This window comes from Scyliorhinus torazame, chromosome 16 (genome assembly GCF_047496885.1).
Source record: "Scyliorhinus torazame isolate Kashiwa2021f chromosome 16, sScyTor2.1, whole genome shotgun sequence".
Taxonomy (NCBI): domain Eukaryota; kingdom Metazoa; phylum Chordata; class Chondrichthyes; order Carcharhiniformes; family Scyliorhinidae; genus Scyliorhinus; species Scyliorhinus torazame.
This window is the reverse complement of record NC_092722.1, coordinates 131567398-131639486: the sequence shown is the minus strand read 5'-3', so window position 1 is coordinate 131639486 and position 72089 is coordinate 131567398. Positions and strand designations below refer to the sequence as shown.

The 72089-nt window shown below is 45.3% G+C and overlaps 1 protein-coding gene and 1 long non-coding RNA gene across 4 annotated transcripts; one reads left to right on the top strand and one right to left on the bottom strand.

Moving 5' to 3' along the window:
- Positions 1-13472: 13472 nt before the first annotated feature.
- LOC140393078 (uncharacterized) lies at positions 13473-46373 on the bottom strand. Of its 3 annotated transcripts, XR_011935485.1 has the most exons (4): positions 44221-46373; positions 42793-43643; positions 29258-29344; positions 13473-14442 (listed from the first exon to the last, which is right to left on the bottom strand). It is a non-coding gene; the product is annotated as an uncharacterized lncRNA (long non-coding RNA). The 3 variants fall into 3 exon arrangements; XR_011935484.1 differs by lacking the exon at positions 29258-29344; XR_011935483.1 differs by lacking the exon at positions 13473-14442 and having other exon boundaries at positions 29016-29344.
- Positions 46374-46650: 277 nt separating this feature from the next.
- hhex (hematopoietically expressed homeobox) lies at positions 46651-53062 on the top strand. Its single transcript, XM_072479080.1, has 4 exons — positions 46651-47198; positions 49229-49407; positions 49885-49935; positions 52277-53062. Exons 1-4 carry the CDS (start codon positions 46838-46840, stop codon positions 52514-52516), a joined length of 831 nt encoding a protein of 276 aa, XP_072335181.1. The 5' UTR covers positions 46651-46837; the 3' UTR covers positions 52517-53062.
- The last annotated feature ends 19027 nt before the right edge of the window (positions 53063-72089 follow it).

The window sequence follows — 72089 nt, the reverse complement described above, 5'->3', positions numbered from 1 at the left end:
TGGGAGAATGCGGAGATCCGAATCTACCCGGACTGGAGCACGGAGGTGGCAAAGAAGAGAGCGGGTTTCAACCGGGCCAAGGCGGTGCTGCATCGGAAGGGAGTGGGATTTGGAATGCTGCAGCCAGCGCGATTGTGGGTCACATTCCAGGATCAACATCACTACTTTGAAACGCCTGAGGAGGCTTGGACCTTTATCCAAACTGAAAAGTTGGACTCAAACTGAGGGTTTGTGGGGGTGGGGGGGGATGTTGGATTTTTGTTGTACACAGGGTTTTAATCACGCGCAGAGAAATGTTCCACGGGTTGGGTGATGGGTGGGGATGGGGAAAAGGATCGGGTGAGAAGACTGTGCGAGAAGGTGGGCGCCGGTGCTGGAGGGAGGGGAGGCTCGGGGATGGGGGAAATGAGATAAGGCCGCGACAGGAGCTGCACCAGAGGGGCGGGGCAGGCTCGTAAAGCACGGGGTTTTTCCCGCGCTAGGGAAGGACGGCGGGGGGTGGGGGGGGGGTAATGGGGGAGCGCACACGGATTGTTGGGGACGGGAGATTCCCACACGGGGGGGGGTAAATGGGACGGCAGGGGAAGCCGGGGTCAGCAGGAGTCAGCTGACTTACGGGAGTGTTATGGGGGAGCAAAAGAGCTAGACTCGGCTCTAGCGGGGGGGGGAATAGGGTTGCTGCTGCACTGGCCGAGGGGGAATTGGACACAGAAGAGGTGGTCGGGGCGGGGGTCCCCCGTCTGCGGGACTGGAGGGTGAGGGCGGCGCGGGTACGAGACTGGCCTAGAAAAGGTGATGGCTAGTCGGCGGGGGTGGGGGGGAGGCCCCCCAATCCGGCTGATAACGCGGAATGTGAGGGGCCTGAATGGGCCGGTTAAGAGGGCCCGAGTGTTCGCGCACTTAAAGGGACTGAAGGCAGACGTGGTCATGCTCCAGGAGACACATTTGAAGGTGGCAGACCAGGTCAGGTTAAGAAAGGGATGGGTAGAACAGGTATTCCATTCGGGGCTGGATGCGAAGGACAGAGGGGTGGAAATATTGGTGGGGAAGCGGGTGTCGTTTGAGGCCAAGAATATTGTAGTGGACAATGGAGGTCGATACGTGATGGTGAGCGGTAGGTTGCAGGGGACGTGGGTGGTATTGGTAAATGTATACGCCCCGAACTGGTACGTTGCTGGATTCATGAAGCGTATGTTGGGGCGCATTCCGGACCTGGAGGTAGGAAGCTTGATAATGGGTGGGGATTTCAACACGGTGTTGGACCCAGCACTGGATCGCTCAAGATCTAGGACCGGAAATAGGCTGGCTGCGGCCAAGGTGCTTAGGGGGTTTATGGACCAGATGGGGGGAGTGGACCCGTGGAGGTTTGCCAGGCCGCAGGCCAGGGAATTTTCTTTTTTCTCCCACGTGCACAAAGCCTACTCCCGGATAGATTTTTTTTGTTCTGGGTAGGGAGCTGATCCCGAAAGTGGAGGGAACAGAGTATTCGGCCATAGCCATCTCAGATCACGCCCCGCACTGGGTGGAACTGGAGTTGGGAGAGGAGAGGGACCAACGCCCGTTGTGGTGGTTGGATGTGGGACTGCTGGCAGATGAGGCGGTGTGCAGGAGGGTGAGGGGGTGCATTGAAAGGTACTTGGAGGCCAACGACAACGGGGAGGTGCAGGTGGGGGTAGTATTGGAGGCGCTGAAGGCGGTGGTCAGGGGAGAGTTAATCTCCATCATGGCTCATAGGGAGAAGAGAGAGGGCAGGGAAAGGGAGAGGTTAGTGGGGGAGATTTTAAGAGTGGACAGGAGATACGCAGAGGCCCCTGAAGAGGGACTACTTAGGGAAAGGCGAAATCTCCAGACGGAGTTCGACATGTTGACCACAGGGAACGCAGAGGCACAATGGAGGAAAGTGCAGGGGTCGACGTATGAGTATGGGGAGAAGGCGAGCCGGATGCTGGCACACCAGCTCCATAAGAGGATGGCAGCGAGGGAGATAGGTGGAGTCAAGGATGGAAGGGGAGCTACGGTGCGGAGTGCGATGGAAGTAAATGAGGCATTCAAGGCCTTCTATGAGGAGCTGTACAGATCCCAGCCCCCAGCGGGGGAAGAGGGGATGCGACAATTCTTGGACGAACTGAGGTTCCCGAGGGTGGAGGAGCAGGAGGTGGCTGGTTTGGGGGCACCAATTGGGTTGGAGGAGCTGATTAAAGGTCTGGGGAGTATGCAGGCAGGGAAGGCCCCAGGACCGGATGGGTTCCCGGTTGAGTTCTATGGGAAGTACGTAGACCTGTTAGCCCCGTTGCTGGTGAGGACTTTTAATGAGGCAAGGGAGGGAGGGACCCAGCCCCCGACAATGTTTGAGGCGACGATCTCTTTGATCCTGAAGCGGGATAAGGACCCACTGCAATGTGGGTCGTACAGGCCGATCTCGCTCCTCAATGTGGATGCTAAGTTGCTGGCAAAAGTCCTGGCTACGAGGATCGAGGACTGTGTCCCGGGGGTGATTCACGAGGACCAGACGGGATTTGTAAAGGGCAGGCAGCTAAACACCAATGTGCGGCGGCTCCTAAACGTGATAATGATACCATCGGTGGAGGGAGAGGCGGAGATAGTGGCGGCTATGGACGCGGAGAAGGCCTTTGACCGAGTAGAATGGGAGTACCTTTGGGAAGTGCTGCGGAGGTTTGGGTTCGGGGGAGGGTTTATTAGCTGGGTTAAGCTCCTATATAGAGCCCCGGTGGCGAGTGTGATTACGAATCGGCGGAGGTCGGAGTATTTTCGGCTGTATCGAGGGACGAGGCAGGGGTGCCCCCTGTCCACCCTGTTGTTTGCATTAGCAATTGAACCCTTGGCCATGTCATTAAGGGAGTCTAGGAAATGGAGGGGGGTGGTCCGAAGGGGAGAGGAGCATCGAGTGTCGCTTTACGCAGATGACCTGTTGTTGTATGTGGCGGATCCAGTGGAGGGGATGGTGGAGGTCATGCAGACTCTAAGGGAGTTTGGGATTTTTCGGGCTATAAGCTCAATGTAGGGAAGAGTGAGCTCTTTGTAGGACAGTCAGGAGACCAGGAAAGGGGGATAGACGATCTACCGTTGAGGAGGGCGGAAAGGGGCTTTCGGTACTTGGGGATCCAAATAGCTAGGAGTTGGGGGGCCCTACATAAACTTAATTTGACGAGGCTGATGGAGCAGATGGAGGAGGACGTCAAACGATGGGACATGTTGCCGCTCTCGCTAGCGGGTAGAGTGCAGTCGGTCAAAATGGTGGTCCTCCCGAGGTTTCTTTTTGTGTTCCAGTGCCTTCCAATCGTGATCACCAAGGCCTTTTTTAAGAGGGTAGGCAGGAGCATTACGGGGTTTGTGTGGGCAAATAAGACCTTGAGGGTAAGGAGGGGGTTTCTGGAGCGCAGTAGGGACAGAGGGGGGTTGGCGTTGCCGAATCTGGGTGGCTACTACTGGGCAGCCAATGTGGCGATGATCCGTAAGTGGGTAATGGAGGGAGAGGGGGCGGCATGGAAGAGGTTGGAGATGGCGTCCTGCAAAGGAATGAGCCTGGGGGCGCTGGTGACGGCACCGCTGCCGCTCTCGCCGACAAGGTACACCATGGGTCCGGTGGTGGCGGCAACGCTAAAGATCTGGGGCCAGTGGAGATGGCACAGGGGTGCAAAGGGAGCCTCGGTGTGGTCCCCGATCAGGGGTAACCATCGGTTTGTCCCGGGGAGGATGGACGGGGGGTTTCAGAGCTGGTATCGGGCAGGGATTAGAAGAATGGGGGACCTGTTCATTGATGGGACGTTTGCGAGCCTAGGGGCACTGGAGGAGAAGTTTGGGCTACCCCCGGGAAATGCTTTCAGGTACATGCAAGTGAGGGCGTTTGTGAGGTGACAGGTGAGGGAATTCCCGTTGCTCCCGGCACAGGACATTCAAGATAGGGTGATTTCGTGTGTATGGGTCGGAGAGGGCAAGGTGTCGGCAATATACCAGGAGATGAAAGAAGAGGGGGAAGAGTTGGTCGAGGAGCTGAAGGGTAAATGGGAGGAGGAGATGGGGGAGGAGATTGAGGAGGGGCTATGGGCTGATGCCCTAAGTAGGGTTAATTCCTCTTCTTCGTGTGCCAGGCTTAGCCTGATACAATTTAAGGTGGTTCATAGAGCGCATATGACTGGGGCGAGGCTGAGTAGGTTCTTTGGGGTGGAGGACAGATGTGGGAGGTGCTCAGGAAGTCCGACAAACCATGTCCATATATTTTGGTCATGCCTGGCACTGGAGGGTTTCTGGAGGGGAGTGGCGGGAACAGTATCTAAGGTGGTGAAAGTCCGGGTCAAGCCAAGCTGGGGGTTAGCACTATTTGGAGTAGTGGACGAGCCGGGAGTGCAGGAGGCGAAAGAGGCCGGCATTCTGGCCTTTGCGTCCCTAGTAGCCCGGCGAAGGATCTTGCTAATGTGGAAGGAGGCGAAGCCCCCCCAGCGTGGAGGCCCGGATAAATGATATGGCAGGGTTTATCAAGTTGGAGAGGATAAAGTTTGCCTTGCGAGGGTCTGCGCAGGGGTTCTACAGGCGGTGGCAACCGTTCCTAGACTATCTCACGGAGCGTTAGATGAAGGTCGGTCAGCAGCAGCGGCAACCCAGGTGGGAAGGGGTGGCGGGAGGGGGGGATATCTTTCGTGGGGGGGGGGGGGTGGAGGGAGGGAGGGGGAAGGGGGTTTATTTGGGGGGCATTCGAGCAAGAAAAGACATGATTGAGCCGGAAAACTGACATGTACGGGAGGAATCCAATGTACAAAGCTCTGTTTCATATCGATTTATCATGTGCATGTCTTGCTATGTGAGCTTTCTTTCTTTTTTTCAGATTTCTTCATACAGTCATAATTCTTCTTCTCACAGAACCATAAGATGCAGCCTACTGACCAATGGCAGTTAAATGTACACTTGTTGGATCTCATACGACTGCAAATTCTTCCCGCTCATTTCGGTCACCCAGGTAGGGAGTAACGGCACTAATCCCCGCCCTACCTGAGGCCCCAGAATTATCCGGTCAGTTAAGCTCGGGTAGTGGAGTAACGACACTAACCCACGCCCTACCCGAGGATCCCACCCATTCTTCTCCCGCAGCGGCCCACACGCACCTCATGTTCCCTTCACGCTCCCCAGAATGGTTTACTACACGCTTCACTGATTTGGGCAGGTCTTGAATCTTCTTTTCACTCCACAGCTTAAACCCTTACTTCTTCCACTTTCCTTTCGGCCCCTTTGGGTCGCTTCCAAATGCTATTTACACTTAAACACAATGGTTGTTGATCACTGCCGCTACCTCTGAGCCCCTGGGATGAAACTTTATAAAACCTGCCGCCCTGAAATTCGGCTGATTAAGCTAAGCCTCAACCCTCCATGGTTGTTAGTAAAGATGGAGACTGGTCGAAGAAAGCATCTGCCCACTCCTAGCATCGACCACACAAGCTGTGAGACACTTGAACGATTGAATTGCGGCACTTGGATTAGTACCTCTCAACATTTTTTTTTGTTTAAAAAAACAAAATGGGGGAGTCACACATGGTGACAATCATAAAGGGTAATTGGAACTAAGAGAGAAAGACTAATACACACAGATATTAACCAATGATAATGACATGATACTATGCTTGATTCCCTAGGATTACACGGAAAACAGAAACACCGCAGGATGAATCCAGGAAACCTATTCTTCACATTGATCATCGCTGGACTTACCGAACACCGAGCACAAAACACCAAAGACTCTCCACAGCCCGGCGGCTTGTGGTATAAAGCCCCAGATGCAGGGGAATGCGAGGGCGGGATACTATGGGTCAAACACAACAGAAGCATCCAATTTGGGTGTAATAACCAAAGGACAATGTTTAGAAAGCCCAACGGGATCACATCAGAATGTTACATCAGCACAACTGGGACAGGAGATTGGTAGGAACTTACTAATGAAGGATACCCCGAAATTGGATGTTTAAAGAGAAGCTCAGGGAACACATTAGGAATTGGACAAAATTGCCCTGGGACACCCACTAAAGGTAACTTGGTAATACACATAATTAGATTAGGACATAAGCCAGTCCCAAACGCCACCACACAATAGACCACCTCCAGTCAGGATACCACCCAGCAACTGTTAGAGATAGAGACCGAAACCCCCACCTGGTGGGAAGACATTGCAAAATGGAACCCACTCTCATACATAGTAGAGGCCCTCTTCCTGATTGCGATAATATATATTGTCATCCTCATATTCCGACTCCGTAAATGGAAGGCAAAAGCCTCCCGCCCCCTACATACACAGTTCGAGCCCCCTTCTTTGGAATTCAATAAAGCTATCATAAGAATGGATAACTTACAACCAACTGTAACAACCGCTGCTAAAATGGGCCATTGTGCCTCTGTACTGATCATGTATGATAAGGAGAAGGAATGTGGTGCTGCTGTTTTTAAATTTTGTGTTGTAAATAAGTTCTTTATGTAGAAGCAACAGCATAAGTGTAATGTAGAAAGTTTAGTTAGAAACCAACTGTCTTTATATAAATTTAAGTTAAAATATTTTATATGAATCTAATTTTAGAAATGAAATAGCCATTAGTAGTGAATTGATTTAACGAATGTATGTAATAATGAATTAGGTGAGATTGTGCAATGACTCTCAGACAGAGCAGAGTAGGACCTTTACTGACCAAAGGGTGACCAAAACCAACACGACAGACATGGGATCAAATCTGTGATCCACCACGCTTCGTGTTCAGGATCAAGAGGACGGAATGTAGCCATCTAAAATGGCCACCTGCAAAGGACGATGGGAACTGTGGTCAACTTGGGGCACAGACAAGTACACAGCCTCTGTGTATTGTACAAAGAAGCCAGACCTGACAGAAACATGCACCTATTAAAGGTCAATCACCATTTCCCCAGAACAATAGAACTCGAATCAAGGAACGGCAACAGGAGCAGACTAACCAGCGCTACTTCCCCTTATTTGGAAAGGCATACGTGCCTGGAACAATGACAGCTAGGACCCACCTAGCCATCGAGGTATCTGCCCCCTAATTGGCCAGGGTCAATGAGGGTGATCGAAACCCTATCGATCCATTGGATCTAGAGTTAGGACCGGCCCAAAGGGCGTGAAAAACCAGGGGAATAAGAAGAACTGCAATTACAGCATATCAACCAGCCAAGTTCAAGGACCCGCAATCGCTACCTGAAGGACGAGCCCAGCCGCAGCGAACCTGACGACTTCCAACCGACTCACGTGGACACAGATAAAGGCCTTATCGCCCGCCAGAGCCGGCCACACCGAAGTTAAGTAAAGGTCATCTTAGTTATTCGGTATAGTTTAGTGCGTAGCCGCGTGTATCATTGCACATAGTGATAAGTCTTGTGTTTATTAATAAACTGTCTTTTGAACTAATATACTGGTCGTGTGGTCATTTGGTCAATATAAGAAACAGCTTGTGGTTCACATAGAAATAAAGAAGTCAACATTGGTTAATAGGAAGATAGTGGTAGTTGAGGACAGTATAGTCAGAGGGATAAACATTTTTCTGCAGTAGAGAGCAAGAGTACAGACAGCTATGTTGCCTGCTCAGTGCCAGGGTTCAGGATATCTGCACTGGGCTGGACAGGAATGTACAGTGGGAGGGTGAGGATCCAGTGATCATGATCCATTGTTAAGATCCCTGACCAGACACCAACATGTTAGGATACCGGATGTTATAACCTGCCTGCTTACCACTGTCTGGGGACTAATGGCAATCCCATAATCCTTAGGGAGTATGAGCTTCCCCAATGAGGGCAAGGCCCTGCATAAATAAAGCTGGCCAGTATGGAACCAGCTAGAGAGGAGTGAGCAGCAAGGGAGTTACTGCTGCTATATATATATATATATATATGTTATTGTAAATAAAGTTTTCTTTCTGCTCTACAAACTCGTGCTGGATTCTTCGTGGCCCTCACAAAACCGGACAAACACATTCTCCCCATGTCTGCGTGGGTTTCACCCCCACAACCCAAAGATGTGCAGGTTAGGTGGATTGGCCTCGCTAAATTGCCCCTTAATTGGAGAAAAAATAATTGGGTTCTCTAAATTTATAAATAATAAAATAAAGGAACCGGACAAGAAATCCAAGCACTTTTTAAAATTTGTAAAACTGAGGAAAGGATACTTCAGATCAGGACAAATAGGGATATGGTATATTAAAACAAACTTTGTTATTAACACAGGATTAAGCGACATCAACATCACAGAAAATGGCTTACAATTAACAGTTCAACAACTCTTAACAATAAATGGAAACACTTTAACTTCGAACTGATGACTTCTAACTGATACCTTTTTTCTCTCCACTCAAGCATAATTTCTAACTGATGCCTTCTCTATCCCCAATCAAGGAAACCCATCACAGATCAAAAGCCACGTATAAACAAAGTTAGCAAACTTAGGGTTATTTACTGTACATTGAATAGATATTTCTTGGAAATACTGCTTGAAGAGCGAGGAATCCTTTCTGACACAAGCTGCAAGTGTTGCTGCCTTTGGGAGACAGCTGTTTAATCGGATAGCCTTTGGCAAAAGCTCCTGCTCGGCTTAAAGCTCCCAGCAAAACTAAAACCTAAACTGCCTTCTACACCATTAATTGCTCCTCCCATTAATTACATCACCCGTTTTTTAAAAAAAGCATGTTTATTAAGGTTTTCCGTATTACCAAGTACCCAACAAAAACACAAGTAAACAAATAACACAAATCAAACAAGGAAAAATAAACTAACTTAAGCACTACACCTAAAACCCTTGACAGCTGACGGTACCTAGATCTTTGAAAAAGGAGATAAACGGTTGCCATTTCAAGTGGAATCCCTCCACTGAATCCCTGGTGGTGAACTTTATTTTTTCGAAGTACAAAAAAGACATTAAGGACGACACGGTGGTGCAGTGGTTAGCACTGTTGCCTCATGGCGCCGAGGACCCAGGTTCGATCCAGGCCCCAGGTCACTGTCCATTTCCAGTTTGCACATTCTCCCCATGTCTACATGAGTTTCACCCCCACAACCCAATGATGTGCAGGATAGGTGGATTGGCCACGCTAAATTGCCCCTTAATCAGAGTGTTTTTTAAAAAAAGACATGAAGTCACTTAACCACCTAGAGGCATTAGGCAGAACGGGCGATCTCCAACCCAATACTTGCCTCCGAGCTACAAGTGAAGCAAAGGCAATAACGTCCACCTCCATGCCAGAATGAACTGCCAGTGAGTCTGAAACCCACCAGCAGAGATGGGAGTAATTCCAAATGGAGAATCCCAGATTTGGTGGTAAAAAAAGAAACCCAGAGGATGGCGAGTCTGGGGCAGGACCAGAACATGTGTGTATGATCAATGGGGGCAAACGAACAGTGATCACATGTTCTCTCAACATTCAGGAAAAACCTGCTGATCCTTGTCTTTGGTAAGTGTGTCCTATGTAGCACCTTGAATTGAGTTAGGCTCAACCGGGCACTTGAGGGTGGGGTGTTGGTCCTGTAAAGGGCCTCCATGCCTCACTGGTGAGTCCAGGGCTCAATTCACTCTCCCATTTCACCCTCACCCCGTTAAGTGGGGAGGGATCAGATGAGAGAATGTGGCCATAAAGGTCTGATTTGACCCCCTATCCAGCTGCGCCGAGGATAGAATCTTTTCCAGCAAGGAGGAATACCAAAAGATATAGGAGCAGAATTAGGATATTCAGCCCATCGAATTCTGCCAGTTGATCGTGGCTGATATATTTCTCATCCACGTTCTCCTGCCTTCTCCCCTTTCACAGTAACTTCATTTGAAGCCTACTTGTGATAAGCGATTTTCATTTCATTTCTTAACCTCTGATCCCTTTATTAATCAAGAACCTATTGATCTCTGTCTTAAAGACACTCCGTGAATTCCCTCCCCAGCCTTCTGCGGCAATGGGTTCCACTGATTAACCACCCGCTGGCTGAAGAAATTTCTCCTCATCTCAGTTTTAAAGGATCGTCCCTTCAGTCTGAGGCTGTGCCCTCGGGTTCCAGACTGTCCTACTAGTCGAAAATCCTTCTCACGTCCATTCTTTCTAGGCTCCTCAGTATTCTGTAAGTTTCGATGAGAATCCCCCCTTATCCTTCTAAACTCCAATGAGTACAGACCCAGAGACCTCAACCGCTCCTCATATGACAAGTCCTTCATTCCCAGGAGGCAAGAAAAGGTGATTGTTAGAGATACCGGCTAGTGGTGACAAGGAAAGAAGTTTAAGATGTTGTCAGAACTGTTTCCAGATTCTAAGAGAGGAGACCATCACCAGGTTCAAGGAGAATCTAGTGGGAGAAAAGAGTAATGGTGCAATAACTATGGCAAGAAGAGAGGATGCAGTGCAAGAGTGAGCCTCCATTTGACCCCGATAGAACCAGGATCACTGATCCACAATAAAATGGTTTGAATATTAGTGGCCCAGTATGAAAACAATATATTAGGAAGGGCTAAACCCCCCATCCATTTATCCTCTGGAGTAGAACGCTACGGACTCTGGAATTCTTACCCGCCCAAATAAAGACAGATATCAATGTATTAATCGTAATATGAAAAGGAATTGGGCAGGAAAATGGGGAGGCATTAAAATAAAACTCTAGGGAATATGATCATTTGTATTGTTTGAATCCTACCCGCCACAGATAGAGGGAGGTCCTTCCACCTCTGTAGAGCTATTTTTACATTGTTGGTCAGGCTTGAGTAGTTCAATTTGTGAAGTGAGGGCCAATTGTGGGCCACCCTGACCCCCTTGGACCAGAGAGGCGGACGGGTAACGTGCCTAAATGCGCTTGCCTTTCAGGGAAGTTGACCAGAAAACATTCACTCTTGCCTAGATTTAATTTATAGCCAGAGAAGGAGCCAAAGGAATTAAGTGTCTTCATTAAGCCATCGATGAGGGAGTTGAGTCCGTAATATATAAAAGTAGATCATCTGCATAAATAGATACCCGGTGTACCACACCATCCCAAATAATACCCCACCATTGATTGGAAGCCCTCAAGGCTATAGAGAACTGCTCTATTGCCAGGGCGAATAAAAGTGGAGAGAGTGGGCAGCCCTGCCTAGTGCCCCTATTCAAGGGGAAGTAATCTAAATTTAAAGTGTTTGTGCGAACTCTGGCCATAGGGGCATTGTATAACAAGTGGATTGATGCAACAAAATTATGACCAAATCCAAATCTTCCGAGAATCTCAAACAAATGGCACCATTTATTTTGTAAAATATTTTTATTCTCCATTTTCACATTTTCTTCAAAATTTACACCCCACCAACAAGCAGTAAACGGTAACAAATACAAAGTCAATCCCCTTATCAACAACGAAAACCACAAAATCCCCTTTAGCACACAAACCCTGCATACACACCCAAGCCCCAAAGAACCATCATTGCAAGCGAAAGTCCCATCTCTTCCCTTGTCCAAATATATACAACGTTGGCTCATTTAGCACATACACCAGCACGCAGTGAAAAAATACAGTTACATGAGGCTACATCGGTACATGACCATTTCTCAATTCAGCCACAGTCCTTCTGCCTTCGCAAACTTCTCCACTGCTTCCCCGTCCCAAAATAAAAGTCTTTGGATTTGTAGGTCACCCTCAACTTAGCTGGGTATACTATGCCGCACTGCACCTTACTGATGTACAGTGCTTTCTTCACCCGGCTGAAGGCAGCCCGCCTCCTCGCCAGCTCCACCGTAAAGCCCTGATATATGTGTATACCAGCTCCAGCCCACTGCACCACCTGCATCTGCTTTGCCCAGCACAGGACCTTCTCTTTCACTGTACCTACGAAAACACAGCGTCACTACACTTGGCGGCTCACTCTCCTTTGGTACAGGCCTCCATGACCGGTGAGCCCGATCCAGTTCATGTCGGGAGGGATCATCCCCCTCCCCCAATAGCTTCGCCAACATCGTGGCAAAATACTCAGTCGGCCTCGGGCCTTCCACCCCTTTGGGCAGACCCATGATCCTCAGATTCTGTCGCCTGGATCTGTTTTCCAAGTCGTCCATTTTGGCTCGCAGACCCTTGTTGATCTCCATCACCTTCCGCATCTCCTTCCCCATCGTTGATCACTGTGCTGCGATAATGTCTCTTCCACTTCCTTCAGCGCCTCACCTTGCTCCCGCACACTGCGCTCAATACCGCCGCCTTCACCGAGGCAATCGCCTCCTCGACCAGCACTTTCAATACCACCCCCATCTCCTTCCTCATCTCCTCCATGTGTTTTGTGAACTGCCTTTCGAGTTCGGCTATCACCTTAGTCATTTCTTCAGCCGTGGGCAATGTGGCCTCCCCTGGTGCCCCAGCCTCCACTTTTCTTGCCGTTCCCGCGGCGGTCTTTCCACTTCCCGACGGACTTTCAGCCGCTTTTTTTACGGCCGTTTTTTAACTTATTTTCGACATTTCCCTTCACTGTGCCTTCTCCCTGCTTTTGCCACCTTCGTTGTCCCTGGGACCGGGCGTTAAACCCCGAAAATGATGTTCCCGAACGGGATCCCTCCAATGTGCAGCTGCCTCCCGCCCGACGTCACCGGAAGTCCACAAATGGTCCCATTTTACACAGTCAAATGCTTTTCTGCGTCAAGAGACACTATCACCTCTGGCTCATGCGCAGGGAAGGGGAAAGCTTATTTAACTTATAGAATAAAATCATAGAATGATTACAGTGCAGAAGGAGGCCATTCTGCCCATCAAGTCTGCACTGACCCTCTGAAAGAGCACCCTTATCCAGGCACCCTGTCATAGTCAATATTTTCCCGCTTCTGTGGTAGAAAAATTCAACACACTCGTTAAGACAGAATAACAAACTTTATTTTCGAAAACAACTGCTTGCAGTAATGGCTGAAACTTGAAGTCAGAGGGCAGTCAACAAAACTGCTCAGTCTGTCACAAGTTCCGCCCTTTCGCGGAGAATTAATTCAATATTTATACATTAACTTTATCAAGATTATGTGACAACAGTATGGTCAGGAGTTTGATCGGAAATACAAATGGAAGCAAAGACCAGACAATGTTTGGTCAGATCACTCATACCATTATTTAGTCCTCGGAGGGAACAGTGAAAGGTCAGAATAGACTTGTTTCTTCCTGAGCTTATCTTTGTTTTAAATTCCTACGGCCCTGGGTTATGACGAGTTAGTTTTATCAGGAGTTGCCGAGGTCCGGTGTTTTGCAATGGCTCGACCTTCGCTGATCTTTTCAGACTTCAAGTTATGCAGAGTTGGCCTATGGCCATACTAGTCTGAACATGGTTAGGGCAGCATTCTTTACCTGGGCCTGGGGAGCTGGAATGAGTAGTTTCAGTCTTTCTGGTATTGTATCAAACCTTTTGACCAGCCTTCCCATTGACCAGTTTTCCCATCATGCCATTACTTAATTCGTACCATAATCACACACTCCCCCACCCTATCTCTGCAACCCCACCTAATCTGCACATCCTTGGACACTAAGGATTTAGCATGGCCAATCCATCTAACCTTCACATCTTTGGATTGTGCGAGGAAGTCGGAGCACCAGGAGGAACCCCACGCATACTACGGGAAGATGCAAAGACCACGCAGTCAATCACCCTAGTCCAGAATTGAATCTGTGTCCCTGGCGCTGTGAGGCAGCAGTGTCACCAAGCCACCATTTATCCCACTCAGATCTCCTTACCTGCTTCCCTAAGTCTAAACATAATGTCTCAAATTATCTACTCACCAGGGAATCTCTAGCAATCATTACAAAATTTTATTAAAATTTGTAAATATATACATAGTTGGAGTGAACGATGATCTCACTTTTATGAAATCTTAATTGCACATTGCACAGCCACAAAGTCTGGATACATAACCTACATTATTTAATAATATTTCTGCAACGATGCATATATATACAGCTGAACTCAGGGTTTTAAAATCATTACTGCAACAGATAAAAAATACAATAGATATACCAATTTCTTACATTCATCACACCTCCCCCTTAAAAAAATAAACAGCAATATGAAAAGATGGCTTCATTTTTCCAAAGCATTTTCACTTTAAACATTATTCAATACTCTTATTCTAATGCATCTTATTCTATTTAGGCTTGCAAATGTACACATTATTATAGTCAATTTCAGTCTTTCTTTTCCAACTTAGTAAGTTCCATGTTCAAGTTAAATGGTTGTAGCAATACATTCCATCTAAATAGCCTTGCATTTCGATCTTTAAACTTTTTCAAAAATGTTAATAGATCAGGGCAGCACGGTAACATAGTGGTTAGCACAGTTGCTTCACAGCTCCAGGGTCCCAGGTGCGATTCCCGGCTTGGGTCACTGTCTGTTCTCCCCGTGTCTGCGTGGGTTTCCTCCGGGTGCTCCGGTTTCCTCCCACAGTCCAAAGATGCGCAGGTTAGGTTGATTGTCCATGATAAATTGCCCTTAGTGTTCAAAAAAGATGAGGTGGGGTTACAGGGATAGGGTGGAGGCATGGGCTTAAGTACAGTGCTCTTTCCAAAAGCCGGTGCAGACTCAATGGGCCGAATGGCCTCCTTCTGCACTTAAATTCTATGATTCTATGATGATCATGGTCTGTATATCTAATTGTCTCTGATGAATTGTTAACAACATAAATGTCAAAATGTTGCAATACCAAATTCAAAGTCTCCTTGATGGTTGAATATTTCCTTTGATGAATATTTAGTTTTCTGGAAAAATAACTCACAGGTCTTTCTATCCTTTTGTCACCTTCTTGTAACAGTACAGCACCAATGCCCACATCACTCACATCAATTGTCACCTTAAATTGCTTTGCATAATTTGGTGTCACCAAAACTGATGGGGTGGTTAAGACAGTTTTCAGATTGTCAAATACCTCCTGCCATACACACGTCCACTGAAATTTCCTGTGCTTTTTCAGACGTTCAGTCAGTGGAGCAAATATACTGCTAATATTTGGCATGAGTTTCCAGTAGAAAACACTCATGCCCAGAAATCTCAGAACTTCTCTTCTCCATGATGGTATTGGGAACTCCCCAGTAGCTTTCATTTTCACATTTTGTGGGGCCATGTGCAATCGTATGGCCTAAGAATGTGACCTGGGCTTTCGCAAATTCATTTTTAGTCATGTTTACCACCAAGCCAGCCTCCTGTAGTCAATCAAACAATTCCTTTAAATGTCCCAAATACTCCTTCACATTTGACTGAACACCACCAGATCGTCTATGTACGATGCACAATTCTTTACTCCAGAAATTACCTTGTTGGTTAGTCTTTGGAATGTTGCTGACGCATTATGCATTTCAAATGGCATAATTTTAAAATGGTCCAGACCATTTGCCATTACAAAAACTGAAACTCCCTTTTCCCTGTCTGATAAAGTACTTGCCAGTATCCTTTAAGTAAGTTTTTAAAAATAAATTTAGAATACCCAATTTTTTTTTTCAATTAAGGGCCAATTTAGCATGGCCGATCCACCTAACCTGTACATCTTTGGGTTGTGGGGGTGAAACCCATGCAGACATGGGGAGAATGTGCAAACTTCACACAGACAGTGACCCAGGGCCGGGATTCGAACCTGGGTCCTCAGCGCCGCAGTCCCAGTGCTATCCACTGCGCCACATGCCGCCATCCTTTAAGTAAGTTAAGTTATGTAATAAAATTCTCTTGTCCCACCTTCTCAATACAGTATTCCAAATGAGGAATAGGATACGATTCTGACTTGGTAACTGCATTGATTTTTCTATAGCCCACACACAATTGTTGTGTTCCATCTGGTTTTGATACCACCACAATAGGTGAGTTCCAAGTACTGCAACTTACTTCAATTATATAATTCTTAAGCATGCTTTCAATCTTCTTTTGAACCTATGCTAACTTTAGAGCTTTTATGGACATTGCTTAATTGGAACAACATTTCTTACATCTACATCATGTATAATTACTTTGTACTGCCTAGTTTGTTTCCTCATATAGCTCTACGTGACTCTAGTAACTCTTTCAGGTCATTTTGATTTTTCTCCAAATTTACCCAAATTGCGTATTACTTCTTTATTTGGGCTGGTTTAGCACAGTGGGCTAAACAGCTGGCTTGTAATGCAGAACAAGGCACAGCACGGGTTCAATTCCCGTACCGGCCTCCCTGAACAGATGCTGGAATGTGGTGACTAGGGGCTTTTCACAGTAACTTCGTTGAAGCCTACTTGTGACAATAAGCGATTATTATTATTGCCCAATCTAATTTGAGGAATGTCAAATTCGCAATCACCAGGATTTATCTCTTCTTTCTGAGTTATAATGGCTAATGCAGCTTCCTTCTTTCCTTCCCTATCAAAATACCTTTTGAGCACATTAACATTTAAAAAAACTTTTTTTAACCACTGCGCCACCGTGCTGCCCCTTTGAGCACATTCACATGACACACACTGTGAGTTTTCCTTCTGTCTGGCATTCTTATCAAATAATTCACCTTACTCAATTTCTTTTCAATATAAGGCCCACTAAATCGTGCTTTTAATGGTTTACCTTCCATTAGTAATAATACTAACACTTTGTCCCCACTAACAAAACTACAAATTTTTCATTTCTTATCCAACTTTTTTTTCATCCCACGCTATAACAATTTTAAATGCTTTTTAGCCAATTCACCAGCCCTATTCAGTCTTTCCCTAAAGTTTTGACACATAGTCCAACTATGTAGTCTTAGAACACAAACTCACCAATTTCTCCTTGATCAACTTAAGTGGTCCTCTTACCTCATGAACAAAAATCAATTGGAATGGACTGAATTTAGTTGATTCATTAGGTGCATCCCTAATTGCAAATAGTACAAATGCAATCGATTTCTCCCAATCCTCTGGTAATCATGAATATAGGCCCCAAAATGATCTTTAAAGTTTGGTGCCACCTTTCTAAAGTCCACTGTGAATCTGGATGATATGCTGTTGCTTTAAATTGCTTTACTCCCAAGACATCCATAACTTTCTGAATAACTTTGATCTAAAATTGGGTCCCTGATCTGATTGTATTTCTTTTCGTAGCTCGTATCTAGTAAAATAATTCAGGTAACACCCCTGTTAGCGGACTTCCGGTGGCAGCCATGGAGTGAGCGGTCGCACATTTGGTGGCTTCCGTTCAAGATGGTATTTTTTGGTGTTTTCCTTGTCCGAAGGGTGAAGTATTTGACGGCAAGAGGTGCAGGAGTGCCGGGGAAGGTTTTACTCCTCTGGTGTATTGGTGGATGGATCCACGAACTAGGAGTGGGGCTTGAAGAAAAGAGCTGCTGGAACAGTCCAAAGAAGTACAGGTTAGGTGGATTGGCCATGCTAAATTGCCCTTCGTGTCCAAAACGTTAGGTGGGGTTACTGGGTTACCGGGATAGGGTGGAGGTGTAGTTTTAAGCAGGGTGCTCTTTCCAAGGGCTGGTGCAGACTCGATGGGCCGAATGGCCTCCTTCTGCACTGTAAATTTGATGATTCTATGAACAGGAGAGTCTTTGTAGTGCGCCACAGGGAAAGATGGCGGAGAGCAAGGCTGTTCTGCCTGTTCAGTGGTCAATGGAGCAGCTAATAGAGTTCCTAAATGGACAGTTCTGTCAGCAGAAGAAGATGGCTCTGGAAGGCCAAGGTGGTGGAATCGATTAAGTCGGGGATCAAATGGGCTGACAGTGGAGCAGAGGATGGAGTCCAAGGTCCTGGCGATTCAGAAAATGGAGGAGGTGGTGGAGGAGCACGAGGAGCAGTTGGCCGCATTGGTGGCCGAGGTGGGGGGTGATGCGGGAGACACAAAAGAGGCTGAAGGAGAAGGTGGAGGATCTGGAGAGTTGCTCCAGAAGACAAAACTTGAGAGTGGTGGGGATGCCCCAAGGCATCAAAGGCACAGAGGCCAGGGTTTGCGTGGCCAAAATGCTAGAGAACCTGATGGGGGAGGGGCCCTTTGACTGGTCCCTGGAGATCGACCAAACGCACAAGGCACTGATGAGGAAGCCGCAGGTGGCGAGCTGCCAAGGATGATGGTGGTGCGGTTGCACCACTTTCTGGATAAAGCGAAGATCATCCGATGGGCAAGGCAGACTAGGAAGTGCATCTGGGAAGGGAACGAGCTCCAGATGAACCCGGACCTGGGAATTGAACTGGCAAAGAGGAGGGCTGGGTTTAACTGGGTCAAGACTGCCCTCTTTAAAAAGGGGTGATGTTTGGAGTGCTGTACCCGGTACGCCTCTAGGTGACTTTCCAGAAGCATGAGTTCTATTTCAGCATGCCAGAAGAGACGATGGAGTTCATGAGGGACAATGGACTGGGAGGAGAGTGAGGACATTGAACTTTGGAGGAGTTTGTGCATGTGTTTGTTTTTTGGAACGTTTTTCTTTGACGAGTTTTTGAAGGCATGATTTCTGGAGGGCAGGCTTTTCATGGGAGAACATCAAGGGTGAGTGTATCTTTTGTTGCTCTTTATGGAGGTATGGACTGGGCGGGGGAGGAGAATTGCGGGTGACAGGGAAGTTGGAGGCCTTGGGCAGAGGCCACCATGCTCGCTGGGCGGGCTAGTTAATGGGAATGAAGTGGGGGGTTGTCAGGAGGTGGGGGGGGGGGGGGGCGGGGGGGGGATTGGGCTGATATTTTTTAAAATAAATTTTAGGATATCCAATTCATTTTTCCAATTAAGGAGCAATTTATCCTGGCCAATCCACCTACCCTGCACATCTTTTTGGATTGTGGGGACGAAACCCACGCAAACACGGGGAGAATGTGCAAACTCCACACGGACAGTGACCCAGAGCCGGGATCGAACCTGGGACCTCGGCACCGTGAGGCAACCGTGCTAACCACTCGCGCCACTGTGCTGCCCTCCGTTTTTTTAAGGGTGGATGGAAAGGGGGAGGATTGCTGGCAAGGATGTGGTTGATGTGGTGCAGTTCATAGATCATAGAATTTACAGTGCAGAAGGAGGCAATTCGGCCCATTGAGTCTGCACCGGGTCTTGGAAAGAGCACCCCACTTAAGCTCACACCTCCATCCTATCCCCGTAACCCAGTAACCGCACTTAACCGAAGGGCAATTTAGCATGGCCAGTCCACCTAACCCTGTACATCCATGGACTGTGGGAGGAAACCGGAGCACCCAGAGGTAACCCACGCAGACACAGGGAGAACACGCAGACTTTGCACAGACAGCGACCCAAGCCGGGAATCGAACCCGGGACCCTGGAGCTGTGAAGCAACTACGCCAACTACTATGCTACTGTGCTGCCCCTCAAAAATCTGTCGAACTCAACCTGTTGAAAAAGGATTGATGATGCTGGGCATCCGAGGGTGGGCCTGAAGGGTGACACAAGCTGGGGGCTGTCCCAAAAAGGGGTGTGGCTGATCGGCAGAGGAGGTGGGCTGGGAGCCCCTGACCAGGCTGGTCACATGGAACGTGAGGGGGCTGAATGAGCTGGTCAAACAGTCACGTGTGTTCACCTGAGGGGTCTGAAGGTGGACATGGCCTTCCTGCAGGAGACGCACTTAAAGATATCGGACCAGATAGGGTTGAGGAAAGGACGGGTGAGGCAGGTGTTCCACTCGGGACTGGATATGAAGACGAGGAGGTGGCGGTGTTGATGAATACGCAGGTGGCGTTCGAGGTCGGGAATATTGTGATGGTGAGTGGGAAACTGGAGGTGTGGTCAGTGGTCCTGGTAAATGTCTAGGCCCCAAACTGGGATGATGTAAGTTTCATGAGGCGCTGGCGAAAGTTCCTTCCTGACTTGGATTTGCACTGGTTGATCATTGGGGGGCGCCCACAGTGGAGGCTTAATGTGGAGCTGCTCCTGGATGAGGAGATGTGCGAGTGGGTGAGGGCTGCCATTCGGAGGTACATGGAACTAAATGACACGGGGTATGTCACGGCCGCCAGGCTGTGGGAGGCACTTAAGGCGGTGGTGAGGGGGGAGTTTATCTCAATTCCGGCGCATAAGGAGAAAGGGGAGCGGGTGGAGGTGGTAAGGCTGGTAGATGAGGTCCTGAGGATGGATAGGAGGTATTTAGAAGCCCTGGAGGCAGGGCTGTTGAAGGAGAGGCAGAGGCTCGAGACGGGGTTTGGGTTAGTGTCCACGGGGAAGGTGGTGGTCAGTTACGGAGGGCCAGAGGAGCAGTACATGAGTACGGTGAGAAGGCGAGCAGGATGCTTGCCCACCAGCTGAGGAAGCAAGAGTGGCGAGGGAGATTGGTAGAGTAAAGGACAATCAGGGTAGGGTGATGTTGGACCCGGAGGGGTTGAATGGTTTGTTTGAGGCTTTTTATAAGAGGCTACACAAGTCGGAGCCCCCATCCGGGGGTGAGGGGATGCGGCGGTTTTTGGATGTACTGGAGGTTCCCAAGGTAGAGGAGGAGCTGTTTCAAGGATTGGGGGCCCCAGATGGGTGGAGGGAGGTGATGGAGAGAATGGGGGCGATGGAGGCAGCGAAGGTCCTGGGTCCGGGCAGGTTCCCAGTGGAGCTCTATAAAACATTTGTGGGAGAACTGGGGCCAATGCTGGTGAGGGCATATGATGAGGCAAGGGAGAGGGGGGGGAGACATTGTCGCAGGCTTCCATCCCCCTGATATTGAAAAAGGACAAGGATTCAGAGCAGTGTGGGTTGTACAACCTGATATCGTTATTGAACGTAGACGCCAAGATTTTGGTGAAGGTGTTGTGCTCGTGAATCAAGGACTGCGGCCCGGGGTGATAGGTGAGGACCAAACGGGTTTTGTGAAGGGGAGGCAGTTGGTGGCGAATGTGAGGAGGCTGCTTAATGTAATTATGATGCTTTTGGAAGGACGGAAGGTGGAGGTGGTGCTTGCAATGGGTGCGGAGAAAGTGTTTGATTGGATGGGGTGGGAGTACTTGTGGGAGGTGCTCGGGCGGTTTGGGTTCGGGCAGGCGTTTGTGGACTGGTTCGGTTGCTATATAAGGCACTGACTACAAGTGTGCCGATGAACCGAGTGAGTTCAGGATATTTTGGGGTGCATCGAGGGACGAGGCAGGGGTGTCCGCTCTCCCCATTGCTCTTTGCTTTGGTGATAAGCTGCTGGCAATGGTGCTTAGGGCGTCGGGGGACTGGAGAGGGATTGTGCGAGGGGGCGGCGAGCTTAGAATCTCCCTGAATGAGGATGATCTGCTGCTATATATTTCGGACCCATTGTGTAGTATGGGACATCATGGGGATTTTGGAAGAATTTGGCCAGTTATCTGGGTACAAGTTGAATATGGGAAAGAGTGAGATGTTCCCGATTGAGACTAGAGGGCAGGAGAGGAGTTAGGGGAACTGCCTTTCAAGGTAGTAGGGCCGACATTTAGATACTTGAGTATTCAGATGACACGGGGCTGGGCGCAGCTGCACAATCTGAAGTTGACTGGGGTGGTGGAGCAGATGAAGGAGGATTTTAAGAGGTGGGATTTGTTGGCGCTGTCGTTGGCAGGGCGAGTGCAGACAGTAAAAATGATGGTGCTGCCAAGGTTTCTGTTCGTGTTTCAGAACCTCCTAATTTTCGGCCCAAAATCTTTCTTCACAAAGGTTAATGCGCTGATCGCTGGGTTTGTGTGGGTGGAGAAGACGCCGTGGGTCAGGAGGGCTTTCCTTGATCGGGGGCGAGGGGGGTGGGACTGGCGTTGCCGAACATGGTGAACTACTACTAGGCGGCGAACATCGTTATGGTTAGGAAATGGGTCATGGGGGAGGGGTCGGCGTGGGGTCGGATGGAGGTGGCATTGTGTAGGGGAATGGGTTTAAAGGTTTTGTTGTCAACGCCTCTGCCGTTCTCGCCAGCCAGGCACTCCCTGAACCCAGTGGTGGTGTCGGCCTTAAGGGTGTGGGGACAGTGGAGGCAGCATTTGGGATTGGAGGGTGCCACGATGTGGGCACTAATCTGCCATAGGTTTGTGCCAGGGGAATGCGAGGTTTCAGGGATGGCAGCAGGCAATGATTGAGTGATTTGGTGATCTGTTCATAGGGCCAAATTTGTGAAGTTGCAGGATCTGGAGGAAGAGTATGAGTTGCCCAGGGGGATGGTTTCAGGTACCTGCAGGTCCTGGGTTTTGTAAAGAGGGAGGTTCTTTCCTGGGCTGCCGTCCCTGTGATGCAGGGTAAGGTACTGTCGAAGGAGCAGATAGGGGAGGGGAAGGTGTCCAAGGTTTACAAGGAGTTAATGGCCTGGGAGGGAGCCCTGGTGGGGACATAAAGCGTAAGCGGGAGGAGGAGCTGGGAGGGGAGGTGGAGGCCGGGACATGGGCTGAGGCCTTGTAGAGGGTGAATGCGTCCTCATTGTGTGTGAGGTTAAGCCTCATTCAGTTTAAATTAGTCCATAGGACACATCTGGCCGCAGCACGGATGAGTAGGATTTTTGAGGGGGTAGAGGATTGGTGTGGCAGTATGCGGGGGCTCGCAAATCGCGTTCACATGTTTTGGGCATGTCTGAAGCTGAGGGGGTTCTTGCAGGGGTTCGCAGACGTAATGTCCAAGGTGAAGGTGGCCCCGAGTCCAGAGGTGGCGATATTCGGGGTGGTGGAAGACCTGTAAGTCGATATGCGAGAGAGCCGATGTTTTGGCCTTTGCCTCCCTGATAGCCCGGAGACGGATTTTGCTCGGGTGGAGAGACTCAGAGCTGCCGAAAGCGGGGGTGTGGGTGAGTGACCTGGTGAAATTCCTGAGCCTGGAGAAGGTCAGTTCGTCCGGAGGGGGTCGGTCGATGGGTTCACTCGTAGCTTGAAGCTGTTTATTGATTTCTTTAAGGAGGATTGAGGGGTCAGCAATGGGTGGCAGAATTGGGAGGGAGTTAAAGGGGTTAAAATGGGGAAGGCAGGATGGTAGAAGGCAGCGATATTGGGGAAGCAGGAGGGGGAGTGGGTGTTGGTTGTATGGTGTTTCTTCTGCTTTTGTTTGTTTATATAAAAATGCCTTGAATAAAATATTTTTTTAAAAAACAACCCTCTTAGCTGTAATATTTTGTAATGGAATGACCTCCGAAAATCTAGTAGACACAACCATTGTGGTCAACGAATACTGATTCCAATGTTTCATTTTAGGGAGAGATTTCCATGCAATCAAATAGGGCCCTAGTGAAAGATTCATCAAATGCTGGAATGAGTATTAAAGGTGCTGGTTTGATTACCACTTGAGGCTCTCCTATTTCCTGACATGTGTGACATGTACGGCAAAATTTAACTACATCCTCATGCAGTTCAGGCCAATAAAAATGTTTTTGTATTTTTGCTTGCGTTTTCCTTACTCCTATGTGACTTCATACTGGAACCACATGCGCTACCTGTAAAATCTCCTTTCTGTAACCCATGATGAGGAACTTCGCCCATTTCTCATCTGCCTGAATATGTGTGGGTGTCCGTTTCCTCATTAATACATTATTTCTAATGTAATAACATTCCGGATTCTATTTCTGTGTATGCTTTAACTACAACTGCTTGATCTTTGAATCCTTCTGTTATAAGTCAATCAACTTTCCCAAATTAAAGATATCCACTTCATCCTCCACCTTTTCTTGTTGTTTATCAACTATCTGATCAAAGATTGTTTCTGATAACTGAACCTCGGACTTTGTATCTTTTTATCCTTGATTTCTCCTCCTCCTGTCTCAAACCTGTGGCTTTGTGATCTTTTGTTTCTACACATTCTGGAAACACCCCAGGATATGCTTTTTGCAACACCTCAGCTGTTTGACTTTTCACTGACTTTTCAACCACATTCGGAATCACTCCCACATGTGAATAGCAAAATCATTGCCCAGGATAAACTGTACCCCCAAAAATGGTAATTTCCCTATCACACTAGCCAGCACTTCACCAATTTTCATCAGAGTCTCTAACCTTACCTTGCGTACTGGCATACTATTATGCCATACGTATATATACGACCTTACGTAATGTCATACATTGGGGCAGCACAGTAACATAGTGGTTAGCACAATTGCTTCACAGCTCCAGGGTCCCAGGTTCGATTCCCGGCTTGGGTCACTGTCTGTGCGGAGTCTGCACGTTCTCCCCGTGTGTGCGTGGGTTTCCTCCGGGTGCTCCGGTTTCCTCCCACAGTCCAAAGATGTGCAGGTTAGGTGGATAGGCCATGCTAAATTGCCCTTAGTGTCCAAAATTGCCCTTAGTGTTGGGTTGGGTTACTGGGTTATGGGGATAGGGTGGTGGTGTGGGCTTTGGTAGGGTGCGCTTTCAAAGAGCTCGATGGGCCAAATGGCCTCCTTCTGCACTGTAAATTCTATGATCTACTCCTTTCACCATTAATTCCACATATTACCAACTTTTCTGGCAATACTCCTTATGAACTACATATCTCCTTATCTCTCACCATTAAAGATTGACTAACTCCTGTATCCCTTAAGATTTCAACCTTCTTATCTACTCCACCTTCTACACACAAGGAAACCGTACCATCACAAATAAAATCTTTTAAATGATCTGCCACCTGCTTATCCACCAACCTCAACCAGCTGAGCACTCTTCTGCACCTCTTCCTCTGGAACCATGATTGTTTTTTTCACTTTAATAAACCCCACTGACTGATCTTGTTTTAAAGAGTCTGTCTTTCCAGTAGTTAAGCCGCCAATACTGCGACTTTGAGAGCCCAACTTTTTTTTACAATGAAAACATTTAAATTTTCTTATTTCTCTGCCACGATCATAAATTTCCTTTTTAATCTGAGGCAAACTTTCCTAAAAAGCTTCAACTAAACCTTAATTAATGAACTAAAAGCATCACAGTTTTGCTATTTTTGATTTTGTTTGACTTTTTGAAATTCTATAAATGTCTGACCTAGTTCTTTCCTTAAATTTTTGAACTTCTGTCTGTAGGCTTCTGGCACTAGTTTATATGCACTTAAGATGACATTTCTTACCTCACATAATCCCTAGATATGTAAATATTTCACTAGCTCTATCTATCAACTTTGATTGAACCTACAGTATGCACCAGGAGCTGGATTCTCTGACAGCAGGATGCTCCGTTTTGCCAGCAGCCCGGTGATTAACCAATGGCATGGGGCTGCACCACAATGGGAAACCCCATTGACCAGCCGGCAAAACGGAACATTCCGCCGGAGGGCTGAACCAGAAATCTGGCGTGGCGTGATGGAGAATCTAGCCCATGATCTTTGGCAAATTCAATTGTTTAGCTACTTTCTCAAGTGAGATTAAAAAAGGCTTCCACATCTTTCTCATCAAACCTTGGCAGTGTTTGAATATATTTCAACAAATCCCCACTAGGCTTTTGACTAGCAAATGTTAATCCTTCCTTTCGACGTTCCTCAACTTCTGCCTTTAACTCCCACATTTTACATTGCTGTTCTCTTTGCAGCCAGTTTCCAAAGTTCAAATTCTCTCTCTTATTCATTTGCTTCTACCATTGCCACTTTTTTTTCTTATCCCTTTCTTCCCTTGCTAATCTTCCATTTCCTCCTCCAGTTTCCTAATTCCAACTGCCTTCTGAGAAGCTCTTTCCTTTGCTATTTTCTCTCACTTTTTCCTGCATTTCTAATTTCTTCAGTTCTATTTATTTCTGTTTATCTTTTTGCTGCATTTCTAATTGTTTCATTTGTAATTGCATTTTAGCTAGTTCTAATGATTTAGATTGTGACTCTGGCAAATTTAAATGCTGAGCTATTGCTTTAACTATCCCCACCTCCCAAACCTCTTCAGGTAAAGTCAACTGTAGCTTGTCTGTCAAATCCAAAAGCTTAGTTTTAACCACCCTTTGTAAACCAACCAGAGTGACCTCTTCCACACCCAGAAAATTCTTAGCCACAGAAAGAGCCATTGTACCAGTCACTTCCTATTTAATCTGGAACACCTGAAAAAAACATCAGCCTCTAACCCCCACTGTCTTTAAATTCAATAATCCCAAGCCACACTTTGAATTATACTTTTTAATCCTGATAAAGATAATTGCTTATTGTCACAAGTAGGCTTCAATGAAGTTACTGTGAAAAGCCCCTAGTCGCCACATTCCAGCACCTGTTCGGGGAGGCCGGTACAGGAATTGAACCCATGCTGCTGGCCTTGTTCTGCATTACAAGCCAGCTGTTTAGCCCAATGTGCTAAACCAACCCCTAGAGACACCAACATATGTTAGGATACCAGACAAGAGCCCCAAACAATTAAGTTTAAATTTTGTGAAACTGTGAGGAAAGGATACTTCGCTCCAAGAATGATTACATGGACAAATCATATGATAAATACTAAAACAAACTTTATTAACACAGGATTAAACTACATCAACATCACAGAAAATAGCTTACAATTTGCAGTTCAACAATTCTTAACAATAAATGGAAACACTAACTTCTAACTAATACTTTGTCTATCTCTAATCAAGCAAAACCCATCACAGATCCGAAACCACTTATAAATAAAGTTAGCAGCACTGTGGGCAGTGGTTAGCACTGTTGCTTTAGGGCGCCGAGGTCCCAGGTTCGATTCTGGCTCAGGGACACTGTATGTGTGTAGTTTGCACATTCCTCCCGTGTTTGCATTGGTTTCTCCCTCACAACCCAAAGAAGTGCAGGCTCGATGAAATGACCATGCTAAATTGCCCCATAATTGGAGAGAATGAATTGGGTAAGAACCTGAAATGATACTGATCCTGCAGAGAAAGTAGACAACCTTGCCTGAAAAAACTCCATCTCAAGCCTAGATGGAAGATGTACCAAAACAAAAGCCTGAACTTCAGAAAGACATTGACTGGAAAATTATCCCAATGCATCAGAGATCCTTATCCTTTCATTGTTTTGAACATTTTATCTTTCCCTTTATACCACCCTTTGCCTTCAGTGTTCTTTGTCTGTTTGTGTGTGTGTTTAGAAAGTGGGAAAAGGGTAGTAGACAGTTAGTTAAATTTTGTCTGTGTAATTCTATTACTGTACATAATAAAAGGTTACTTGTGTTTTAAGGTTACAAACCTGGTGACTGTACTTCATTGGGCTCAACCAAGATCCTTGGGAACTTTAAATAAAATCTAACTTCACCTGTGTTGCAATTCTAGGTCAAGTGTGGCTGGAATTGATTTTGCACTAGCCCAAGGTGTTGTGACATAGTTTGGGGGTTCATCTAGGATCTTTGGAATGGTTGACAGTATCTATTAAAGAGGCAGCAGGGTTGTACTAGCATAACTGGGTGGCTCTGGAAGCTACTAAATGCCTTTCTTCAGGTTGAGGATTTGTCTTAGTTTAATTATGAGGGTTTCAAAAAGACAAGTTAATTGAATTGACAAGTGAATAAAATCGGTGATGCCGGTTAAAGCTAAGAAGGAAGAGATATATGAGGTATTAGCTGAGTGATTGGGTGTTAGAAATGCAGGAGAGCCCACAAGTAAGTAGTCCAGGTAATGTAGCTTCAGAAGCACTTTCTGGTGGGGAAACCAATCTGGAGATAATTTGATTGCAGTTCGAGCATGAGGGGGATTTTTTTTTTAATGGAGATGTGGGGGGAAAAAAATGCTTTTCCAAAGGAAATTTAAATTAGGAAACTTGATTTCAAAATGGAAAGATTAGCAAGGGAATATCAACTTGAAAGGAGGAGTTAAAGGCAGCAGTTGTGGAAAGTCAAGAGGAAGGAGTAACTCTTGCCAGATCACATTCTATTAGGGATATGCGGAAGTTATACAGGACCTAAGAAAATTTGAGGGAAAGGGTGAAGAGGCATTCTTCATGGCATTTGAGAAAATCACAACTCGAATGGTAGCCAAAGGAAAAGTGGACATTAACCATGCAAAATAAAATGATGGGGCGGGCACAGGAAGTTTATGCTTCCCTGACAGAGAGGGTATCTAAGGATTATGACAAGGTAAAAAAGACTTCTGGGTGCATATGAATTGGTTCTGGAAGCATACAGGCAAAAGTTTCACCATTTAAGGAAACAGTCGGGACAAACTTGTGTTGAATTTGAAAGGGTTAAGCAGAAAAATTTTAATAGGTGGGCATGAGCATTGAGGTGTTATGAGGCTCTGAAAGAAATCATTCTCTTGGATGAATTTAAGAATTCACTACCTTCTGTGATAAGAATGCATGTTGAAGACCAAAGGGTTATAACTGGTAGACAAGCAGCAATTATGGCTGATGATTATGAATGAATTCATACATTTAACCATCCATAATTTTGAAAAGATAGGAAGTGGGAGGGTGAAAGGAAGGCAGGTGGCCATAAGGAATGAATAGCTGGAAATTCTCTGAGGTCTCTGAGGTCTCCTCCTAAGACCAGGAAGGAAGGTGTTGAGAGTGGAGGTGAGGATGGAGGCCTTTTGGCTACAGATGTGCAATTAAAGCATAATAAAAATGAACTCATCATTCATTCCAACCATATATATTGCTTACCTGAAGTTGGGCTAATGGAATTTTATTTATATAAAGAAGATGCTCTGGGGAGTAGCTAATTAGAGATATTGTGTTTAACTTTAGTAACATGATGTACTTAATGGGAGGAGCCATGGGGCTGAGGCAGTCAGGTGTTGTTACATTTTTGATCTGTTTGTGAACAGTCTCGCAGTTTGCCTGTGAACAGAACAGCAGTTTTTAAAAAGCTAGCAGATTTAACAGTAGTGTGACATAGACAAGAAGCTGCAAGCTGTTTCCTGACCAGATTTCTCTCTCTCTCTCCAATCAGTCTATTAAAAGGAATTATATTCAAGTGTACAGTAGGTAACCCTGTGTTTGCTAACTGTATTTCAAAGTGGATTTTGACCTGAGACGGGTTTTGCTTGAGTGGAGATTAAAACATAACAGTTAGGAGTTAAAAGGTTTAATTTAATTGTTATGCATTGTTTAACTGGTAATTGTAAACTGTTTTATTTTATGATGTTAAGGTTAGCTCAATACTGTGGTACTAATAAAGTTTATTTTAAGAAACAGTATCCCTATTTGTGCCTAGAATCATTCCTGGATCTAACTATCCTTTCCTCACAGTCTTACAATTAAATAAAATATTGGGGTTTCTTTTTTTTTCTATACATTTAGAGTACCCAATTATTTTTTTTCCAATTAAGGGGCAATTTAGCGTGGCCAATCCACCTACCCTGCACAGCTTTGGGTTGTGGGGGTGAAACCCACGCAGACACGGGGAGAATGTGCAAACTCCACATGGACAGTGACCAAGGGAAGGGATTCGAACCCGGGTCCTCAGGGCCATAGGCAACAATGCTAACCACTGTGCCACATGCCGCCCTAAATATTGGGGTTTCTGTCTGGCATCCAAGCAACTGTTGGGGTCTGGTCAGGGATCGTAATAGTTACCATTGCAATAAAGTGGGGCACGTTCTCTCAGCAGGTTGGACGTTGCAAGGAATGCCATGGGACTTATTGGAATTCATAAGGCGGATTCTGAAAAGGGAACAAAAGTAAAGAATATTACAGGGCAGACTGTGTCTCTAACTAGAACTAGGAAAGTTGAGGTAAACAAATCTGGTGACTTGTTTCTAGGTTCAACCAAGGACCTTGGGGATTTTAAATAAAACCTAATTTCATCTGAGTTGTGACTCCAGGTCAAGTGGAGCTGGAATTGACCATGCACTAACCCAGGGGTGTCATGACAATATACAGAACTAAAGACTCTGAATACATGTAGCATTAATAACAAAACAGATGAATTGGCATTATATATAGCTGCAGGATGACAAAGATTGGGGCTGATTATTCAAGGCTGTATGACATTTAGGAAGGCCAAGATGCTAGGAAAAGAGGGAGGAGTATTTCTGTTAATTAAGCATGACATTGGTACAATAGTGAAAAATTGCCTTAGTTCTGAAGATCAGTTTGGGTGGAGATGAGAAATATTAACATTACAAAGTCACTTATGGGAGCAGTTTATAGAACTGCACAAATATACAGAAAGGTTGCATCACAGCCTGGTATAGCAACTGCTCGGCCCAGGACCGCAAGAGACTTCAGAGAGCCGTGAACACCGCCCAGTCCATCACACGAACCTGCCTCCCATCCATTGACTCCATCTACACCTCCCGCTGCCTGGGGAAAGCGGGCAGCATAATCAAAGATCCCTCCCACCCGGCTTACTCACTCTTCCAACTTCTTCAATCGGGCAGGAGACACAGAAGTCTGAGAACAAGCACGAACAGACTCAAAAACAGCTTCTTCCCCGCTGTCACCAGACTCCTAAATGACCCTCTTATGGACTGACCTCATTAACACTACACCCTGTATACTTCATCCGATGCCAGTGCTTTTGTAGTTACATTGTATATGTTGTGTTGCCCTATTATGTATTTATTTTTATTACCTTTTCTTCTCATGTACTTAATGATCTGTTGAGCTGCTCGCAGAAAAATACTTTTCACTGTACCTCGGTACACGTGACAATAAACAAATCCAATCCAATCCAAATAATGGAGGCTTGTAATAAAGGTACAGCGATAATCACGGTTGATTTTATCGACAAATGATTGTGTTATGGGCCAGGGTTTAGAGAACGCCAAAGTGTAACATGGAGTTCACCTGACCCACGACGTTTAATAGATTGTGGTATGGGAAGTACAAGGGCCTACTTTACAGGTGTGATGCAACAGAGATCTAAAGTACTTTTAAAGCAAAACCATGTTTATTTATGAATCCAGTTAACACTTTATAAACCCACAGTAAACATCTTAACAACTATCAACACCAATAATCCCCACAGATACAATATTCTATAAGTAACCCTTCATAACTTTCCTAAAAACATCCATATGTTAAACCCTTTTTACAGAAAGACAGCAGGTTTAAATTCTCAAATGAGCTGAAGATAGTCTGTTGCTTGTAGAGAGATCCTTATACAGCTGTTTGCTTTGCCTGCAGCTATCCAGCTCTGAAAGCTAAACTAAAACACACTGTAGCTGCCTGTTCAAAAACAAAAGTGAAAGACAGCCAGCCCAGCTCCACCCACACTCTGACATCACTGCAGCTATTTGATAAACACCCATTTCTTAAAGGTACATCCACTACAGCTATTTGATAAACACCCAGTTCTTAAAGGTACTCTAACATGACAATTGGACAACTCAGATTGGCAAAAGAGGTCAGAATGATCAGTTCATCGTGTTTTGGGGATAATTTCTGGTAATGTGCAATCAGACAGGATTAATTATTGACCTCATAGTATAGGCACACCACACAGCATTGCTCATAATATTGAATTTCACACTCAGTTTGAGGGAGAGAGGAGTGGACCGAAGACTCAGATTTTACACTTAAATAAGGGCAACTATGAGGTCATGAAGACAAAGTGGCTAAAGTGAATTGAGAAATTAGGTTAATGGATAGGTCAATCGAAATGCAGTGGCAGACATTTAAGGAAGTATTTTGGAATATTCATAAAATATTAAGTCCAGTGATAAAGACTCTCGGGCAGCATGGTGGTGCAGTGGTTAGCACTTCTGCCTCACGGAGCCAAGGACCCAGGTTCGATTCTGGGTCACTGTCTGTGTGGAGTTTGCACATTCTCCCTGTGTTTGCATGGGTTTGGCCCCACAACCCAAAGGTGTGCCGGGTAAGTGGATTGGCCACACTAAATTGTCCCTTAAAAAAATGTTTTAAAGAGAAAGACTCTAAGGGAAGGACATTCTATCTGTGGCTAACTAAAGAAATTAAAGATGATATCAACTTGAAAGAAAGCCAGTATAATTTTGCAAAGATGAGTGGCAGGATTGGGCAGAATATAAAGAACAGCAAAGAATGACTAAAAGATTAATAAGGAGTGAAAAATGTGAATACTGGAGAAAGTTAGTTAGAATTATAAAAACAGGAGACTTCCGGGTGCGGCGATGGCCAGCTAAGTCGCACGTTTCGGCAGCTCCCGGTGGAACGGACTTTTGGGCTCTTGATAGGAGCCCCAACGGCAATTTTAACGGCAAAAAACACTGTGCGGTAATCCAGAAGGGAATCCCCCCTGTACACGGATGGAAAAAAGAGAGGAAAGTGGCCGGATTGCGGTGGATCCTCTAGAGCAGCGGCCAGGAAGGCAGGCACAAAGCAAGATGGCGTCGGAAGGAGGCAGTTTAATATGGGGCCCTGACCAACAAGAGTTCCTGCGGTGTTGCATGGAAGAACTCAAAAAGGAGATGAAGAAGGAGCTGTTGGCCCCGATATTACAAGCGATTGAGGGGCTAAAGGAGGAGCAAAAGACCCAGGAACAGGAGCTTTGGGTCGTGAAGGCAAAGGCTGCTGAGAATGAGGACGACATACAGGGCCTGGCGGTGAAAACGGAGATGCACGAGGCACAACACAAAAGGTGTGTGGAAAGGCTGGAGGTGCTGGAGAATAATGCGAGGAGGAAGAATTTAAGGATTCTTGGTCTTCCCGAAGGTGTAGAAGGGGCGGACGTCGGGGCATATGTGAGCACGATGCTGCACCCGTTAATGGGATCGGAGGCCCCAACGGGTCTGCTGGAGGTGGAGGGAGCCTATCAAGTTATGGCGCGAAGACCGAGGGCTGGAGAAATTCCTCGATCCATAGTGGTGAGATTTCTCCGATATAAGGACAGAGAGACCGTCCTCAGATGGGCAAAGAAAACTCGGAGCAGTAGGTGGGAGAACACGGTGATCCGCGTATATCAAGATTGGAGTGCGGAGGTGGCGAGAAGGAGGGCAAGCTTTAATCGGGCCAAGGCGGTGCTGCACAAAAGGAAGATTAAATTTGGAATGCTGCAACCGGCAAGACTGTGGGTCACACTTCAAGGGAAACACCACTACTTTGAAACGGCAGATGAGGCGTGAACATTTATTGTCGAGGAGAATCTGGAGTGAGCGGGCCAGAAAAAGAACGTTTGGGACAAAGTGGGGGGGTGAATATGTGGGATGAAGGGGGGGAAAAGAGGGAAGAGATGACTTCCCAAGTTGCTAATCCTGCGACCCTGTAACTTTTCTCTCTTCCCCATGTCGTGGGGGAGAGGGGGAGGGAGGATGAGGAGCTGAGGGCGCCGGCCATTGGGGGCGGGGTCAAAAGGGAAGCGCGGGCTTTGTTCCCGCGCTATGGTAATCACGGCGGGAACAGGGAAGCAGGAAGGAGGGGGCCTCGCACAGTGTGAGCCGAGGTCACGGGGGGAAGCCGAGGTCGGCCAGAGTTTGCTGACTTCTGGGAGCAACATGGGGGGTGCAATTACGCTAGTTTGGGATCTAGCGGGGGGGGGGGGTGAAATGGGTTGCTGCAGCTGGGGATAAGGGGGAGCTGGTATGGGGGGGGTGGTCGGGGCGGGGGCCGCCGCTTGGGGGAGATACGGCTACGTGGGAACCGGGTGAGGAGCTGGATTGAAAAAGGGGATGGCTAGTCGTCAAGGGGGGGGGGGGGTAAAGAGCCCCCCAACCCGGATGATCACGTGGAATGTGAGAGGGCTGAACTGGCCGATTAAGAGGGCACGGGTACTCGCACACCTAAAGAAGCTTAAGGCAGATGTGGTTATGCTTCAGGAGACGCATCTGAAGCTGATAGACCAGGTCAGACTACGCAAAGGATGGGTGGGGCAGGTGTTTCATTCGGGGCTAGACGCAAAAAACAGGGGGGTGGCCATACTAGTGGGGAAGCGGGTAATTTTGAGGCAAAGACTATAGTGGCGGATAGTGGGGGCAGATACGTGGTGGTGAGTGGCAAATTGCAAGGGGAGGCGGTGGTATTAGTGAACGTGTATGCCCCGAACTGGGATGATGCCAACTTTATGAGGCGTATGTTAGGACGAATCCCGGACCTAGAAGTGGGGAAGTTGGTAATGGGTGGTGATTTTAATACGGTGCTGGACCCAGGGCTGGACAGATCTAGGTCCAGGACCGGAAGGAGGCCGGCTGCAGCTAGGGTGCTTAAGGACTTTATGGAGCAGATGGGAGGAGTAGACCCCTGGAGATTTAGTAGACCTAGGAGTAAGGAGTTTTCGTTTTTCTCCTATGTCCACAAAGTTTATTCACGAATAGATTTTTTTGTTTTGGGAATGGCACTGATCCCAAAGGTGACGGGGACGGAGTACACGGCTATAGCCATTTCGGATCATGCTCCACATTGGGTGGACCTGGAGATAGGGGAAGAAAAACAACAGCGTCCACCCTGGAGAATGGACATGGGATTATTGGCAGATGAGGGGGTGTGTTTAAGGGTGAGGGGGTGTATTGAAAGGTACTTGGAACTCAATGATAATGGGGAGGTACAGGTGGGAGTGGTCTGGGAGGCGCTGAAGGCAGTGGTTAGAGGGGAAATGATATCTATTAGGGCACATAAAGGAAAGCAGGAGGGTAGGGAAAGGGAGCGGTTGTTGAAAGAACTTCTGAGGGTGGACAGACAATACGCGGAGGCACCGGAGGAGGGACTGTACAGGGAAAGGCAAAGGCTACATGTAGAATTTGACTTGTTGACTACGGGTAATGCAGAGGCACAATGGAGGAAGGCACAGGGTGTACAGTACGAATACGGGGAGAAGGCGAGCAGTTTGCTGGCCCACCAACTGAGGAAAAGGGGAGCAGCGAGGGAGATAGGGGGGGGTGAGTGATGAGAAGGGAGAGATGGAGCGGGGAGCGGAGAGAGTGAATGGAGTTTTCAAGGCATTCTACGAAAGATTATATGAAGCTCAGCCCCCGGATGGGAAGGAGAGAATGATGTGTTTTCTGGATCAGCTGGAATTTCCTAAGGTGGAGGAGCAGGAGAGGGTGGGACTGGGAGCACAGATTGAGATGGAGGAAGTAGTGAAAGGGATTGGGAGCATGCAGGCGGGGAAGGTCCCGGGACCAGACGGATTCCCAGTTGAATTCTATAGGAAATATATGGACTTGCTGGCCCCGCTACTGATGAGAACCTTTAATGAGGCGAGGGAAAGGGGGCAGCTGCCCCCGACTATGTCAGAGGCAACGATATCGCTCCTCCTAAAAAAGGAAAAAGACCCGCTGCAATGCGGGTCCTACAGGCCCATTTCCCTCCTGAATGTGGACGCTAAGATTCTGGCCAAGGTAATGGCAATGAGGATAGAGGATTGTGTCCCGGAGGTGGTTCATGAGGACCAAACTGGGTTTGTGAAGGGGAGACAGCTGAATACAAATATACGGAGGCTGCTAGGGGTAATGATGATGCCCCCACCAGAGGGGGAAGCGGAGATAGTGGTGGCGATGAATGCCGAGAAAGCATTTGATAGAGTGGAGTGGGATTATTTGTGGGAGGTGCTGAGGAGATTTGGCTTTGGGGATGGGTATATCAGGTGGGTACAGTTGCTGTATAGGGCCCCGATGGCGAGCGTGGTCACGAATGGACGGGGGTCTGACTATTTTCGGCTCCATAGAGGGACGAGGCAGGGATGTCCTCTGTCCCCGTTATTGTTTGCACTGGCGATTGAACCCCTGGCCATAGCATTGAGGGGTTCCAGGAAGTGGAGGGGAGTACTCAGGGGGGGAGAAGAACACCGGGTATCTCTGTATGCGGATGATTTGTTGCTATATGTGGCGGACCCGGCGGAGGGGATGCCAGAGATAATGCGGATACTTGTGGAGTTTGGGGTTTTTCAGGGTACAAACTGAACATGGGGAAAAGTGAGTTGTTTGTGGTGCATCCAGGGGAGCAGAGCAGAGAGATAGAGGATCTACCGTTGAGGAAGGTAACAAGGGACTTCCGGTACTTGGGGATCCAGATAGCCAAGAATTGGGGTACATTACACAGGCTTAATTTAACGCTGTTGGTGGAACAGATGGAGGAGGACTTTAAGAGATGGGACATGGTGTCCCTGTCATTGGCAGGTAGGGTGCAGGCGGTTAAAATGGTGGTCCTCCCGAGATTCCTTTTTGTGTTTCAGTGCCTCCCGGTGGTGATCACGAAGGCTTTTTTCAAAAGAATGGAGAAGAGTATTATGAGTTATGTGAGGGCTGGGAAGACCCCGAGAGTGAGGAGGGGATTCTTGCAGCGTAGTAGGGACAGTGGGGGGCTGGCACTACCGAGCCTAAGTGAGTACTACTGGGCCGCCAATGTTTCAATGGTGTGTAAGTGGATGGGAGAAGGGGAGGGAGCGGCGTGGAAGAGATTGGAGAGGGCGTCCTGCAGGGGGACTAGCCTACAAGCAATGGTGACGGCACCGTTGCCGTTCTCACCGAAGAAATACACCACAAGCCCGGTGGTGGTGGCTACATTGAAAATTTGGGGGCAGTGGAGACGGCATAGGGGAAGGACGGGAGCTTCGGTGCGGTCCCCGATAAGAAACAATCATAGGTTCGTTCCGGGGAGAATGGATGGGGGATTTGGAGCATGGCAAAGAGCTGGGGTAGTACAACTGAGAGATCTGTTTGTAGATGGGACGTTTGCGAGTCTGGGAGCGCTGACGGAAAAATATGGGTTGCCCCAAGGGAATGCATTTCGGTACATGCAATTGAGTGCTTTTGCGAGGCAACAGGTGAGGGAATTCCCGCAGCTCCCGACGCAGGAGGTGCAGGATAGAGTGATCTCAGAGACATGGGTGGGGGATGGTAGGGTGTCGGTTATATACAGGGAAATGAGGGACGAGGGGGAGATCATGGTGGATGAGCTGAAAGGGAAGTGGGAAGGGGAGCTGGGGGAAGAGATTGAGGAGGGGCTGTGGGCTGATGGCCTACGTAGGGTAAACTCATCGTCCTCGTGTGCCAGGCTAAGCCTGATACAATTTAAGGTATTACACAGGGCGCATATGACTGGAGCACGGCTTAGTAAATTTTTTGGGGTGGAGGATAGGTGTGCGAGATGCTCGAGAGGCCCAGCGAATCACACCCACATGTTCTGGTCATGCCCGGCACTACAGGGGTTCTGGGTGGGGGTGGCAAAGGTGCTTTCGAAGGTGGTGGGGGTCCGGGTCGAACCAAGCTGGGGGTTGGCTATATTTGGGGCTGCAGAAGAGCCGGGAGTGCAGGAGGCGAGAGAGGCTGACGTGTTGGCCTTTGCGTCCCTAGTAGCCCGGCGCAGGATATTGTTAATGTGGAAGGAAGCCAAACCTCCGGGTGTGGAGACCTGGAGAAACAACATTGCAGGGTTTATAAAGTTAGAACGGATTAAGTTTGTGTTAAGGGGTTCGGCTCAGGGGTTCACCAGGCGGTGGCAACCGTTCGTCGATTACCTCACAGAAAGATAGAGAGAATGGAAAAGAAGTAGACAACAGCAGCAACCCAGGGGGGAGGGGGGGGGGCGGGTGGAGGAATCGGACGGACTCTCAGGGATGTTATTGTAAATTGTATAGGTATTTGTTATAGGTAATTGTATATCGGATTGTTGGATTGTATTTTTGGAGAGTATTTATTTTGGTCAAGGCAGTTGCCATTTAGTTTTGTTTTTGTTTTTGTTTATATATTATTTATTTATTTGTTTAAAACTGGCCACTGTTATTTATATTGCTTTATTGTTGTGTAAAAGAAACACTACGTATTGTTATGTTTGGCCAAAAATCTTGAATAAAATATATATTTTTAAAAAATAATTATAAAATCAGGTAGTAAGGGTTTCTACAGGTATTTAAAAATAAAAGAGGAAGTAATGTGAGTGTGGGTCCTCTAGAAAGTGAGAGTGGGAAATTAATAATGGAAAATGAGGAAATGGCAGATGAATTGAACAGATATTTTTCACCTGTCTTCGCTGTAGAGATACAAACAAAGTCCCAGAAATAATTATGAATCAGGAGGTGAAAGGGAGGGCGGAACTTAAAACAATTGCAAATACCAGGGAAAGTGTACTGAGAACATTATTAGAACTAAAAGCTGGTAAGTTCTCAGGTCCTGATGGACTTCATCTGAGGATCTTAAAAGAAGTGGCTGCTGAGATAGTAAATGCATTGTTTTTGTGGGCGCTAACACAGTGGTTAGCATTGTTGCTTCACAGTGGCAGGGGCCTGGGTTCAAATACCAGCTTTGGTCACTGATTGTGTGGAGTCTGCATGTTCTCCCTGTGTCTGTGTGGGTTTCCTCCGAGTACTCCGGTTTCCTCCCACAAGTTCCGAAAGATGTGAGGATCTCCCTCAGTGTACCCGAACATACGTCGGAGTGTGGCGACTAGGAAATTTTCACTGTGACTTCATAGCAGTGTTAATGTAAGCCTACTTGTGACACTAATAAAGATTATTATTATAATTTTCCAAACTCCCTAGATTCTGGAAATGTCCCATCCAGTTAGAAAATAGCAAATGTGACTCTTCTATTCAAGAAAGGAAATAGACAGAAAGCAGGAAACTACAGCCCAGTTAGCATAACGTCTGTTGTAGGAGAATTGCAGGAATCTATTAATAAGGAGGCTATAGCAGGGCATTTAGAAAATCTCAATGTAACCAAGCAGAGTCAACATAGTTTTGTGAAAAAAAATAATGTCTGACTAAGTTATTGGAGTTATTGAGGAAGTAACAAGCAACATGGATGAAAGAAACCTGTGGATGTGCTGTACTTAGCTTTCCATAAGGCATTTAACAAGCTGCCTCATCAAAGGTTACCACGTAAAATAAGAGCTTTTGTTACAGGTGGTAATGTATTAACAGGAATAGAGGATTGGTTAGTTAATAGGAATAGAGAGTAGGGATAAATGTGTTTTTTCAGGTTGGCAAGAGGTGGCAAGTGGAGTGCCAGGGGGATCAGCGCTGGAACCTCAACTATTTGCAATTCTTATCAATTACTTGGATAAAGGACCGAATGAATGGTAGCTAAATTTATTGATGGCACAAAGATAGGTAGAAAAATGAGTTGTGAGGTGGACATAAGGTGCCTGCAAAGGGATATAAACAGATCAGTGAATGGGCAAAAATTTAGCATATAGATTATAATGTGAAAATGTGAATTTATCCACTTCTTTTTTAAAAAAATGAATTTAGAGTACCCAATTTGTTGTTCCAATTGAGGGGCAATTTAGCGTGGCCAATCCACCTACCCTGCACATCTTTGGGTTGTGGGGATGACACCAACGCAGACACAGGGAGAACGTGCAAACTCCACATGGACAGTGACCTGGGGCCGGGATCGAACCCGGGGCCTCGGTGTTGTGAGGCAGCAGTGCTAACCACTGTGCCACCGTGCCGCCCGGATCTTGTCCACTTCTGTTGGAAGAGCAGTAAAGCAACATATTCTTTAATTTGAGAGCGATGGTGGAACTCTAAGGTACAGAGGGAAGTGGGTATCTTTGTACATGAATCAGGAAACTGTAGTATGCCGTTACAAGCAAATGAAATATAATTTATAGCATGGGGAATGGAATATAAAACAACACTTTGCCACAGCTGTTCAGGGAATTTGTGAGACTACATTTTGATACTGTGTACAGTTTTGGCCTTCTTATTTAAGAAATAATATAAATGCATTTGAAAGCAGTTCAGAGATGGATCGCTCAACTGGGGGATGGGGGAGGGGTTATCTTTGAGCAAAGGCTGAACAGGCTGAGTCTGTAACCATTGGCGTTTTGATGATTTGGTATGATCTATTTGAAACCTAGAAGATCCTGAGGAGAATTGAGAGGGTGGAGATTGGAAAGAAGTTTCCCCTTATGCAAGAGAGTAGAATGAAGGGAACAGTTTAACAATAAGAGGTCTTCCATTTAAGACTTTAGAGGAGATGAATTTCTTCTCTGAGTGGAACTCTCTTCCGCAGAGAACGGTGGCGGCCATGCTCAAGGCTGAGATTCTTGACTAACAAGGGATTGGAAGGTTATGTGGGGGAGGGGTGGATGGGTGGCAGAATGTGGAGGTGGGGTCTCAATCAGATTAGCCATTTTGGGGGGGGAGGAGGTGAAGGAGACTCATGGGACTGGATGATCTACTCCTGCTCCTAATTCAGGTTTGTATGGTGGTATACTCACATGTGTATACATGCGAGCAACAAATAGGACAAATAGGCCTTACATAGCAATGTCTATTTTCTAAGTGGTGAAATGCTTAGGAAATCAGAAGCTCAAAGGGACTTGGGAGTCCTTGTTCACGATTCTCTTAAGGTTAACGTACTGGTTCAGTCGGCAGTTGGGAAGGCAAATGCAATGTTAGCGTTCATGTCAAGAGGGCTAGAATAAAAGACCAGGGATGTATTTCTGAGGCTGTATAAAGCTCTGGTCAGGCCCCATTTGGAGTATTGTGAGCAGTTTTGGGCCCCATATCTAAGGAAAGATGTGCTGGCCTTGGAAAGGGTCCAGAGGAGGTTCACAAGAATGATCCCTGGAATGAAGAGTTTGTCATATGAGGAACTGTTGAGGACTCTGGGTCTGTACTCGTTGGAGTTTAGAAGGATGAGGGGGATCTTATTGAAACTTACAGGATACTGTGAGGCCTGGATAGAGTGGACGTGGAGAGGATGTTTCCACTTGTAGGAAAATTTAGAACCAGAGTATACAATCTCAGACTAAAGGGACGATCCTTTAAAACAGAGATGAGGAGAAATTTCTTCAGCCAGAGGGTGGTGAATCTGTGGAACTCTTTGCCGCAGAAGGCTGTGGAGAGCAAATTACTGAGTGTCTTTAAGACAGAGATAGATAGGTTTTTGATTAATAAGGGGATCAGGGGTTATGGGAGAAGGCAGGAGAATGGGGATGAGAAAAATATCAGCCATGATTGAATGGCAGAGCAGACTTGATGGGATGAGTGGCCTAATTCTGCTTCTATGTCTTATGGTCTAATTTAGAGGGCACATTGTGATAGTGTGGAAAGCAGGAAAGATTAAGGAAAATACCTTCCCTGTTTTTTCTCTCCCTACAGATGCTGCCAGACCTGTTTTTTCCAGCATTTTCACTTTTGGTTTCATACCTTCCCTGTTGTTCTTCTTCTTGCACTTCCCCTTCCCCTACCTCTGCACAGTATTTGTTTAAACTACGTTACATCTACTCAGTTCTGATGAAACACCATCCACCTGAAACATTAACACTGAAGTTATCGCCTGACCTGAGTATTAACTAACAGTTTCTGATCTGATTTTAGATTTACAGCAACTGCAGTATTTTGCTTTTGTTCTTAAAACCTCTGTCTGATGTCAAGGCAACTTTAATTAAATGAGCTCTTTCATCCCCTAATTACCCCCTACCGGTACAATCGGATATCAGGAACTGATAGGTAAATAAACTGGTGCGGGAATATTCATATGTTTGCTTGAAGCTTGCCGCCAGCGAGACGGACGCCACCTGCCCAGCTCCGACATTTGCTTACCTCATCGATCCGCGACTTGTAAATATTGATTATTTGACGATGATCTTTCCAAACTAATCGCGCGCGTACTATTCCTCCCTTAAGCTGACAGCCTTGAGCTACCCGTCAAGTGGACTTGTTTCCTCAGAGAACAGTGATTATCAATCTAGTGTCCATTCACGGTCAAGTGTACATGTTTCTGTGAACCGATTTAAAGGTTTGATCACAGGCATATAGTTGGATTAATATCCGACTATATGCCAGATGTAAAACATTGACCGAAGATTTGAATAATAAATTGTGCGGGCATTGTGTACACAGTAAACGGAATCAAAGGTAAAGCGGCTTCAAAAGTGGACGGAGGAGTTGAAGCTATTGCGCGTCCAGAAATCTGTCTCTAATTTGGATTTGTTTTGAATGGGTTGTTTTGAATAGACATGCTCGCGCGTTTATTGCAATAGGCAAGGTTTTCATTGATAATGTGAGCACAGCACAATGCGCGTGATCGGTTGAGCTGGCAATATAACAAAATCAGACTCTTATTTGGGAACAACGTTCGAGCATAGGCGGTCCAGGTGAGTTTATATAAAACACAATTACATCCGCTGTTTAAATGTTGTACTTTGTACTGTTGGCTCCACAATCCGATATCGCCGAAGCTGTGTTCAATAATAAATACTTTCAGGTCTAACAGTTGATCTCAGGCACCAAGGACATTTGGCCAGATACAAATTTATAACCAGAATATTTAAACAGCGGAGGATTTTTTTACGGATGTAATATGGGGTGACTGAATCGTTACTAAAACATCCCTATCAAACTTAAACCTACCAAATTATGCTATAATAATCAATGGAATTAATTAAATGGAATTAAAATGTCCCTCTCTAGATTTGAATATCTTAAATGTTTTTATCCCACCTCCTGAATTAATGAAAATAAATCTTCATTAACGGTTCCGAATTAAATACGTTTAATTAATTATGTTGTTCATAAGCATTTACTGAGGAATGTTTCTACAACGTTCCTCATTTACCTCATGGCAAACTAACCTGCAACAAAAATTAACTTTTAATAAAATTCTGACATGCGTCTAATGTCCAGTCGCCCCCCCCCCCCACAATGGTCCATGAAATTACAGTAAGAAGTCTTACAACACCAGGTTAAAGTCCAACATGATCTTACATACCTCTTCATTCACCTGAGGAAGGAGCAGCGCTCCGAAAGCTAGTGATTCAAAACAAACCTGTTGGACTTGAACCTGGTGTTGTAAAACTTCTTACTGTGCTCACCCCAGTCCAACGCCGGCATCTCCACATCATGAAATTACAATTAGCCCTCAAACGAGGTGTTAAATAGGACACACTATTCCGCTGTGTATTCACATTAGGCTCCTAGCGACAGTAGCAATCCAATTGGAACGATTAAAGTCTACAATGATGTTTTGACAGAGAACTGATGGTTCTCTTCATAAGTGTGCTTTTGGTGAAAGGAGCTTTGCGCTCTGATGTGCATTGAAGTTGTTATCCTCGTCCAGCTGGACGCGACATGAGCCGGAATCCCAGAAACGGCAGCTCTGCAGGCCCAGACAGGTCAATCCTAATTATGCTCCCATTTGTTGTCTGTCGGTTTGTTTAATAGAATTTGGTGGGTTTAAGATTTGCATTCGGAACACCTACATCTGGTATTATCAGCATCTTGGTATATGTGCAAATTTACCAACCTCATATTTCTCTCTCCCTGCCACATTTTGCACCTTTGCGGACTTGGGTAACAACCGCGTGGACACTCTGGTACATCTGTTACCTCAAACAAAATAGAAGTTTTCAAACACCGCTCGACTTATATTCAGACGCCTATTTCAATGAAAATACAGCATGGAGTTATTGCTCCAAGTCTCTCCCCCCCCCCTTTGGCGGTACTGGAACATGATTAAGTGTTGACAATGTATAACAGCGGCCTCTCGGCATTTTACAACGCTTCACATGTTATATTGCCCCCAGCACTCTCCCATTCAGAATAGATTACAGTTATCTTTAAGAGGCTGATGCAACCTCGTTTAAACATCGGCGTGTTTTACCAGTGGCGCCGTCCTGATCCTCCATCCTTGGGTCCACTTGGAATCTTCAGCACGAATATTGTCAGCTCTTTGATTTGGAAAGACTCCAGTCTAATTTATTTGATCTGTCAAGAGCCATTCTAGCGGCAGGTGTCCATTACGGCGCCAACAAACGGGATCATTGAACGGTTTAAGGAGCCCCTCTTCAAAGCACTTCGTCATAACCAGATCTGTCACTCGAAGCAACACGGTTTTTGATAAGCATTAACTGACGAAGCGCAGCCAGTGTTGAAAATATTTGTAAAAGGCCGGCTGATTACATAGTCCCAACAATGTATAAATTTAAAAGTGCCCGGTTAAGGTGAACTTTGTAATTTGAAGAAATTGTTGTCAATCCCATCGCGGCATCACTCATTTCCTGCATTGGCAGAATTCGGTATCCGCTTTCGAACATGACTGCTTGCGGGTTTTTGCTGAATATTAAACAGTCCCTCCTCTGCCGAGGGTCTTGACATCTTCGGGGTAAATAATACAGAAATTGAGCCATTAGTCTTGGAAGACTGAGTTCAGTACGCCACTATTTCCCCAACTAAAGAATAGTTTGTAACCGCACAGGTGAATGTCTCGGTTTATCCAAGAATATTTATAATTTTAGCAGATTTTGCTATATGAATGATTCAAGAGTGTGCAAAATAGTTCGGTGCAGAGATTATTTGATGATAAAGTGTATCTATTGAAAACATTCAGAAGGTTAATTAACTGCCAGACTCTCAGGACAACCCAACTGCTCTGAATTGAACCACAACTTTTTAGTGTCTGCAGCTTTTCGTAACCAATTCTTCTGTTTCTTCCTTTCTCCAGTTACTGAGCTGAAATCGACTGAGAACGCAATTTATGATGCAAGTCTCAATCAGGGAGTAATCGCATCTTCCGTGCAGCAAATAATGGCAGTGCGAGTGCCTCACTTTATGCTTTATTTCCCTTATAACAAAACTAACTGATCGTTATAATTTCCTCGACACTAGCACCTTGTTTTTATAATTAAATATTTTGTTTCTATAAGCGACTGAATATGTAATTCAATTCAATCACCTGATCAGTCAGAATTGTGTGTATCGCTTTTGAATGCTCTTTGAATCACCTTGTAGCTCTTCACTGGAGTGACTGTCTGACTGCTGGGCTGTTGTTCCAATTCGGTCCTGTTTTCAACCTACTGCTATTTGCAATCATTATATTTCACCTCTAACAAAAACAACGTTGTAATCACAAGATGAACAATGAGCTAAAAGCAAATATAGTCGGATCTATTATTCGGGTCATTTGGCGAATTAAGTGATTCGATTGCATTTATCAATGTATTGTCTGATTATAATGTAATCACTATAGAAAACACCCACTGAGCCCAACAGCCATCGACGATAATCAGCAGATTAGGCAATTAATATTAACTACATCAAACCGAAAGACAATAGCTGAGTTAAAGTAGTTTTTAAAAATTAGGTCCAACGTTAAACTAGATTAGTTGAATACTTTTCTTATAATCTACACTTCAAGAGTATTGGACAATTCAAAACTGTTACAATATCGGACAGTTTATCTTGATGACTACATGTTGTTCATGACTATGTAAGTTATTGTTTTTAAAAATAAAACATAGCCAAATGTCCTCCTGGAAAGAGTACGGCATCACCTTCCGATGGGGTTTGCTTCTCCTCTTGTCTCTCCGCCTGTTTACTGTGTGAATAAACTCTGTAAAATCAGCCAACCAGATCTTGGAAAAGCAAAATGCGGTCGACTCAATTAAGTAAGTGTTCCCATAGAATGTGCATTGAAGCGTATTACAGACTGCCTTCGTAGATTGAATAAAGCCAACATGTCGACGTAGAGGGAAATATCTCCACACTCAAGGCACTCAGAGCTTCCTGCCCCGAAAATGTGGCGGGATAATGAGGAATCAGGTCCCATTTAGGCAAGAGTGATAATTTATGGAATAGGCTGCACTCAATTAACGTGTGCCTTTTAACGTATTAATTGTCGTAATTTGATTAAGCAGTTTACAGAACTCATAAAACTAATACATTTTATCAGGGAATGATATTGGCTATATGTTAAGATATGAATCGCTGCCCCTTTTTAACCCCTGGAATCAAACACGCTTTATTTGCTGCAATTACTAAATCTCACTAAAAAAAATCCACGGGTTATGAAAATCACTCTTTTTTTTGCTCGACGTCTGAAGTTCCCTAACTTTTCCAAATATTTATGCTCTAATTAGCTTTGCGTATTTTTAACGTCGTTCCAAATTAATAATTGAGCGCGTTGCCGTGAGGTTAGATATTCTACTGGCGCAAACGTGTTTGAACAGACAGATGTGTATTGGAATTCCCAAGTGTTACAAGCAATTTGTTATGCATTTTAACGCCACACCGATATTTCACAGTCACCCCCCCCTGTAATATACATTCTCCCCGAGGCATTGCTAACTCTCGAATGGTGAAGTGGAAACGCTGCTTGAAACTGTTGATTAGTTTGTGGATGCCTCGGTCGCTGAAGTAAATTGTCACCGTGAGCTGCAAAGGCCGTTTGTTCATCACCAGGCAGCCGAACATGAATCTGCCGACAATCCATGAATGGTCCTCAGTGATCAGCACTGCTGAAAGGCGCTTGCTTCTGATATAATTGATGTTCTTTTCCCAGTTAAAGAGCTCACTGTGAACAAAGGCCATTTATATTAAAGATTTGGGAATTCGACACTTGTAATCATAAAAAGAAAGGAACAGATACGTTTCTTTTTGACCAGGGTTGATGAGGGGCTTATTTTTTTTCAGTCTACAGTGTTAGAGTTCCTCGACTGGCTCCAGAATGGAAGCGAACATTGCGCCGAATTCCCAGCAGGCAATCCAAAGCTCACCCTGATGTTAGTCCAGGCAGGTAAACGATATATTTGATTTCTCTCTACAACTGCTGGCGGGGCATAACAGCTTGCCGCCATCTACAGGGGTAGATTCGGCTGCCGGGATTCTGCCAAGCCTCTGGTTTGTTTTCTCTAAAATGTCACCTTTCTTGTGAGTTTGTTTCAGATTAAATGGTTGCCGGGGTGGAAATACTGCAATTTCCAGATTTATCAGATGTAAATAATATGGGCAGCATTGTCGGTAAATAAACGGCCGCAGTATTACTGGGCCCTTGTGGCATTAAACTCTGCTGTCGCCCTGTGTATGTCCAGACTGTCTGCACACTTCTGCTCTTTCCTGTGTTTACCTGGGCTGGGAGTAGGTTGGGGGGGGGGGGGGGGGGGGGGGGGGAATGTCCACCACCCCCTTCCCACCTGAAGGTGGGTCCCTCATGCGGCTGCGCATTGGGACAAAGGGGCGGGTCAGCAAGGCTGAGCACGAGCTCCTGATCTGCAGCCAATCAGCGAGCCGCCAAGGCAGGGAAATTGACACAAGCCCCGTGGCCCCGCCCAGGCCCATAGAAATCTCTCTCCAGCCGCACTGGTGCTAAACTGAAGGTAGTTCTGAAAGTTCACAGCAGGAATATCCCGTCTGCCCCTCCAGCCCTGAGCTGCACCAGCTTCCAATCCGCTCTTGCACCTCGAAGAGCAGTGCTGAAGGAGGACCCCCCCCCCCCTTCTTATCCCCCCCCCCTTCCCCCAGTCCCTCCTCCCTCCAAACACACACACACACACACAGACAGGACACCAGCAGTCATGCAATACCAGCAGCACGCCAACTCCTCGGCCATGAGTCTGAACCTGCCGCTGTACGCGCCGACCCCGATGCAAGCGGTGCACCCGACCCCGTTCTACATCGACGATATCCTGGGGCGCAGCGGGGCTCCTCACCCGTCCACCGTGGCCCCCGGGCCGGCTCTGCCGTCCCCCAATTCGTCCTTCACCAGCATAGCTTCCCCGTACCGAACTCCAATCTACGAACCGACTCCCATCCACCCAGCCTTCCACCAGCCGGCCCTGGCACCGTACAGCAGCAGTGCCTTCACCGGAGCCCTGTACCCCTTCGCCAGGACTGTGAACGACTACACGCACGCATTCCTGAGACAGGACACGCTGGGTAAGAACTCGTCTCCTTTCCAATTTCTTCTCATTGCCAACGACGTGCTGCAATTTTTACTTCTCTTAACGTCGCTCCTGTTTTTGTTTTGTTCCGGAAAGGGAGGGGAGGGGGTCTGCAACCTGGGGGGGGCGCGGGGGGGGAGGGGGGGGGGGAGGAGGTTAAGATGATACAATCTTCTCACTAAATGTGTTTTATTCTTTTAGTTGCGCTGAAGGAGTAAATAAAAAGCAGGCGCTTGGGGACAATCCGAGCGCCCGTTTTCGTTCGGTGATTCCAATGTAAAATCGTTCGCGTGATTTGACACCAGGAACAATGCCATTTCCCCCAGAGCTTGTGGAATGTACACTTCCCCAAACGAACTCGCATCTCTCGACTGCCTCGAACACAGAACATCCAGTGATGAGGTTACAGAGCTAAATTATGTTCCCCCCCCCCCCAACCCCACATTTATTTAAATGATAAACTACATGAGACCTGAAGCTTGCTATAATGAGCTGAAAATGAAAATGAAAGAACTAATGGCAGTGTGCTCTTTCACACATTACTTCAGCTCGACATACTCCCCTGGGAGAAGGGGATTGTCAGAAATCTGCAGCAGACTTAACATCGTTTACATTGTTTATTTTTTCTAAAAATTGTGGCCAAATCACGTTCTTGGGTAGCCACTCGAAAAAAGTAAAAGACCATTTCGTCCATAAATATGAGCGAGCTTCGCTTTTGTAAATCCGTTCAACTGTCAGGTCACATTGTGCACAAGTTGCAGCTTGGGCTAATTCAGCAGTTTGTGATCTGAAGGGCTGACCTTTTCTCGTTCATACAGGAAATCTTGAGCTCTCGATAGGAGTAAATCTGGTTGCCGAGCTGTTAAATGTTTTCCTCTCAGTCAGGGCAGGCTCTTCCTCGGGAGTCGTGCACACTGCTGATTATTTTATCGACATCCTCAATACAGACATATACAGGAAACACTCGACTTCTGATAGCCGGGATACGTTTTTCTGATATTGTTCATTTCCTCTGTGTGGGATGTGACTTTATGGGCAGCTAAAATAACCAGTTGCTTCCTATTTTCTGCGGGTGTTTTTGTAGCAATCGAAGCGGGGAATGACGCAAGCGAAACTCTCGGAAAATAACTGTTCCGAGGAAATTGGAAGGATTTAATTGGGTTTTGATTCTCGCCAAAGTCAATTTCTGAAGGAGTTCACTTCGCATTCGAATCAGCTCAATTATCTCCGCCGTGCCGGCGCGGATTTCGTTTTTCTCATAAACTAATGCGCACTTTCGGCGAAGAAAGCAGCGAGAATCCGAATCAACGCAAAGTAACCCGATGATCCTAAAGCGTCACATGAGTTTATATTCGACTAGACATCGTATTGGAAGTGTACATAGTAAATAACCCAACCGATCGTTGCATAGCATTAACAAACTTTCACGCATTTTCAAGATTCTTTGTAGTGTACTGTAACGAGCTGTTACACAGAAACCGTAAAACAGCATATCTCGGCTTCCTTGACTCATTTTTGTCGAGCAGCAGAAGGAAATAACAGCCCTTTGCAAGATAGACCAACAGGAAACACATTGACGGAAATGTTGCCATAGTCCTGAATTGGTACGTTTCACATAAGCCTCAAGGCCTGTATGAAATCAATGTTGTATTGTGAGAAAGAGATCCCGGACCTTTTTTTTAAATGCCCTTTTCCAAATTTGCTTTTGGAGGATTTTTTAAAAATCACAATCTATCAAACGCAAAAAACAAATAAGGACAAGTTTCACGTGGTATAAGCCACACATATACAACCAATTTGTCATCAGATTTAGCCTTCTGTGAATATATAATTCTGTATTAATCATTAGGCTCATTCCGGATTTCCATCTTCCGTTTGATTTATTTTCACTAATAGAACAAGAATGTGAGTCGACCCATTTGGCCTGGTTATTCAAACGGGGCTGCTAAGATAGCATTTAAATGTCATTTTGTGATATGATCAAGCATGATCATTCCTATTGTTTCGGTTGATTTTTTCCTGCAGGGAAACCATTGATATGGAGCCATTTTATTCAGAGGCCGCCGCACAAAAGAAAAGGGGGACAAGTTCGATTCTCAAACGACCAGACCATTGAACTGGAAAAGAAATTTGAGACCCAGAAATATCTCTCACCCCCTGAGCGAAAAAGACTGGCCAAGATGTTGCAGCTAAGCGAGAGACAGGTACACGAAAAGTATGATGAAACCGACTGAATGTAAAGTGTATTAACGGTCTCCATGTACAAACTTTCTGCAGACATTTACACTTGTGGCGCACGTATATAGGGTAATCCTACATAATATCAGCATTTGATCGTGAAAATGTTCAATGATATTTCATATTTTTTATACATCGGCAATTTTTTACCGTATGATTTGGAATATTCCCAATTATGTTAAGTGTGTTCACATTGCATTTTCATTTTTGTGATTATTTTATTTGTTTTTCATATTTAAAGAGTACTTTGTCTTCCTCATTCTTGTTCTTTTGTTAATCCTGGGGAACAAGACACTCGAGGTTTCTTTTTTTAAAAATTCTAAATATTAGAATCTTCAAAACTGCAGTTACACTGATTTTGTGTACAGATTCCTGGTAGGAATCCGTAGAAAAACTACCCACTACACCAAAGCTCAGGGTATTTTCTCTCTCCCTCTCTCCAGGTAAAGACGTGGTTTCAGAATCGTCGAGCTAAATGGCGGCGGCTCAAACAGGTAAGGAGATTCTGCTCCATCCACTCTCTCTCTCTGGAAACTGAGCTTTCCGTTGTCATAGAAATGAGTGTTCTGATGAATTTATCTTTAATGTCGCAGCCTATTATATTTTGTGTGCCGAAGTAATTTTGAAGGGTTATTTAACCTCTTTACCTTGATTGAAAAGACAAATAGTCATGCTGGAATTCAGGTCGAGCCACTGGAGCTGCACAAATGTTAAAAGCTTCTAATGTGGTTCGTACATCAATTATATTGGCCCTTTCGCGTTCTCTGCATTAAGAATCTATTAATTCTTCAGCAGTCCCATATGTTGTTTGTCCAATTAATTCTTGGGGACCAATCTAAATGTGGGCAAAGTATCCACGCTATTCAAAGATTATTTATTGATCCATTGTTGAAGGAGCACATGGGTAAACGCATTTGTTAATTTATTGACATGCATTACGCCTGGCTCATTGTATTTTCATCTTGGTACATAATGCTGCATCTAGCCATTTAGACCATAGCAGCGGGTACAAAGCAACTTGGGAACCATCTGCGAACAAGTATCGTTCACAAACCTGTGATGAGTACTTTGCAAATATGTTCACTAACAGTGTTTACCAGTGAGCTTTTAAAAAATAAATTTAGAGGACCCAATTATTTTTTTCCGATTAAGGGGCAATTTAGTGTGTGCAAACTCCACACAGACAGTGACCCAGGATCGAACCCGGGTCCTCAGCACCACGAGGCAGCAGTGCTAAACACTGCGGCCACCGTGCCGCCCCAGCCAGTGAGCTTTTACGGTTGGAAGTCAAAAGGAACCTTCAAACAGTCTTGTGTAACAATTTGACATTTTGCCACTTATTCTATTGGTGACGATATTTTGAACGACTGATTTTAATATTAAAATTTTTTAAAATTTAGTTCAGGAAAAGATGGCAAAGTCAAAAGAAATAGCCAATTAGTTTAAATGAAACAATCCCATTGGCTGGTCAACACTCTTATTTCTCAACATTGATCGAAATTAATTTTAAACATCAAAACCAAATAGGTTCACTGCTGACAGCACCCCTATCGCGTACAGTAGAAAGAGTACAGCAGATAATGACATTCCGGATATGGTACGTTTTAGCCAGTCGATGTTTGATTGAATTTCTATTCGTGTCCCATCGAGGCTCCTGCTCTGAAAGAATCGGTTGTGAGTGAGGTCTAGAGCTTTTAAACGTAAAAACATTCTGCGGTAAATACGAATGCTCCGAAATCGTTCTCAAAGTATTAACATGCACTTTAAAAACAATGTTATTAACTGGCACATTGATTTCTAAGCCAGCGACTGTGGAAGATAAGCTGACCATAATAACGCCAGCACCGTTAACCATTCAACTTTCTGTGACATTCCCTCCTACCCCAAAGAGGAACTAATTCAAAAAAATATATATAGTCCCACAAAATCCACAATTAGAGGTTACCTCGTGGAACAAACACTGCATTAATATCATGGGATTGGTGGAATGTTGGAAGCAAAACGATCAGGCCTGAAATTGCTCTCGCTATGCTAATCCCGGTATCTTGCAAGCTATAGAACCAAATAGTTAATAGTGCAAGGATAGCTTTTCAAACTGTTCCACAACAACTATTCCCTTTTAACGCCACCAAAGGTTACAGAATGGCAGCCAGCAAGAGTATTTGTGTGGGTTTTTCATGCTCCCACACAAGCCTGAGAGAGAAACGCTGGCTTGGGGGACACTGCCCGCCTCTAAATTTCAGCGCAGAAAAATACTTTAATGGGAGCTAAAATCAGAAAATGCTGGAAATACCCCACAAGGCCGGCAGTGCCAGGTGGAGAGCTGAACAGCGTTAACATTTCAGGCCGTAAACTTTTCATTAAACTATTGCGAGTTTGTTTTGTTGCTCCAGTAGCAATGCAACCTGGTTAATTAAATAACACCGACACGAGAGTGACTTGAGGATAAACCTCGAGGACATTTTTCGAGGACATTTTTCAAGCACCTTGCAATGTGCATCTTCAAAATATCCGCGAGTGAATGTAACAACAAAATCAACCTGAATGTTCCGGACACCGTTCCAAACTAGAAACCTGGTCCTCACTCTTCAGCATATCAGCTGAATTTCTCTGGTGCAACATGGTGGCTTCACACGCGCCTCTTGACACAAAATAATTGGAAATATAAGTCTGGTGAATCCTTAACCTGGCCATTATTATCTCAACAATATGCAGCATTGAAATGCATTGATTTACAGAATGGCCACGGTTATTTCAAACGCTATATTAGTCAATGTAGTTGCTTTGCATATCTTACTCCTGCTAGACTGCAAAATGTTTCTTTTCGAATAACAGGAAAATCCCCAAGGAAACAAAAGAGAAGAATCGGACAATTCGGATCAGTCCATCGAAAGTCAGTGCGACAAGGGTGGTGAGAGGTGCCTGAGTCCGGATCAGAATAAAGCGGTGCTATTGAACGGGTCTCATTGCTCGGCCTCCCCGGCATCTCAGCAGAATGAGTCAGAAGTGTCAGAGGATAGCGACGAAGAGGTGGATATCGATGACGACAGGAGTACTTATCCGGCCAATGTATAATGGAACCCACTGGGACACAATTCGGTTGGAGAATGGAAGGATAGTGGTTTACCCTTGCACTTTACTGGGGACCGGACCGATAGGTAGGATCTGTTTCCTAAAAACCTAAATAATGGCAGGAATGTAGAAGTCGCGAGGCTCAAATAGTTTCTGTGTGGGGTTGTGTCTGGTTTAGTGAACGAGCCCATATTCTCGGTATCTAAATGTGATGGAATGAAGGATTGTGTTTAACTCTAAGCAACACACTGTCTTATATTTATGTACAGGACGTAATTTTTGTAATTCGAATATTTTAATACTTGTGTACAGAACGTGCTTTCGTTGTAATATTCAATTTTGTAAGAAAATTGTTGGACTGCAGAAAACGAATAATTTATACAACCACACAAAGCTATGGTATCTGTATTTTTGACTGTTAGCTTTCAGTAAAAGTTCGTAAGTGGGTATATACCTCATACTCCGAAAGTATTGTGTATAATGTGTAAATATATGTTTTATTGAGACGCTCTGGTGGTTAATAAATGCAGGAAAAAAAATATGAAATAACTTATCAGTTCTAACGTGTACTTTGTTATCGCAACTATCCCCATTTACTGTTGGTGTCAATCACCAAACATATGGTACAGTGTGTTTGGTCTAATTGTTTATCTTGCGCCTTGCAATAAAACATGACAATGGAATATTATACAGCATTTGCACGAGTTTACACACATATACATATATGTGTATATCGATCCAACAGTCAACTATTTGGTGTAAGAATGAAGGACAGAGGTGAATTGATCAGCAATTTAACCAATCAACACCCACATCCGGTAAATGAATGAAAAGTATTAATAAGGGCCACTAGTCTTGTTCCAGTTTAATAGTACTTAGTAATTATGCATGAAGTATTAACAAGAAGGTGCATCAGATTTATGGTATGTATCTGCAGCACAGATACTTTCCACTATCTAAACAGGACAGAGGTTTTGTTCGATTTTACAGCACAGCATTAGGGATTTGACAATTGCTTGAACATGATGTACATTGCTGTCGCAATGTAAGATTGCAATGCCAGGTGAGTTTGACTTTATTTGCGGCAGTAAAGTTAAACAATTGCGTTCTTTCCATTAAACTGATGTTAATTAGTTATTAATCGTGTACATTGGAACTTTGGATCATTCCATTTTCAGTGTGGTCCAAATGTTGCATCGTACAGCTGGAGAATGTGTGTATTCTATGTATGTGGGCTGTGAAGATCTGAGACTGCTTTATATACGTCAGCTGTAATTTAAACCTGCTCTTTCCCTTCAAACTGCTTGTTTTATAGTAAAATAAAATATCATTCAATTTAGACACAAAATGAGACTTTATCAGCAGATACAACACAAAGTCCCAGACAGCAAGAAAACAAAATGTTCTCCAATTATCAATATACTGCTCAGAACAGGTCAGACGTTAATAGCATTGCATGAACCATTCATTTGTTTCATAGAACAAGTGCCAGCCACTGAAATCAAATAATTCTATTTTCGACATATGATCGGAATTTATTTCACTTAAATAAATCTTGAACGTTTTCTCCTTTATAATCCAGTATCAATTTAAAATTTGCCTGATAATTGTTCTGGTCATCATATTATTAACATTTAAATAAGAATAAACAGTAACTTTTTGCTGTATTTTTGTCTCTGTTGAAGGAGGGATGGCAGTAGAGGCAATGAACACTTTACAGTTCCAGCTCCAATCATCCTGGGTCATCGCTGCAGGAATTGCTCAGGGTAACATCTGAGGCCTAACCATTTTCAGTTGATTCATCACTGTCCTTCCTACCATCCTAAAGGCAGAAGTGGAAATGTTCCCTGATAATTGAACAGCATTCACTTTCATTTTCAACTCCTCAGATGCTGAAACAGTCTCCACTTATATGCAGCAAGACTGGACAGATTGCAGACTTTCGGCACAGCAGGACAGTAGTTAGCACTGCAGTCTCACACCACCAGGGACCCGTCCTTGGGTGACTGTGTGGAGTTTGCCTTTTTTCCCTGTGTCTGTGGGTTTCCTCCGGGTACTCCGGTTTCCTCCCAGAGATGTGCAGGTTAGGTGAATTAGCCATGGTAAATTGCCCCTTAGTGTCCAGGGATGTGTAGGATAGGTGGGGTTACAGGTGCTCTTTCAGTGAGTCAGTGCACTCAATGGACCAAATGGCCTCTTTCTGCACTGTAGGAATTCTATAATTCTGTGACTGACAAGCAGTTAATAGCATTCACACTACATAGGTTCTAGACAATTACTATCTCCACTGAGTCATCATTGATGAGTAGCCTACCTGGACCAGCCGCATTGATACTGTGGGTAACGTCAGTTTAAGAGCAGATCAGAAGTTGGATATTTTGCGGCAAGTGACTCGCCTCCTGACTCCCCAAAGCCATTCCACCATCTACAGGGCACAAGTCAGGAATATGATGGAATACTCTCTAATTGCCTAGCTGGGTAAAGCACCAACAACACTCAAGATTGAAAGCTCAACACCATCCAGAACAAAACCACCTGCTTGATTGACATCCCATCCACCACCTTAAAAATACACTTCCTCTACCACTGGTGTACTGTGGTTACTGTGTGTACCATCTACATGATGCACTTCAACAACTTTTTTTTTTAATTAAAAAGAAAATGAGTGTACCCAATTTTTTTTCCAATGAAGGGACAATTTAATATGGCCAATCCACCTTCCCTGATCATCTTTGGTTGTGGGGGTGAGACCCACGCAAACACGTGGAGACTGTGCAAACTCCACACGGACAGTGACTCACTTCAACAACTCGCCAAGCTTTCTTTGACAGTAACTTCCAGACCTGCCACTTCCACCAGTTAGAAGAACAAGAGCAGCAGGTGCATGAGAACACTGTCATCTCTATCATTTTTCCTCCAAGTCGTAAACCATGCTAACTTTGAAATATGTTGCTGTTCCTTCATTGTCTCTGGGCCACAATCCTAGAAATCCCTGTCTCACAGCACTGTGAGAGGACCACACCACACAGACTGCGATGGTTCACCTTCACAAGGACAATTAGGGATGGACATTGCCAGCATTGATCAGATCCCATGAATGACTACAAAAGTATACAATTTCTGTATCAGTCAGTACCAAATATCACACATCCAGTTACAAAGTAAAGATCCCTCCAAAATTGTCTTATCCAATCTCAACGAGTACCCTATGCTGCACCAATGTGACATTTTGCATTTCCTATATTGACCGCCTTGATGTTTCCTTGAGCAAAATTGCTCATTAGTGCCATCTTAGTTGTCCTTTAGGTCCATCTCTGTTTGGAACTGGGTTGAGACTGTCCAAACCTATGTCATGGAACATACATACAGCCAGCAAACCAACAAAAACATTTTACTGTGGAAATTATTGAAAAAGTGGATAATTGCCTAGTTTAGCATCAGAGAAACAGGTCATTTTGGTCCAACCAGTCCATGCCAACATATATGATTCACTTGAGCTTCCTCCTTCCTCCTATCCTTCTCCATCTATACTCTGCCTCAACCACTCAATGTGGTAGCGGCTTCCACAGTCTCAAAACGTTTTGGGCAAATTCATTTTTTCAGCATTCCCTATTTGATTCCTTGGCCACTATCTTTATATTGATAACTCCTTGATTTGCTCTTCCCAACAAGTGAAACACACTTTCTGTGTCTACTCTATCAAAACTTTTTGTAATTTAAAGACCTCTATCAAGTCAGCCCTCAATCTTCTTTCATCTGTCTCCCTCAGATGAAACGTTGAATTGTGTCCCTGTCTGCCCTCTCAGGTGGATGTAAAAAAAAAAATCACACCACACTATTTAAAAAACATCAGTGGAGATATCCTAGTTACCCTGACCAATTTCATCCTCAATTAATATCAGAACAAATCTGGGTATTAACCCATTGCTGCTTGGTGTGTGCAAATTGACTACCATCTTTCCTACTTTACAACAATGGCTACACATCAGAAATACTTCATTGGCTATAAAGTACTTTGGGATATCCTGTGGTCATGAAAGGCGCTACATAAACGCAAAACTTCATTTTTCCTTTTCAAGAGAAAAGAGACTCCGCCTATATATTCTTCTCTCATTGGTATAACTTACTATTCTGGTAGAATCAAGGACAATGTGTCCAAGTTTGCAGACGACACTAAGATGAGTGGTAAAGCAAAAAGTGCAGAGGATACCGGAAGTCTGCAGAGGGATTTGGATAGGTTAAGTGAAGGGGCTAGGGTCTGGCAGATGGAATACAATGTTGACAAATGTGAAGTTATCCATTTTGTTAGGAATAACAGCAAAAGGGATTATTATTTAAATGTTAAAATATTAAAACATGCTGCTGTGCAGAGAGACCTGGGTGTGCTCGTGCATGAGTCGCAAAATGTTGGTTTACAGATGCAACAGGTGATTAAGAATGCAAATGGAATCTTGTCCTTCATTGCTAGAGGGATGGAGTTTAAGACTAGGGAGGTTATGCTGCAATTGTATAAGGTGTTAGTGAGGCCACACTTAGAGTATTGTGTTCAGTTTTGGTCTCCTTACCTGAGAAAGGACGTACTGGCGCTGGAGGGTGTGCAGAGGAGATTCACTGGGTTAATCCCAGAGTTGTTGAAGGGTTGCATTACGAGGAGAGATTGAGTAGACTGGGACTGTACTCATTGGAATTTAGAAGGATGAGGGGGGATCTTATAGAAACATATAAAATTATGAAGGGAATAGATAGGATAGATGCGGGCTGGTTGTTTCCACTGGTGGGTGAAAGCAGAACTTGGGGGCATAGCCTCAAAATAAGGGGAAGTAGATTTAGGACTGAGTTTAGGAGGAACTTCTTCACCCAAAGGGTTGTGAATCTATGGAATTCCTTGCCCAGTGAAGCAGTTGAGGCTCCTTCATTGAATGTTTCTAAGATAAAAATAGATAGAATAAAGGGATTTAGGGTTATGATGTTCGGGCCGGAAAGTGGAGCTGAGTCCACAAAAGATCAGCCATGATCTCAATGAATGGCGGAGCAGGCTCAAGGGGCCATATGGCCTACTCCTGCTCCTAGTTCTTATGTTCTTATGAATGCTTGTAAATTGCTTTTGCACTTTCTCCAGTACCTCAATATCCTTTTTATAATATAGAGGTTCAAAGTGTGGCCTAACCAAAGCTCTATATACATTTTTAACATAATTTATTTGCTTTAGACCAGGATTGGGCACAATGGATTGTAAGTAAAATACTCCATATCAATGCTTGTATTATTGTTCATTGTGCCCCCAAACCAACATAAATTGTAGTGGACCAGGAAATTGTTTGGAAATCAAGTTCTGCCTGTTTTGTGTTCAATTGGATTTCTGGATTGGATCTTGGGAATATATTGGTAACTCCTAGCAGAACTAGGAAAAAAACTCGCTAACATACGATAATTAGAGCAAAGTTACATCGATAGGACGTGGACACAATTTCACATTTTTTATACCCCCATAACCCCAGTTCTGACCTTGCTTACAAACAGTGGACATTACTTTAATTCAGATGGTATATTCAAAAATGTATTTTCTAAATTGCTCAATAGCTGCATGCAGGTGCAGCTCTCTAATCCTGGAAAGCAAAGATTACCTGTGGCTTGTTTTTTTTCTACTATAAACCATCTTCTGAAATCTCTCTCCCCTCTCTTCCAAGTGTGAAGAGCTCATGGCTTCTATCTCTACCATTTTCCTCCCTTCCCAACCCCACTGGGCCAAACATCATCAAAGGTTCCCCATACTATTCTCTCCTCTCATCTGTTATGCTCTACCTAAACTCATTTTGCCCAATGTTGCATGTTAATCTTGTTGTTGTTATCAATTTTTTCACCGAGCACGTTTTACTGGTAATTATGATATTTGCATGTAAAATGGTGAGTGAAGGGCACTTGCAATTAAAACATTTTGTAAGGCTAGTGTTCCTACAGTTTGCACCTAGAGGTGTCATTCAGGGAGTACTATTACATCTGGCTTAATTGGAAGATGAGGAAGAGGAGGAAACAGGGATGATGCTTGAGGAATAGGATATGAGAAGACTGGTCATGCTGATCCTCACTTCATAACTGAGCTTGCAGGTGATTAACTGAAGGTTGATTCATGAGGAGGCTGTGCGAAACACAGTGAGAAACACCTTTTATTGCCTGCTCCAATTTGAGCTGCAGCCAATCTTCAACACAAACAACACATTGCCTATTGCAGTCAAGATCTCAAGATCTAAGCTCCAGATGCCTCCAACAGCTTTGAGAGTCCAACAGTTTTCACACAGCTGACAAATAACTTGTCTACAACAGCAATCACCTTCATAACTTTCTTCATTTACATGGAGAAGAAACAGGAGAAAGTATTTCACAGGATCCTCAAAGTCAATGGACCATACACAGTACATGCTGCTCCATGGCTCCTCACCACAATTCTACATTCTTCCACAAAATATTTAATTGCATTAAAATTCACCTACTCCTGTCACCATCTGCATCTCAGTCACTTCCTGCTTTTATGGCAGTTGCCATCATGCCTTTGTAAGTTCTCCATTCTTCCATTATTTTACCATGGACAATAAATGCAGAGACTAAGGCTTATTGTGGTCTTAGTCGACACATTTAGAACATTTTCATACACCTGCTGAACAATGAGATAATGGGGGCACAAAGACCTTTATTTCTATGAGAACCTCATCAAGCACACTACAAGAATTGTGCACATGTCTCTGAAATGTTAACTCCACAGATGCTGACTCATGCTGTAAGTTTCTGTTTTTGATTCAGATGCCTTTATAGATCAAATACAGTGCAGCCAGTGTGCCATATATAATCACAATTCGTGGTATGCACAAACTGTGGAATTAGAATTGCATATGTAGCTAAAAGTGGAGCACAGCATTCAGCCAACTAAAGAGGAAGGACTTACAAAACAGAGAGGATCCCAAGAATAGTTCTGTGAAAGTGTTGTCATCTACCAAAGCTGTTCAGCAAGACCTGATTACTGAAAGAATCCTTTATATGACTCCTTAGTATTAATCACCATTCACAGTTCCTGCAAAGATACACCATCTGCTCCATAGCTGCCGAGACTATTTCCCCATATATTCCAATCTTTCTTCACATTTTGGGAAACATCTCTGCACACAGCACTGAAGAGGTGCCAGCCTAGTTTATTGCTCCTACTTCTGCTACTGATTTGTATCTCTCACTGCTTCTTTAGTAGTGCCTAATCTGATGCTTCTTCAATGTGCCCCCTCAATAAGTAAAGAATGAGAGATAACTGATTGCCGGACTTCAATCAAAATATTTGTGATGGCAATGTGAAGTTGTGAATGTTAATCTCTATGAGCACAGATCTGTGTTGTCTTGGCAGCTGGTTGCTTGACTTTGTATGCTGGATAATCTGAGTGTGTAAATTTTCTGGCACTTGCGCAGACATTGGTTGGAGTACAGAGTTGTTGTCACACAGAGAGGCAGCAATATCGTTCAGGCCAGTTATTGTGCTCTTGTGTAAATGAGCTCTGTCTCAACATATCCACTGATCTTTGGACAGCAGGCCCAAAGGCAACATTGTATCTTTGTATGATTTCCTAGACTATCCAAGGTGAGATAGTAGAGCTTTAGACTTGAATGGCTACAAAGTGGGTGTTCCTGACAGACAGTAGCCTTACAAAATCTGTTATTTAAAAAAATATATATATTTTATTCAAATTTTTTTGCCAAACAAAACAATACAAAGGTTTCCCTTTTTACAACAGTAAAACAGTATAAATAACAGTGGCCGTTTTTAACAAATAAATAAATAATATATAAACTAAATGGCAACTGCCATATCAAAAATAATAACTCTCCAAAAATAAAATCAAGCAATCCAATATACATAGCCTAATACAAATATCTATACAAAGACACCCCTGAGGACCCACCCGCCCCCCCCCCCCCCTCCCCCCTGGGTTGCTGCTGTTACCTTCCCATTTCCTTTATCGTTCTGAGAGGTAGTCAATGAACGGTTGCCACCGCCTGGTGAACCCTTGAGCCGAACCCCTTAGTGCAAACTTTATCCATTCTAGTTTTATAAACCCTGCCATGTCATTTATCCAGGTCTCCACGCCCGGGGGTTTGGCCTCCTTCCACATAAGCAATATCCTTCGCCGGACTACTAGGGACGCAAAGGCCAAGACATCAGCCTCTTTCGCCACCTGCATTCCCGGCTCTTCTGCATCCCCGAATATAGCCAACCCCCAGCCTGGCTCGACCCAGACCCCCACCACCTTCAAAAGCACCTTTGCCACCCCCACCCAGAACCCCTGTAGTGCCGGACATGACCAAAACATGTGGGTGTGGTTTGCTGGGCTTCTCGAGCATCTCCCACACCTATCCTCTACCCCGAAAAATTTACTGAGCCTTGCTCCGGTCATATGCGCCCTGTGTAAAACCTTGAATTGTATCAGGCTTAGCCTGGCGCACGAGGACGACGAGTTTACCCTACGTAGGGCATCAGCCCACAGCCCCTCCTCAATCTCTTCCCCCAGCTCTTCCCATTTCCCCTTCCGCTCATCCACCATGATCTCCCCCTCGTCCCTCATTTCCCTGTATATATCCGACACCCTACCATCTCCCACCCATGTCCCTGAGATCACTCTATCTTGAATCTCCTGCGTCGGGAGCTGCGGGAATTCCCTCACCTGCTGCCTCGCAAAAGCCCTCAGTTGCATGTATCGAAATTCATTCCCTTGGGGCAACCCATATTTTTCCGTCAGCGCTCCCAGACTCGCAAACGTCCCGTCTACGAACAGATCTCTCAGTTGCACAACCCCAGCTCTCTGCCATGCTCCAAATCCCCCATCCATTCTCCCCGGGACAAACCTATGGTTATTTCTTATCGGGGACCGCACCGAGGCTCCCGTCCTTCCCCTATGTCGTCTCCACTGCCCCCAAATTTTTAGTGTTGCCACCACCACTGGACTTGTGTATTTCTTCGGGGAGAACGGCAACGGCGCCGGCACCATTGCTTGTAGGCTGGTTCCTTTGCAGGACGCCATCTCCAATCTCTTCCACGCCGCTCCCTCCCCTTCTCCCATCCACTTACACACCATTGAGATATTGGTGGCCCAGTAGTATTCACTTAGGCTCGGTAGTGCCAGTCCCCCCCTATCCCTGCTACGCTGCAAGAACCCCCTCCTCACTCTCGGGGTCTTCCCGGCCCACACAAAACTCATGACACTTTTCTCAATTCTCTTGAAAAAAGCCTTCGTGACCATCACCGGAAGACACTGAAACACAAAAGGAATCTCGGGAGGACTACCATTTTGACCGCCTGCACCCTACCCACCAGTGACAGGGGCACCATGTCCCATCTCTTGAAATCCTCCTCCATCTGTTCCACCAATCTTGTTAAATTAAGCCTATGTAAGGTTCCCCAACTCCTGGCTATCTGAATCCCTAAGTACTGGAAATCTCTTGTTACCTTCCTCAGCGGTAAGTCATCTATTCCCCTGCTCTGCTCCGCCGGATGCACCATAAACAACTCACTCTTCCCCATAGTCAATTTATACCCCGAAAATTCCCCAAACTCCCTGAGTGTCTGCATTATCTCAGGCATCCCCTCCACTGGGTCCGCAACATACAGCAATCAATCATCTGCATACAAGGATACCCGGTGCTCTTCTCCTCCCCTGAGTACTCCCCTCCACTTCCTGGAGCCCCTCAGTGCTATAGCCAGGGGCTCAATCGCCAATGCAAACAGTAACGGAGACAGGGGACACCCCTGCCTTGTCCCTCTATGAAGACGGAAGTAGTCAGACCTCTGTCTGTTCGTGACCACGCTCGCCACCGGGGCCCTATACAGCAGCTGTACCCATCCGATATACCCTTCTCCAAAACCAAATCTCCTCAGCACCTCCCACAGATAATCCCACTCCACTCTGTCAAATGCTTTCTCGGCGTCCATCACCACCACTATCTCCGCCTCCCCCTCTGGTGGGGGCATCATCATTACCCCTAGCAACCTCCGTATGTTCGTGTTCAGCTGTCTCCCCTTAACGAACCCCGTTTGATCCTCGTGGACCACCCCCGGGACACAGTCCTCTATCCTCGTCGCCATCACCTTAGCCAGGAGCTTAGCATCTACATTTAAAAGGGAAATGGGCCTGTAGGACCCACACTGCAGCGGGTCTTTTTCCTTCTTCAAAAGGAGCGATATCGTTGCCTCCGACATAGTCGGGGGCAGCCGCCCCCTTTCCCTGGCCTCATTAAAGGTTCTCGTCAAAAGCGGGGCCAGTAGGTCCATATACTTCCTATAAAATTCCACCGGGAATCCGTCCGGTCCCGGGGCCTTCCCCGCCTGCATGCTCCCAATCCCTTTTACCACCTCCTCCATCTCAATCTGTGCTCCCAGTCCCGCCCTCTCCTGCTCCTCCACCTTAGGGAATTCCAGCTAATCCAGGAAATGCATCATTCCCTCCTTCCCTTCCGGGGGCTGAGCCTTATATAACCTCTCATAGAATGCCTTGAACACCCCGTTCACTCTCTCCGCTCCCCGTTCCATCTCTCCCTCCTCATCTCTCACCACACCTAACTCCCTCACTGCTCCCCTCTTCCTCAATTGGTGGGCCAGTAGCCGACTCACCTTCTCTCCATACTCATACTGTACACCCTGTGCCCTCCTCCACTGTGCCTCTGCCTTACCCGTGGTCAGCAGGTCAAATTCCACATGTAGCCTTTGTCTTTCCCTGTACAGTCCCTCCTCCGGTGCCTCCGCATATTGCCTGTCCACCCTCAAAAGTTATTTCAGCAATCGCTCCCTTTCTTTACCCTCTTGCTTCCCTTTACGTGCCCTTATGGATATCAGTTCCCCTCTAACCACTGCCTTCAACGCCTCCCAGACCACTCCCACCTGAACCTCTCCATTGTCATTAAGCTCCAAGTACCTTTCATTGCACCCCCTCACCCTTAAACATACCCCCTCATCCGCCAATAAGCCCATATCCATTCTCCAGAGTGGGTGCTGTTCTTTTTCCTCTCCTACCTCCAGGTCTACCCAATGTGGAGCGTGGTCCGAAATGGCTATGGCCGTATATTCCGTCCCTGTCACCTTCGGAATCAGTGCCCTTCCCAAGACAAAAAAGTCTATCCGTGAGTATATTTTGTGAACATGGGAGAAAAATGAGAACTCCTTACTCCTAGGCCTAATAAATCTCCAGGGGTCTACCCCTCCCATCTGTTCCATGAAGTCCTTGAGTACCCTGGCCGCTGCCGGCCTCCTCCCGGTCCTGGACCTCGACCGGTCCAGCCCTGGATCAAGCACCGTATTGAAGTCTCCCCCCATTACCAACTTTCCCGCCTCCAGGTCCGGGATACGTCCCAACATACGCCTCATAAAATTTGCATCATCACAGTTCGGGGCATATACGTTCACCAGAACCACCGCCTCCCCTTGCAATCTGCCACTCACCATCACATATCTACCCCCACTATCCGCCACTATGGTCTTTGTCTCAAACAGTACCCCTTTCCCCACCAAAATAGCCACCCCCCTGTTCTTCGCATCTAAACCCGAATGAAACACCTGCCCCACCCATCCTTTACGTAGTCTGACCTGGTCTATCAGTTTCAGATGCGTCTCCTGCAACATAACCACATCTGCCTTTAATTTCTTTAGGTGTGCGAGTACCCGTGCCCTTTTAATCGGCCCGTTCAGCCCTCTCACGTTCCACGTGATCAGCTGGGTTGGGGGGCTCTTTATCCCCCCCTTGTCGACTAGCCATCCCCTTTTTTAACCCAGCTCCTCACCCGGTTCCCACGTACCCGTATATCCCCCCGACGGCGCCCGCCCGCCTCGACCACCCCATCCCATAACAGCTCCCCCTTCTCCTTAGCAACAGCAACCCAGTTAACCCCCCCTCCCCCCTCCGCTAGATCCCCCTCTAGCGTAGTTGCACCCCCCATGTTGCTCCCAGAAGTCAGCGAACTCTGGCTGACCTCGGCTTCCCCCCTTGTCCTCGACTCCCACTGTGCGAGGCCCCCTCCTTCCTGTGTCCCTGTTCCCGCCATAATTACCATAGCGCGGGAATAAAGCCCACGTTTCCCACTCGGCCCCGCCCCTAATGGCCGGCGCCCACAGTTCCTCATACTCCCCCCCCCCCCCTCCCCAACATGGGGAAGAGAGAAAAGTTACAGGATCGCAAATCTAACAAATTGAAAAAAACCATACCCCCCCCCCCTTTTTCTCGCCCCACATAATCACCCCACCACTTTGTCCCAAAAGTTCTTTCTCTCGCCAGACTATTCCAGCTTCTCGTCCACAATGAATGTCCACGCCTCTTCTGCCGTCTCAAAGTAGTGGTGCTTCCCTTGGTGTGTGACCCACAATCTCGCCGGTTGCAACATTCCAAACTGGATCTTCTTTTTGTGAAGCACCGCCTTAGCCCGATTAAAACTTGCCCTCCTTCTCGCCACCTCCGCACTCCAATCCTGGTATACGCGGATCACCGCGTTCTCCCACCTACAGCTCCGAGTATTCTTCGCCCATCTGAGGACCGTCTCTCTGTCATTATAGCGGAGAAACCTCACCACTATAGCTCAGGGTATTTCTCCAGCCTTCGGTCTTCGTGCCAAAACTCAATAAGCTCCCTCGACCTCCAAAGGGCCCGTCGGGGCCTCCGATCCCATTAGCGAGTGAAGCATCGTGCTCACATATGTCCCGACGTCCACCCCTTCTGCGCCTTCGGGAAGACCCAGAACCCTTAGATTCTTCCTCCTCGAGTTATTCTCCAGCACCTCCAACCTTTCCACACACCTTTTGTGCTGTGCCTCGTGCGTCTCTGCCTTCACCACCAGGCCCTGTATTTCGTCTTCGTTTTCAGCAGCCTTTGCCTTCACGACCCGAAGCTCCAGCTCTTGGGTCCTCTGCTCTTCCTTTAGCCCTTCAATCGCCTGTAATATCGGGGCCAACAGCTCCTTCTTCAACTCCTTTTTCAGCTCTTCCACACAGCGCCGCAAGAACTCTTGTTGGTCCAGGCCCCATAACAAGCGGCCACCTTCCGACGCCATCTTGCTTTGAGCTTCCCTTCCTTGCCGCTGCTCCAGAGGATCCTCCGCAATCCGGCCGCTATCCTCTCCCTTATCCATACGTGTCTGGGGGGATTCCCTTCTGGTTTACCGCACAGTGTTTTTGGCCGTTTAAATTGCCGTTGGGACTCCTATTAAGAGCCCAAAGGTCCGTTCCAACGGGAGCTGCCGAAACGTGCGACTTAGCTGGTCATCGCCCCACCCGGAAGTCACAAAATCTGTTATGATGGGCATTGCTAGGGCAGCATGGTGGCACTGTGGTTAGCAGTGCTGCCTCACGGTGCCGAGATCCCAGGTCTGATCCCGGATCTGGGTCACTGTCCCTGTGGAGTTTGCACATTCTCCTTGTGTTTGCATTGGTTTCACCCCCACAATCCAAAGATGTGCAGGGTAGGTGGACTGGCCATGCTAAATTGCTCCTTAATTGGAAAACATAATTGGGTACTCTAAATTTATTTTAAGAAAAATGATGGGCGTTGCTGCTGGTCTCCCTGGAATGATTATGGACACTTTGGAAAACTGAAGAGTTTCCATGAAATTAATCAGAACTCAACCACACTTGCCGCCAAATGTGCTCTTTGCCACATTATCTAAAGCCTCTTTTCCTGCATCCCAAAGTGCGAATCACGTGGTACACCAGGGAATTAAGAGGGACAAGGGTCAGGACCCAGTATGGATGCCAAATGTATGATAGGCCATTTTCAATCCATTGCAAGACAGACTTTGATATTAATAGATTGATTTAGATAAAACAAATGAGGTAGTGAATCAAGGAACAGAGCATGAAAACAGAAGTCAGTGACATCCGATCTATCCTTCCCACCTCCTACTTCCTGCAGATTCCTGACTCAAATTTATTTTGCAGCTCCTTCAAAGGGAGTCAGGAGGTTGGGGTTGGAGCTCCTCCTGCTATACAACTCTCTCCTACATGCAGTCTTTTCCTGCAGATTGTGTAAAAGTGGTAACATACTTTTGGTCTAAAGCATGTGTTAGTCTGCTAACAATATTGTGTAAGATTACAGGAACAAGCATCATGTTATTACCATAGATAAAGTTGTCAGGGGACTAGAGTGCAAAGAGAAGCATTCGGAAATTCACATCTTCTGTTCTTCTTAACCGGCACTAGCATGACTGTTGGAGGGAAGATGGTGCTATGGGTAATCCTCTGTACAGTGGAAGCAATAAGAAATGTTCTGTTGGGTTCAGTGGATTTTTCCAGCACCACAGCCAGGTCAGGTGTATTTCTGCAGAATTGGCCTGGTAGATAACCAACTTTTCCAATCCTCTAGGACACAGCGCCCACTTAAAGGGAACAGGATGAACAGCTGAACTTGATCTAACATGGTCTCCTATGTCCAACCATTGACATCTTGATGAAACTGGAGACCACTTGTCTCTTTTCTCAGACAAGAAAAACTGCAGAGTTTTAACTAAGGTTAAACTGAGACCCAGGCTATTAGAATAGATGGCATTGAGGTACGTAGGGAAGAGGTGTTGGCAATTCTGGACAGGCTGAAAATAGATAAGTCCCCGGGGCCTGATGGGATTTATCCTAGGATTCTCTGGGAAGCCAGGGAAGAGATTGCTGGACCTTTGGCTTTGATTTTTATGTCATCATTGGCTACAGGAATAGTGCCAGAGGACTGGAGGAAAGCAAATGTGGTCCCTTTGTTCAAAAAGGGGAGCAGAGACAACCACGGCAACTATAGACCAGTGAGCCTCACGTCTGTAGTGGGTAAAGTCTTGGAGGGGATTATAAAAGACAAGATTTACAATCATCTAGTTAGGAATAATATGATCAGGGATAGTCAGCATGGCTTTGTGAAGGGTAGGTCATGCCTCACAAACCTTATCGAGTTTTTTGAGAAGGTGACTGAACAGGTAGACGAGTGAAGAGCAGTTGATGTGGTGTATATGGATTTCAGTAAAGCGTTTGATAAGGTTCCCCACGGTAGGCTATTGCAGAAAATACGGAGGCTGGGGATTGAGGGAGATTTAGAGATGTGGATCAGAAATTGGCTAACTGAAAGAAGACAGAGGGTGATGGTTGATGGGAAATGTTCAGAATGGAGTTCAGTTACAAGTGGCGTACCACAAGGATCTGTTCTGGGGCCGTTGCTGTTTGTCATTTTTATCAATGACCTAGAGGAGGGTGCAGAAGGGTGGGTGAGTAAATTTGCAGATGATACTAAAGTCGGTGGTGTTGTCGACAGTGTGGAAGGATGTAGCAGGTTACAGAGGGATATAGATAAGCTGCAGAGCTGGGCTGAGAGGTGGCAAATGGAGTTTAATGTAGAGAAGTGTGAGGTGATTCACTTTGGAAGGAATAACAGGAATGCGGAATATTTGGCTAATGGTAAAGTTCTTGGAAGTGTGGATGAACAGAGGGATCTAGGTGTCCATGTACATAGATCCCTGAAAGTTGCCACCCAGGTTGATAGGGTTGTGAAGAAGGCCTATGGAGTGTTGGCCTTTATTGGTAGAGGGATTGAGTTCCGGAGTCAGGAGGTCATGTTGCAGCTGTACAAAACTCTGGTTCGGCCGCATTTGGAGTATTGCGTACAGTTCTGGTCACCGCATTATTGGAAGGACGTGGAGGCTTTGGAGCGGGTGCAGAGGAGATTTACCAGGATGTTGCCTGGTATGGAGGGAAAATCTTATGAGGAAAGGCTGATGGACTTGAGGTTGTTTTCGTTGGAGAGAAGAAGGTTAAGAGGAGACTTAATAGAGGCATACAAAGTGATCAGGGGGTTAGATAGGGTGGACAGTGAGAGCCTTCTCCCGCGAATGGAAATGGCTGGCACGAGGGGACATAGCTTTAAACTGAGGGGTAATAGATATAGGACAGAGGTCAGAGGTAGGTTCTTCACGCAAAGAGTAGTGAGGCCGTGGAATGCCCTACCTGCTACAGTAGTGAACTCGCCAACATTGAGAGCATTTAAAAGTTTATTGGATAAACATATGGATGATAATGGCATAGTATAGGTTAGATGGCTTTTGTTTTGGTGCAACATCCGAAGGGCCTGTACTGCGCTGTATCGTTCTATGTTCTATGTTCTAAGGTCCAACCACATGTAGTGTTTACCCACCTCTAACCACACAATCACTTGGGAAAAGCAAAAGAAATCACGGGCAATTAAAGAAAAACTTTAAAGAAAATAATTCTGTAAATCCTTAAGGCCAAGCTCCCGATAACTCAGGATCATCCCAGCTGATTAGCAGAGGCTGCTTTCACTGGACCTATCCTTCTCACATCAATCTTCCTTTTTAAAGGATTACACAGATATCTATTCTATGTTTTGGTAATCGATTTTAGATGATAATGCAATCAGTACACAAAGTACCACACAAAAGGGATGAGTGTGAAATCACCATCTCTCAGAAAGGCGTTTGCCTCTATTATAATTACATTAAATCAATATAAGCAACTTCTAATCCCTTCAAAGCGAGTTTCCAAATCAATATCCTTTCCCATATTAGAGTTCAGATATTTCTGTACTCAGCTGAAATGATTGAAGCACCTCAGGTTAATGAATATCGATTAAAGTTCACTCTGCTCCTGTACACTATCAAACCAAATAGTCCCGTGTCACTAGTTACAACATTGTTATCAACAGTCTCTCCTTTAAATACAGATTTTCAAATTGACAGAAAATGTACATTAAAATCAATCTGCCTTTTTGTTAAAACGATCTTTGAAAAATCGATATAGATAGTCGCCGTTTAAATGTAATCGCGGTATCGAAATTGGAAAGATGGTTGGTTATTGGGTACAGAAGCACTTTGATAAAAACTTGGTTTATTTTATAAAAACATATAATTAGGTACAGGTATCAAATCAGCGGTGATATTTGTGAAGAATACATTTTGCTTCACTGTTCCGCTGCCAGTAACATCGGTAAATATTGATGCTTCCTAATATACAAGTGCAAACAGAACAAATGGCAGTGAAGTTTGAGACAAAACAGACACACACAGTGCTGTGTATACAGGTTATCATGACTATTAATATTGACATTTATTTAGAGGTACGCCTTACTTCTTTAGCAATTCGATCAATCCACGTAAAATGTAGGAGAGTGTAATTTTGTTTAAGATTCGTTAAGGATAAGTTTTAAAAGAAATTTAGAGTACCCAATTTTTTTTTTCCAATTAAGGGGCAATTTAGCATGGAAGATAAGTTAAACTACTTTGTTCCTTAGTTTCTTTTAAACCCGCGCGGTTCTGACTTTGGCATCAAATCTGTAACAAAACCATAAATAATGCCTCGAGTTAGTTTTGTTTCAAATGTGTGGCTTTAATGTTATCGCAGAAAGAATGTTGCAAAGTGTGAGTTACAGACACAAATACATATTCTATACAGTGCATTTTACAACTACTGATGCACAATTTATATAGTTCGAGCGACAGACACAAATAATAGATACGTGATTTGTGCAGTGCGAATTGCAGATACCACTGAATATGTTATACAGTGCAGGTTACAAATACTAATGGATATGTTATAAAGTACAAGTTACGGATACTAACGGATATATTATACAGTATAAGTTACAAATATTAAGACACATTATACAGTAAACGTTACAGATACTAATTACAGTAGAATTTACACTGACGGGTATATTATGCAGTATAAGTTACAGATACATTATACAGCATAAGTTACAGATACTAATGGACATATTATGCAGTATAAGTTACAGATACTAACGGATATATTATACAGTATAAGTTACGGATACTAATGGATTACACAATGTAAGGTACAAATAATAACGGATACATTATATGGTATAAGTTACAGATGCTAATTACAATATAAGTTACAGATACTGACGGATATATTCATACAGAGTATAAGTTGCAGATACCAATAGATATCTCGCGGGGTGCGGAGCACATGTTGGTTGTACAGAAAATGGTAACGAACGCAACAAATTCAAAATTCATCAGTATTACGAAACTCTAACAGCATCGCAGTTGATTAAGGATGCTTCTTTCACAGCCTGTTTGTTGCATTTTCTTGTGGTGTCACATAGAACATAGTCGAAGCTGGGTGCTAAATTTATTTAATGACATTTTGGTATTTTGATACGAACACCTTTACATTTTCTTTAATAAATACATGAATTATACAAAACTTAATTGTTAGCATTTGGGTGGTGTTAACGACGTTTCGATTCTTTTGTTAATACCTTCCATTGTTGAATAGGTTCTTTGGAAAACAATATGATTGATGTAAACTAAATCCGTGCTATTCGCCTGCTTCGCGTGTGCAATGAAGTGTAATAGGTTGATATATCCAGCAGCGTTTACTATTGGTTCAGTATGTAATTCCGACCATTATCATTCCATCTTGGGTTGGTTTCCGATGCTAAGGATGTAGTTTGCATATCTGCACGATATCCCAAGATATAATTCAATTCCAAATTGAGCGACAATTGTTGGTTAGTTCCTGTGCGACGTGTAACACTTGACAAATGTAACCACAAAAAAAAACCAAATTATGCTGGGAATCTGAAAGAGAGAAATAAATGGAAACATCCAACAGTCCAAGAAAGTGTCTGCGGAAAGTAAGAACACGGTTAACTTTGCAATTATGTCAAACTTCAGCCAGAAAACAACACATTTGATCAATGTGTTTTGTTATAGTATCAATTTAAACGGACTTGCCCATTTTTTTAGAACGTCAAATGAACCTGCCAGTGATCGTCAAGTCCAGTGCGATAGACACACATCTACAGACAGCAAACTCAGTGATGTCTCACTTTGGCAGAGTTAGATTAACAAATGAAAAGAATCTACCTTTCAAGGGGGGGACGAATATCGTGTAAAAGATACATGTAAAATCCAGGTCTCGTCCACACTCACAACTACAGAAAGAGGAAATACAGGAATATGAAAAAAGGCAATGTAAATATTGGTGGCAATTTTGTCCTGTAACGTCTTAACAGTAAAATAGTTGATAATTGGTTGTATTATTCACTACAACGACCATACACTGTTCAAGTGGCTCAGAGTGCTGCTATCGACCCACGCCACCCTCCTTACTGTCATCGACCTTGAACAATTGCAGTTCTATTAACTATTCGGTCGATCTGATTGCATTCCGAGAATTAAAAATAATGATCTAACTGCAGGGATATGTTAGTTTGTCCTTTACAGATCGTTCCATGTAATAAGATTTTTTGATTACTGTTCGGCTGCGGTGTTTGGAGAAGATTAGAATAAATACAAGCAAGTACACCTCTGTCGGTTAAAAATTAATAGAATCACAAATGTTATCTAATACAAAATGTTAGATTACCGATTGGCAGTGAGTTGTTGGACTTCATAATGCCCATTGCTAACGATGTGCACAGACACTGGAAAGAGACTTTGTTTCAACATTATCCTTAAAACATGCTGAGGTAAAAAGGCGTCGTGCTCAAAAGCAATGACAACCAAATATTCCAATTATCTCAAATTATTCGTTACAATGATTTATTATTTG

Bases quoted from the DNA above. Each gene is read 5' to 3' on its own strand.
- hhex (XM_072479080.1), top strand. From the start codon at position 46,838: ATGCAATACCAGCAGCACGCCAACTCCTCGGCCATGAGTCTGAACCTG. The intron at 49,408-49,884 runs GTACACGAAAAG...CCCTCTCTCCAG, and splicing joins TGCAGCTAAGCGAGAGACAG to GTAAAGACGTGGTTTCAGAA. The intron at 49,936-52,276 runs GTAAGGAGATTC...TTCGAATAACAG, and splicing joins AATGGCGGCGGCTCAAACAG to GAAAATCCCCAAGGAAACAA.